This window comes from Ranitomeya imitator, chromosome 4 (genome assembly GCF_032444005.1).
Source record: "Ranitomeya imitator isolate aRanImi1 chromosome 4, aRanImi1.pri, whole genome shotgun sequence".
In the NCBI taxonomy this organism is placed as follows: Eukaryota; Metazoa; Chordata; class Amphibia; order Anura; family Dendrobatidae; genus Ranitomeya; species Ranitomeya imitator.
Genome location: NC_091285.1, coordinates 671,256,338 through 671,317,285, shown reverse-complemented (window position 1 = coordinate 671,317,285; position 60,948 = coordinate 671,256,338). Strand labels below are relative to the sequence as shown.

The following is a 60,948-nucleotide window of genomic DNA, read 5'->3' as shown; positions in this document are numbered from 1 at the left end:
GGAGCAGAGGCGGGTGAAGATGAGGTCTAGTGTATGTTCGTCTGTGTGGGTGGCTGTGGAGGACCACTGAATAAGTCCAAAGGATGAGGTAAGGGCCAGGAGCTTGGAGGCTGCTGGTTGGCGGGTGTCAGTAGGGATATTAAAGTCACCCATAATGATGGTGGGGACGTCAGCAGAGAGAAGAGAGAAAGTGAAGACGCCAGGTGGAGAATTGGTCAATGAAGGAAGTGGCCGAGCCTGATGGTCGGTACATGACAGCCATTTGGAGATTAGAGGGAGTAGATACAGAGTGAACCTCGAAAGAAGGGAGGATAAGGGAGGGTGGGGGTTGGATAGGGTTGAAGGAGCAGTTTTTAGAAAGAAGGATACCCACTCCCCCGCCATGACTGTTGCCAGAGCGAGGATTGTGGGTAACTCAGTGCAGCAGGTGAGGCCGTGTCTGGGGGGTCAGCAAGGTCTCAGTGAGGGCCAGGAAGGAAAGGTTGCGGGAGGTGAAGAGATGGTGGATCACGTGGAGCTTGTGGCAGACAGAGCAGGCATTCCAGAGTGCCCCAGAGAGAGGAAGCAGGGGGGTGGGGGTCAGTGGCACAGATTTTAAGTGTGAGGGATTGTGGTAGTTTCTCTTAGTGTGAGAAGTATTGGGGTGAAGATTAGTGGGATGTATGAGGCAGGGGGGCCAGGATTGGGGGATATGTCGCCAGCAGTGAGAAGGAGCACAGAAAGGGAAAGCAGGTGGGTGACGGAGAGTGATCGGCTTATATTATATTTTAGTAGGAGAGGTATGAAGTTAAGGAGCAGGTCTGCAGATGAAGCAGCGAGGTGGGGGAGTAAGAGAGGGGGAGATAGTTATTTGGTTCGAGGGTGCAGGGGTTTGGAGATAGCGAAGGAGAGTGAGGATTAGTGGAGCAAAAACGGTGAGGCCAAATGTGAGCATCGATAAAGAGCAGGGGAAGAAAAGAAAGGAAAGTAACATTAGATGACAGGGATATTCCACATTGGATAAAACATTCCTGCTGAACGCACCATGTGAATGAGCGCCAAGTGTCTGCTGCGCGTTTACTGCAGGCTCGGGCTCCTGCCCGTCTCCTCTGCATCCAGACGTCCGAGTCTTGTTCTTCCCAGGACAATGCTGTTGTCATTGAACAGACATTGCTGATAGCACCATTGTGCCCCCCATAGACACCTGTGTATACCAGCGGCCGGCCCATAATGGCGCCTCCATGATCAGCTTCCCCTACAGGAGCGTCCGGCATCACATTCCCCTGCATCGCTGTGTGGGGCCACAGTCACATGTCGCCCCAGCCTAAGGGTGAAGTCACATGCAGCTTTTTTTCTGCAGGAATTCAGTTTGCATTAACTCAAAACCCTCCTCCGTCACATGAAGGGAACGACAGACGAATTCCTATAAATGATCAGCAGCAAGTGCCTGACATCCACCTCTGCCCTGCGACAGCGTCCAGCTGGTCACCATAGAGACCGTTCCTTCCTCGCGCACTGATTGGTCAGAACTCCCCGCAGGACGGGTCGCTAAACCAATCACGTATCGTTCACTTCATGTTCAGCTGTCTAAATGCATGCGCAGTAAATGTTGCGCCATTACGTCACCGGAAATGGAGGCGGAGTTTGTTGCCGGAAGCGAAGGCACCGGCGGGGAAATGGCGCCGAGCTCGAAATCAGACCGGAGCAGCGGAAGCCGGAAATGGGGCCCGAGAGACCATATTATCCGGCAGCTGGACCGAGTGCGGGTAAGAAGTGCCCAATGGGCAGGCGACTAAATGTAGCTGTGACCGGAGGGGAATAACGGGAGGAGGAGAGAGAACCGGAGAGGAATAATAGGAGAGAGGAGACCGTGAGGAATATCGGGGTGAGGAGGAGAGAGGAATAACAGGAGGAGAGAAATGGAGTAGGGCCTGAGGACCGGCGATGAATAACTGAAGGATAGACGGAGGACTGGACCGCAATAACGGGGGGGGGGGGGGGGGGGGGGTTGGCTGAGGAGGGAGAGGACCGGAGAGGAATAATGGATGGAGGAGAGAGAAGACTATGAGAAATAGTGGGACAAGGTGAGAGAGGATCGGAGAGGAATATTGGGAGAAGGTGAGAGAGGACTGGGAGGAATAATGGATGGAGGAGAGAGGGGATGGGAGAGGAATAATGGATGGAGGAGAGAGAGGACCGGAGAGGAATAATGGATGGAGGAGAGAGAGGACTGGAGAGGAATAATGGATGGAGGAGAGAGAAGACTATGAGAAATAGTGGGACAAGGCGAGAGAGGATCGGAGAGGAATATTGGGAGAAGGTGAGAGAGGACTGGGAGGAATAATGGATGGAGGAGGGAGAGGACCGGAGAGGAATAATGGATGGAGGAGAGAGAGGACTGGAGAGGAATAATGGATGGAGGAGGGCGAGAGGACAGGAGAGGAATAATGGATGGAGGAGAGAGAAGACTATGAGAAATAGTGGGACAAGGCGAGAGAGGATCGGAGAGGAATATTGGGAGAAGGTGAGAGAGGACTGGGAGGAATAATGGATGGAGGAGGGAGAGGACCGGAGAGGAATAATGGATGGAAGAGGGAGAGGACCGGAGAGGAATAATGGATGGAGGAGGGAGAGAACCGGAGAGGAATAATGGATGGAGGAGAGAGAGAGGACAGGAGAGGAATAATGGATGGAGGAGAGAGAAGACTATGAGAAATAGTGGGACAAGGCGAGAGAGGATCGGAGAGGAATATTGGGAGAAGGTGAGAGAGGACTGGGAGGAATAATGGATGGAGGAGGGAGAGGACCGGAGAGGAATAATGGATGGAGGAGAGAGAGGACCGGAGAGGAATAATGGATGGAGGAGGGAGAGAACCGGAGAGGAATAATGGATGGAGGAGAGAGAAGACTATGAGAAATAGTGGGACAAGGTGAGAGAGGATCGGAGAGGAATATTGGGAGAAGGTGAGAGAGGACTGGGAGGAATAATGGATGGAGGAGAGAGGGGATGGGAGAGGAATAATGGATGGAGGAGAGAGAGGACCGGAGAGGAATAATGGATGGAGGAGAGAGAGGACCGGAGAGGAATAATGGATGGAGGAGAGAGAAGACTATGAGAAATAGTGGGACAAGGCGAGAGAGGATCGGAGAGGAATATTGGGAGAAGGTGAGAGAGGACTGGGAGGAATAATGGATGGAGGAGAGAGGGGATGGGAGAGGAATAATGGATGGAGGAGAGAGAGGACCGGAGAGGAATAATGGATGGAGGAGAGAGAGGACTGGAGAGGAATAATGGATGAAGGAGGGAGAAGACTATGAGAAATAGTGGGACAAGGCGAGAGAGGATCGGAGAGGAATATTGGGAGAAGGTGAGAGAGGACTGGGAGGAATAATGGATGGAGGAGAGAGGGGATGGGAGAGGAATAATGGATGGAGGAGAGAGAGGACCGGAGAGGAATAATGGATGGAGGAGAGAGAGGACTGGAGAGGAATAATGGATGGAGGAGAGAGAAGACTATGAGAAATAGTGGGACAAGGCGAGAGAGGATCGGAGAGGAATATTGGGAGAAGGTGAGAGAGGACTGGGAGGAATAATGGATGGAGGAGGGAGAGGACCGGAGAGGAATAATGGATGGATGGAGGAGAGAGAGGACTGGAGAGGAATAATGGATGGAGGAGGGAGAGAACCGGAGAGGAATAATGGATGGAGGAGAGAGAGAGGACAGGAGAGGAATAATGGATGGAGGAGAGAGAAGACTATGAGAAATAGTGGGACAAGGCGAGAGAGGATCGGAGAGGAATATTGGGAGAAGGTGAGAGAGGACTGGGAGGAATAATGGATGGAGGAGGGAGAGGACCGGAGAGGAATAATGGATGGAAGAGGGAGAGGACCGGAGAGGAATAATGGATGGAGGAGGGAGAGGACCGGAGGGGAATAATGGATGGATGAGAGAGAAGACTATGAGAAATAGTGGGACAAGGCGAGAGGATCGGAGAGGAATATTGGGAGAAGGTGAGAGAGGACTGGGAGGAATAATGGATGGAGGAGGGAGAGGACCGGAGAGGAATAATGGATGGAGGAGAGAGAGGACCGGAGAGGAATAATGGATGGAGGAGAGAGAGGACTGGAGAGGAATAATGGATGGAGGAGAGAGAAGACTATGAGAAATAGTGGGACAAGGCGAGAGAGGATCGGAGAGGAATATTGGGAGAAGGTGAGAGAGGACTGGGAGGAATAATGGATGGAGGAGGGAGAGGACCGGAGAGGAATAATGGATGGAGGAGGGAGAGGACCAGAGAGGAATAATGGATGGAGGAGAGAGAAGACTATGAGAAATAGTGGGACAAGGCGAGAGAGGATCGGAGAGGAATATTGGGAGAAGGTGAGAGAGGACTGGGAGGAATAATGGATGGAGGAGGGAGAGGACCGGAGAGGAATAATGGATGGAGGAGAGAGAGGACCGGAGAGGAATAATGGATGGAGGAGAGAGAGGACCGGAGAGGAATAATGGATGGAGGAGAGAGAAGACTATGAGAAATAGTGGGACAAGGCGAGAGAGGATCGGAGAGGAATATTGGGAGAAGGTGAGAGAGGACTGGGAGGAATAATGGATGGAGGAGGGAGAGGACCGGAGAGGAATAATGGATGGAGGAGAGAGAAGACTATGAGAAATAGTGGGACAAGGCGAGAGAGGATCGGAGAGGAATATTGGGAGAAGGTGAGAGAGGACTGGGAGGAATAATGGATGGAGGAGAGAGGGGATGGGAGAGGAATAATGGATGGAGGAGAGAGAGGACCGGAGAGGAATAATGGATGGAGGAGAGAGAGGACCGGAGAGGAATAATGGATGGAGGAGGGAGAGGACCGGAGAGGAATAATGGATGGAGGAGGGAGAGGACCGGAGAGGAATAATGGATGGAGGAGGGAGAGGACCGGAGAGGAATAATGGATGGAGGAGGGAGAGGACCGGAGAGGAATAATGGATGGAGGAGGGAGAGGACCGGAGAGGAATAATGGATGGAGGAGGGAGAGGACCGGAGAGGAATAATGGATGGAGGAGGGAGAGGACCGGAGAGGAATAATGGATGGAGGAGGGAGAGGACCGGAGAGGAATAATGGATGGAGGAGGGAGAGGACCGGAGAGGAATAATGGATGGAGGAGAGAGAGGACCGGAGAGGAATAATGGATGGAGGAGGGAGAGGACCGGAGGGGAATAAAAGGAGGAGAGAGAAGACTATGAGAACTAGTGGGAGAAGGCGAGAGAGGATCGGAGAGGAATATTGGGAGAAGGTGAGAGAGGACTGGGAGGAATAATGGATGGAGGAGGGAGAGGACCGGAGAGGAATAATGGATGGAGGAGGGAGAGGACCGGAGAGGAATAATGGATGGAGGAGGGAGAGGACCGGAGGGGAATAATGGATGGATTAGAGAGAAGACTATGAGAAATAGTGGGACAAGGCGAGAGAGGATCGGAGAGGAATATTGGGAGAAGGTGAGAGAGGACTGGGAGGAATAATGGATGGAGGAGGGAGAGGACCGGAGAGGAATAATGGATGGAGGAGAGAGAGGACCGGAGAGGAATAATGGATGGAGGAGAGAGAGGACTGGAGAGGAATAATGGATGGAGGAGGGAGAGGACCGGAGGGGAATAAAAGGAGGAGAGAGAAGACTATGAGAACTAGTGGGAGAAGGCGAGAGAGGATCGGAGAGGAATATTGGGAGAAGGTGAGAGAGGACTGGGAGGAATAATGGATGGAGGAGGGAGAGGACCGGAGAGGAATAATGGATGGAGGAGGGAGAGGACCGGAGAGGAATAATGGATGGAGGAGGGAGAGGACCGGAGGGGAATAATGGATGGATTAGAGAGAAGACTATGAGAAATAGTGGGACAAGGCGAGAGAGGATCGGAGAGGAATATTGGGAGAAGGTGAGAGAGGACTGGGAGGAATAATGGATGGAGGAGGGAGAGGACCGGAGAGGAATAATGGATGGAGGAGAGAGAGGACCGGAGAGGAATAATGGATGGAGGAGAGAGAGGACTGGAGAGGAATAATGGATGGAGGAGAGAGAAGACTATGAGAAATAGTGGGACAAGGCGAGAGAGGATCGGAGAGGAATATTGGGAGAAGGTGAGAGAGGACTGGGAGGAATAATGGATGGAGGAGGGAGAGGACCGGAGAGGAATAATGGATGGAGGAGGGAGAGGACCAGAGAGGAATAATGGATGGAGGAGGGAGAGGACCGGAGAGGAATAATGGATGGAGGAGAGAGAAGACTATGAGAAATAGTGGGACATGGCGAGAGAGGATCGGAGAGGAATATTGGGAGAAGGTGAGAGAGGACTGGGAGGAATAATGGATGGAGGAGGGAGAGGACCGGAGAGGAATAATGGATGGAGGAGAGAGAGGACCGGAGAGGAATAATGGATGGAGGAGAGAGAGGACCGGAGAGGAATAATGGATGGAGGAGAGAGAAGACTATGAGAAATAGTGGGACAAGGCGAGAGAGGATCGGAGAGGAATATTGGGAGAAGGTGAGAGAGGACTGGGAGGAATAATGGATGGAGGAGAGAGGGGATGGGAGAGGAATAATGGATGGAGGAGAGAGAGGACCGGAGAGGAATAATGGATGGAGGAGAGAGAGGACCGGAGAGGAATAATGGATGGAGGAGGGAGAGGACCGGAGAGGAATAATGGATGGAGGAGGGAGAGGACCGGAGAGGAATAATGGATGGAGGAGGGAGAGGACCGGAGAGGAATAATGGATGGAGGAGGGAGAGGACCGGAGAGGAATAATGGATGGAGGAGGGAGAGGACCGGAGAGGAATAATGGATGGAGGAGGGAGAGGACCGGAGAGGAATAATGGATGGAGGAGGGAGAGGACCGGAGAGGAATAATGGATGGAGGAGAGAGAGGACCGGAGAGGAATAATGGATGGAGGAGAGAGAGGATGGGAGAGGAATAATGGATGGAGGAGAGAGAGGATCGGAGAGGAATAATGGATGGAGGACAGAGAGGACCGGAGAGGAATAATGGATGGAGGATGGGAGAGGACCGGAGAGGAATAATGGATGGAGGAGAGAGAGGACCGGAGAGGAATAATGGATGGAGGAGGGAGAGGAATAATGGATGGAGGAGGGAGAGGACCGGAGAGGAATAATGGATGGAGGAGAGAGAGGACAGGAGAGGAATAATGGATGGAGGAGAGAGAGAGGACAGGAGAGGAATAATGGATGGAGGAGAGAGAGGACAGGAGAGGAATAATGGATGGAGGAGAGAGAGGACCGGAGAGGAATAATGGATGGAGGAGAGAGAGGACAGGAGAGGAATAATGGATGGAGGAGAGAGAGGACCGGAGAGGAATAATGGATGGAGGAGAGAGAGGACCGGAGAGGAATAATGGATGGAGGAGAGAGAAGACTATGAGAAATAGTGGGACAAGGCGAGAGAGGATCGGAGAGGAATATTGGGAGAAGGTGAGAGAGGACTGGGAGGAATAATGGATGGAGGAGAGAGGGGATGGGAGAGGAATAATGGATGGAGGAGAGAGAGGACCGGAGAGGAATAATGGATGGAGGAGAGAGAGGACTGGAGAGGAATAATGGATGGAGGAGAGAGAAGACTATGAGAAATAGTGGGACAAGGCGAGAGAGGATCGGAGAGGAATATTAGGAGAAGGTGAGAGAGGACTGGGAGGAATAATGGATGGAGGAGGGAGAGGACCGGAGAGGAATAATGGATGGAGGAGAGAGAGGACTGGAGAGGAATAATGGATGGAGGAGGGAGAGAACCGGAGAGGAATAATGGATGGAGGAGAGAGAGAGGACAGGAGAGGAATAATGGATGGAGGAGAGAGAAGACTATGAGAAATAGTGGGACAAGGCGAGAGAGGATCGGAGAGGAATATTGGGAGAAGGTGAGAGAGGACTGGGAGGAATAATGGATGGAGGAGGGAGAGGACCGGAGAGGAATAATGGATGGAGGAGAGAGAGGACTGGAGAGGAATAATGGATGGAGGAGGTAGAGAACCGGAGAGGAATAATGGATGGAGGAGAGAGAGAGGACAGGAGAGGAATAATGGATGGAGGAGAGAGAAGACTATGAGAAATAGTGGGACAGGGCGAGAGAGGATCGGAGAGGAATATTGGGAGAAGGTGAGAGAGGACTGGGAGGAATAATGGATGGAGGAGGGAGAGGACCGGAGAGGAATAATGGATGGAGGAGAGAGAAGACTATGAGAAATAGTGGGACAAGGCGAGAGAGGATCGGAGAGGAATATTGGGAGAAGGTGAGAGAGGACTGGGAGGAATAATGGATGGAGGACCGGAGAGGAATAATGGATGGAGGAGAGAGAGGACCGGAGAGGAATAATGGATGGAGGAGAGAGAGGACCGGAGAGGAATAATGGATGGAGGAGAGAGAAGACTATGAGAAATAGTGGGACAAGGCGAGAGAGGATCGGAGAGGAATATTGGGAGAAGGTGAGAGAGGACTGGGAGGAATAATGGATGGAGGAGGGAGAGGACCGGAGAGGAATAATGGATGGAGGAGAGAGAGGACAGGAGAGGAATAATGGATGGAGGAGAGAGAAGACTATGAGAAATAGTGGGACAAGGCGAGAGAGGATCGGAGAGGAATATTGGGAGAAGGTGAGAGAGGACTGGGAGGAATAATGGATGGAGGAGAGAGGGGATGGGAGAGGAATAATGGATGGAGGAGAGAGAGGACCGGAGAGGAATAATGGATGGAGGAGAGAGAGGACCGGAGAGGAATAATGGATGGAGGAGGGAGAGGACCGGAGAGGAATAATGGATGGAGGAGGGAGAGGACCGGAGAGGAATAATGGATGGAGGAGGGAGAGGACCGGAGAGGAATAATGGATGGAGGAGAGAGAAGACTATGAGAAATAGTGGGACAAGGCGAGAGAGGATCGGAGAGGAATATTGGGAGAAGGTGAGAGAGGACTGGGAGGAATAATGGATGGAGGAGGGAGAGGACCGGAGAGGAATAATGGATGGAGGAGAGAGAGGACCGGAGAGGAATAATGGATGGAGGAGAGAGAGGACCGGAGAGGAATAATGGATGGAGGAGAGAGAAGACTATGAGAAATAGTGGGACAAGGCGAGAGAGGATCGGAGAGGAATATTGGGAGAAGGTGAGAGAGGACTGGGAGGAATAATGGATGGAGGAGGGAGAGGACCGGAGAGGAATAATGGATGGAGGAGAGAGAGGACAGGAGAGGAATAATGGATGGAGGAGAGAGAAGACTATGAGAAATAGTGGGACAAGGCGAGAGAGGATCGGAGAGGAATATTGGGAGAAGGTGAGAGAGGACTGGGAGGAATAATGGATGGAGGAGAGAGGGGATGGGAGAGGAATAATGGATGGAGGAGAGAGAGGACCGGAGAGGAATAATGGATGGAGGAGAGAGAGGACCGGAGAGGAATAATGGATGGAGGAGGGAGAGGACCGGAGAGGAATAATGGATGGAGGAGGGAGAGGACCGGAGAGGAATAATGGATGGAGGAGGGAGAGGACCGGAGAGGAATAATGGATGGAGGAGGGAGAGGACCGAAGAGGAATAATGGATGGAGGAGGGAGAGGACCGGAGAGGAATAATGGATGGAGGAGGGAGAGGACCGGAGAGGAATAATGGATGGAGGAGGGAGAGGACCGGAGAGGAATAATGGATGGAGGAGGGAGAGGACCGGAGAGGAATAATGGATGGAGGAGAGAGAGGACCGGAGAGGAATAATGGATGGAGGAGGGAGAGGACCGGAGGGGAATAAAAGGAGGAGAGAGAAGACTATGAGAAATAGTGGGAGAAGGCGAGAGAGGATCGGAGAGGAATATTGGGAGAAGGTGAGAGAGGACTGGGAGGAATAATGGATGGAGGAGGGAGAGGACCGGAGAGGAATAATGGATGGAGGAGGGAGAGGACCGGAGAGGAATAATGGATGGAGGAGGGAGAGGACCGGAGGGGAATAATGGATGGATTAGAGAGAAGACTATGAGAAATAGTGGGACAAGGCGAGAGAGGATCGGAGAGGAATATTGGGAGAAGGTGAGAGAGGACTGGGAGGAATAATGGATGGAGGAGGGAGAGGACCGGAGAGGAATAATGGATGGAGGAGAGAGAGGACCGGAGAGGAATAATGGATGGAGGAGAGAGAGGACTGGAGAGGAATAATGGATGGAGGAGAGAGAAGACTATGAGAAATAGTGGGACAAGGCGAGAGAGGATCGGAGAGGAATATTGGGAGAAGGTGAGAGAGGACTGGGAGGAATAATGGATGGAGGAGGGAGAGGACCGGAGAGGAATAATGGATGGAGGAGGGAGAGGACCAGAGAGGAATAATGGATGGAGGAGGGAGAGGACCGGAGAGGAATAATGGATGGAGGAGAGAGAAGACTATGAGAAATAGTGGGACAAGGCGAGAGAGGATCGGAGAGGAATATTGGGAGAAGGTGAGAGAGGACTGGGAGGAATAATGGATGGAGGAGGGAGAGGACCGGAGAGGAATAATGGATGGAGGAGAGAGAGGACCGGAGAGGAATAATGGATGGAGGAGAGAGAGGACCGGAGAGGAATAATGGATGGAGGAGAGAGAAGACTATGAGAAATAGTGGGACAAGGCGAGAGAGGATCGGAGAGGAATATTGGGAGAAGGTGAGAGAGGACTGGGAGGAATAATGGATGGAGGAGAGAGGGGATGGGAGAGGAATAATGGATGGAGGAGAGAGAGGACCGGAGAGGAATAATGGATGGAGGAGAGAGAGGACCGGAGAGGAATAATGGATGGAGGAGGGAGAGGACCGGAGAGGAATAATGGATGGAGGAGGGAGAGGACCGGAGAGGAATAATGGATGGAGGAGGGAGAGGACCGGAGAGGAATAATGGATGGAGGAGGGAGAGGACCGGAGAGGAATAATGGATGGAGGAGGGAGAGGACCGGAGAGGAATAATGGATGGAGGAGGGAGAGGACCGGAGAGGAATAATGGATGGAGGAGGGAGAGGACCGGAGAGGAATAATGGATGGAGGAGAGAGAGGACCGGAGAGGAATAATGGATGGAGGAGAGAGAGGATGGGAGAGGAATAATGGATGGAGGAGAGAGAGGATCGGAGAGGAATAATGGATGGAGGACAGAGAGGACCGGAGAGGAATAATGGATGGAGGATGGGAGAGGACCGGAGAGGAATAATGGATGGAGGAGAGAGAGGACCGGAGAGGAATAATGGATGGAGGAGGGAGAGGAATAATGGATGGAGGAGGGAGAGGACCGGAGAGGAATAATGGATGGAGGAGAGAGAGGACAGGAGAGGAATAATGGATGGAGGAGAGAGAGAGGACAGGAGAGGAATAATGGATGGAGGAGAGAGAGGACAGGAGAGGAATAATGGATGGAGGAGAGAGAGGACCGGAGAGGACTAATGGATGGAGGAGAGAGAGGACAGGAGAGGAATAATGGATGGAGGAGAGAGAGGATGGGAGAGGAATAATGGATGGAGGAGGGAGAGGACCGGAGAGGAATAATGGATGGAGGAGAGAGAGGACAGGAGAGGAATAATGGATGGAGGAGAGAGAGGACCGGAGAGGAATAATGGATGGAGGAGAGAGAGGACCGGAGAGGAATAATGGATGGAGGAGAGAGAGGACCGGAGAGGAATAATGGATGGAGGAGAGAGAGGACCGGAGAGGAATAATGGATGGAGGAGGGAGAGGACCGGAGAGGAATAATGGATGGAAGAGAGAGAGGACCGGAGAGGAATAATGGATGGAGGAGAGAGAGGACCGGAGAGGAATAATGGATGGAGGAGAGAGAGGACCGGAGAGGAATAATGGATGGAGGAGAGAGAGGACCGGAGAGGAATAATGGATGGAGGAGAGAGAGGACGGGAGAGGAATAATGGATGGAGGAGAGAGAGGACCGGAGAGGAATAATGGATGGAGGAGAGAGAGGACCGGAGGAGGATAATGGATGGAGGAGAGAGAGGACCGGAGAGGAATAATGGATGGAGGAGAGAGGACGGGAGAGGAAGAATAATGGATGGAGGAGGGAGAGGAAGAATGATGGATGGAGGAGAGAGAGGACCGGAGGGGAATAATGGATGGAGGAGAGAGAGGACCAGAGGGGAATAATGGATGGAGGAGAGAGAGGACCGGAGGGGGATAATGGATGGAGGAGAGAGAGGACCGGAGAGGAATAATGGATGGAGGAGAGAGAGGACCGGAGGGGAATAATGGATGGAGGAGAGAGAGGACCGGAGAGGAATAATGGATGGAGGAGAGAGAGGACTGGAGAGGAATAATGGATGGAGGAGAGAGAGGACCGGAGGGGGATAATGGATGGAGGAGAGAGAGGACCGGAGAGGAATAATGGATGGAGGAGAGAGAGGACCGGAGGGGAATAATGGATGGAGGAGAGAGAGGACCGGAGGGGAATAATGGATGGAGGAGAGAGAGGACCGGAGAGGAATAATGGATGGAGGAGAGAGAGGACCGGAGGGGGATAATGGATGGAGGAGAGAGAGGACCGGAGAGGAATAATGGATGGAGGAGAGAGAGGACCGGAGGGGAATAATGGATGGAGGAGAGAGAGGACCGGAGGGGAATAATGGATGGAGGAGAGAGAGGACTGGAGGGGAATAATGGATGGAGGAGAGAGAGGACCGGAGGGGAATAATGGATGGAGGAGAGAGAGGACCGGAGAGGAATAATGGATGGAGGAGAGAGAGGACTGGAGAGGAATAATGAATGGAGGAGAGAGAGGACGGGAGAGGAAGAATAATGGATGGAGGAGAGAGAGGACCGGAGGGGAATAATGGATGGAGGAGAGAGAGGACCGGAGAGGAATAATGGATGGAGGAGAGAGAGGACGGGAGAGGAAGAATAATGGATGGAGGAGAGAGAGGACCGGAGGGGAATAATGGATGGAGGAGAGAGAGGACCGGAGAGGAGTAACAGTGGAAGGATAGAGAAGGCTATGAGGAATAACGTGAGGAGGAGAGAGGGAGGACTGGAGAGGAATAACTGGAGGAGAAAGGGGTCCAGGGAGGAGAGAGGAGACTATGAGGAATAACGGGAGGAGGAGACAGAGGAGGAAAAACTGGAGCAGAGAGGGGACCAGAGAATAATATTGAGAGAGAGAGAACCGGAGAAGAATTACATGAGGAGGAGAGAGAGGACTGGAGAGAAATAACAGCAGGAGAGAGGGATCTGGAGAAGAATAACAGGAGGAGAGAGAAGACTGTGAGGAGGACAGAGAGGAATATCGGGAGCAGGAGGAGAGGACCGGAGAGAAATAACTGAAGGAGGAGAGAGAGGACAAGAAAGTAATAGCAGGAGAAGCATGTGAGGAATAATGGAAGCAGGATAGCGACCTAAGAGGAATAACGGGAGGAGGAGAGAGAAGACTGAGGAATATCGGGAGGAGGAGAGAGGATCGGAATGAAATAGCTGGAGGAGGAAGAGAGAGGACCGGAAAAGAATAACGAGGAGGAGAGAAAGGACCGGAAAAGAATAACGGGACGAGGAGAGAAGACTGTGAGGAATAACGAGAGGAATAACAGGAGGAGAGAAATGGAATAGAGGGAGAGAGGACCGGCGATGAATAACTGAAGGATAGACAGAAGACTGGACCGCAACAATGGGGGAGGAGGAGAAAGAGAGGACCTGAGGGGAATAACGGGGGGAGGAGAGGGAGGAACGGATAGAAATATTGGGTGGAAGAGAGAGAGAATCAGAGAAAATTATTCAGGAGGAAGAGAGAGGACCGGAGATAAGTAATGGGAGGAGGAGACAGAAGCCTGGAGAGGAATAACCGGGAGAGAGAGGGGACCAGAGAAGAATATTGAGGAGAGAGCGGACCAGAGAAGAATTACAGGAGGAGAGAGAACCGGAGAAGAATAATGGGAGGAGAGGACCAGAGAGAAATATTGAGAAGGAAGAGGGAGGACTGGAGAAGAATAATGAGAGGAGGAGAGAGAAGACTGTGAGGAATAATGGAAGGAGGAGAGAGAAGACTGAGGAATAATGGAAGGAGGAGAGAGAAGACTGTGAGGAATAATGGAAGGAGGAAAGAGAAGATTGAGGAATAATGAGAGGAGGAGAGAGAAGACTGTGAGGAATAATGGAAGGAGGAGAGAGAAGACTGAGGAATAATGAGAGGAGGAGAGAGAAGACTGTGAGGAATAATGGAAGGAGGAGAGAGAAGACTGAGGAATAATGAGAGGAGGAGCGAGAAGACTGTGAGGAATAATGGAAGGAGGAGAGAGAAGACTGAGAAAAAATGGAAGGAGGAGAGACTGTGAGGAATAAGGGAAGGAGGAGGGAGAGGAGCGGAGACAAATAACATGAGGAGAGCGAAAACTGGAGAGGAATAAAGGAAGGAGAAGAGAGCGGACCGGGGAGGAATTACATGAGGAGGAGAGAGAGGACCGGAGAGGAATAAAAGGAGGAGGAGAGAGATGACCGGAGACAAATAACATGAGGAGAGAGAAAACTGGAGAGGAATAAAGAAGAGGAGGAGAGAGAGGACCTGAGAAGAATAATGGGAGGAGGAGAGTGGGGACCGGAGAAGAATATTGAGGCAGAAGAGAGAGGACCAGAGAAGAATAACAAGAGTAGGTGGAGACAAGACTGTGAGGAATAACAGGAGGAGAGAAATCACAGGAAATGGAGTAGAGAGAAAGGACCGCAGATGAATTATGGAAGGACTAGACAGAGGACCGGAGGGGAATAGTGGGGGGGAGGAGGAGAGAGCGGACCGGAGGGAAATAATGAGAGGAGGAGAATATTGAGGAGGAGATAGAGGAACTGAGAAGAATAACGGCAGGAGGAGACAGAAGACTAAGGAATAACAGGAGGGGAGACAGAGAGGACCAGAGAGAAATAGGTGGAGGAGGAAGAGAGAGGACCAGAGAGGAATAACGAGGAGGAGAAGAGAAGACTGTGAGAAATAACAGGAAGAGAGAAATCATGAAAAATGTAGGGGAGAGAGAGAGGACCAGAGATGAATAACGGAAGGAGTAGATAGAGGACCGGACAGGAATTACCGGGAGAGGAGGACAGAGAGGAACGGAGGGGAATAACAAGGGAAAAAGAAAGAGAACCGGAGAGGAATAACTGGAGAGGGAGAAGAATATCAGTTGGAGAAAGAAGACTGGAGAGGAATAAGGTGAGGAGGAGGACCGGAGAGGAATAACGTGAGGGAGAGGACCGACCTGAGAGAAATAATGGGAGGAGGAGAGTGAGGACCGGAGAGGAATTGTGGGAGAAGATCTAGTGATGAGCGAGTGTACTCGTTGCTCGGGTGGTCTCTGAGTATTTTAGTGTTCGGAGATTTAGTTTTCATCACCGCAGCTGAATGATTTTACAGCTACTAGCCAGCCTGAGTACATGTGGGGGTTGCTAGGGAATCCTCACATGTACTCAGCCTGGCTAGTAGCTGTAAATCATTCAGCTTCTGTGATGAAAAATAAATCTCCGAGCACTAACAAATACTCGGAGACCACCCGAGCGTGCTCAGGAAAACCCGAGCAACGGGTATACTCGCTCATCACTACTAGTGATGCAGATTAATACCTGGGGTGTACTCTTATCACGGTGTCAGGCTTGGTCTATGTTATAAGCATTGCTTCATCTTCCTCCGCACTCGCATTCTGAGCCGTCTCGGAGCAGTATAGGTCCTCTGATGACGATCAGTGCGGAGTCTCACATCCACTCTCCATCTCTCACGTGTCTCACATGAACACATGATTGTCTGCAGAGCTTCTCGGGTGTAATCTTGCAGTTTATGGCTGGCTGAGAACATGCGAGAGAAGTATTCTGCTACAGATGGATCTGGATAAGTTGGAAACTTGGGCTGAAACGTGGCAGATGAGGTTTAACAATGATAAATGTAAGGTTATACTCATGGGAAGAAGGAATCAATATCACCATTACACACTGAACGGGAAACCACTGGGTAAATCTGACAGGGAGAAGGACTTGGGGATCCTAGTTAATGATAAACTTATCAAAACCACTTTCCCATAAACACGGTATATTAGGAATAAAGAGGCTATGGCTTGAATCATAAATTAAAATAATATTTATTGATAAAGAAAGATAAAACAGCAGAAAAAATTCTTCCCTAAAAATTTGTACACTGGGAACAACACTCAACTAAGTCACTATAGTCCAAATGACATAATGTAAACTAGTACAGCCATATAAATATTAAGGAGCAAGAGCATAATGGAGAAACCGCAAGGATATACCAATGCATTACTAGCAGACCAGAGAACATACAGGGAAAAATCTGAGATTAAAAATAACCAAACTCTAAGTGAGGATAAAGCAAAAAAATGCTAAAAAATATATCCCCACAGAGAATCCTAATTAATCCCAGGGATTAATTTGGATTCTCTGTGGGGATATATTTTTTAGCATTTTTTTTTTTTTAAAGCATTTTTTTTGCTTTATCTTATTTAGAGTTTGGTTATTTTTAATCTCAGATTTTTCCCTGTATGTTCTCTGGTCTGCTAGTAATGCATTGGTATATCCTTGCGGTTTCTCAATTATGCTCTTGCTCCTTAATATTTATATGGCTGTACTAGTTTACATTATGTCATTTGGACTATAGTGACTTAGTTGAGTGTTGTTCCCAGTGTACAAATTTTTAGGGAAGAATTTTTTCTGCTGTTTTATCTTTCTTTATCAATAAATATTTTAATTTATGATTCAAGCCATAGCCTCTTTATTCCTAATATACCGTGTTTATGGGAAAGTGGTTTTGATATGAATTGTTTGAGGTGTGCTCTATATTGTTTATGGACATATGATATTATTAATGATAAACTTACCTGGAGCAGCCAGTGCCAGGCAGTAGCTGCCAAGGCAAACGGGATCATGGGGTGCATTAAAAGAGGTCTGGATACACATGATGAGAGCATTATACTGCCTCTGTACAAATCCCTAGTTAGACCGCACATGGAGTACTGTGTCCAGTTTTGGGCACCGGTGCTCAGGAAGGATATAATGGAACTAGAGAGAGTACAAAGGAGGGCAACAAAATTAATAAAGGGGATGGGAGAACTACAATACCCAGATAGATTAGCGAAATTAGGATTATTTAGTCTAGAAAAAAGACGACTGAGGGGCGATCTAATAACCATGTATAAGTATATAACGGGACAATACAGATATCTCGCTGAGGATCTGTTTATACCAAGGAAGGTGACGGGCACAAGGGGGCATTCTTTGCGTCTGGAGGAGAGAAGGTTTTTCCACCAACATAGAAGAGGATTCTTTACTGTTAGGGCAGTGAGAATCTGGAATTGCTTGCCTGAGGAGGTGGTGATGGCGAACTCAGTCGAGTACAATTATTAGGTTCTGTAGAAGGATGTAGATCTGGGGATTTATTATGATGGAATATAGGCTGAACTGGATGGACAAATGTCTTTTTTCGGCCTTACCAAGTATGTTACTATGATTTCCTGACAATATTTAGGTGGATAAAGGGGTCTTGTTATGTGGTCTGAGGATGTCCGCGCTGGATGAACCTTCTGAGTTTTCTCTACAATGTACCCCCAAAAATATTATCCTTCAGAGCCCTTCTGTCCAGTATAGAAAAGGCTGACACATGTATTGGACCGAAAATTACATTTTATGTCAAATGTATTTATAATAAACTCAGGCTTTTCATCGCTGCAGGGATCCAGTTTAGCTGCCGCTCCTTTATTTTATTGTATTTTTTTACCTTTTTGTTTACGTTTTTTCTACAGTGACAATAAATAACTTATCTGTTTTGTATTATTTTCCAGATTACAGGACAACTTTCCCCTCGGTTGTTCCGGAAGCTGCCCCCTCGTCTCTGCGTGTCTCTGCGCAACATCGTGGACGAGGAGTTCCTACGAAAGGGGTAATTATTTTACACTTGGACCATTGTTGCCTGTCATAGACCAAGTGTCGTTTGTTTGTTTTTTTGCCTCCATGGGGCGGCACATGGCTAACCATTTTGCTGTTCTCTGAATCCCTGTGTCATGCTCTGTCCCCCTAGAGTCCTCCAGTAGGCATCATACTATATCAGTTTTGTATGACGTCTGCTCTAGTCGCATTGACTTTGATAATTATATGTTTACATGAGAAGAAAGCAAAGCTGCAGTAAAAAGTATGGCAGATAAACCAGCAACAGCCTTGGATTGAGATGGGTCAGGATGTGGATTTCAGACTACCTCAGACTCCTATAGACCATGCAGCTTGGGTCGGAGCCATTAATTATAGCTAAGAGTAGCAAAGCTGCGGACAATAGAAAGTAATGAATGCTTTATTTTACTGTGTGTGTATAAGTTTTTCAGTCTTCATATGTGTTTTTCCCTCCAGTCACGTCTTCCTGGGGTTCTCTAAATGCGGTCGCTTTGTATTATCCTACACCAGCGACGTGTTGGATGATGACTTCGCCTTTTACTCCTATCACCTCTATTGGTGGCAATTCCAAGTACACAGCAAGCTGCGCCTGGTGAGTCCTCAGTGCACATCTGCGTGCTGACCTATATGCAGAGCATCAGTCCACAGCCTGTTATCTCCACTCCTAGGTGCGACAAGTCCGGCTCTTCCAGGATGAGGAGATTTACAGTGACTTGTATCTGACGGTATGCGAGTGGCCGAGTGACAACTCCAAAGTCATCGTGTTTGGCTTCAAGTAAGTTGTAAATGAAGCAGCCAGCTGCTCAGATCAAAAGGAACTCCTTTTCTAAATTGCCTAGGTTACGGGCCACCTCTGCAGTATTTCAGCGTTGGCCTGTCTCTCAGGCAGTGAGCTCCACGCATATGGGTGTATGGATCTACAGTCCTCCAATGCAGCAGAGGCAAAGCTTTGTTACATCACAGAACTGGAGAGTTCATTGCTATCGGCGCCACTTCGCCGCTGGTCCGAACTGTCAATCAATCAGGAGTGGAAGCTGGGAGGCAGGGGAAAGTTTTCTATTGGAGGTCCGAAGGTCACCATATATTCTGCACTCTTTCCCAGCACATCTGGTAACGGTATGTTAATGAACATGATGAGCGACGAGAACCATAGAGACATTTATATCAGCACGGTGTCTGCGCCCCCAACGTCCCCCTGCACCGACTGCAGAGAGTCCCCGAAAGGTAGGGCCAGATATGAAGGAGCAGAGCTGTAGCTGGTGACGACAATGACATTGCAGTATATAACGCAGCGTTTATTTCCAGGCCCGTGTCTCCTGCACAGCTTCATGCTCCACACAAAGTACCAGGTGGTTTACCCTTTCCCTACGTTTCAGCCGGCATTTCAGCTGAAGAAGGACCACGTGGTTCTGCTGAACACCAGCTTCTCCCTGGTGGCCTGTGCAATATCCGTGCACCCTGCAGGTAACTCGTGTGACTCCTTTCTGGCTGCCGTAACGCACTTATTTCAGGGCCCAGTTCATGCCTGTTTTTTATTGTTTAAGGAGATAAAGAATCCAATCAAATTTTGTACAGCAAACAAAGCCAACACAATGCCCGTGCCAGCTGCGCCTTGTCTTTCAGCCCTAGTGTCGCTTCCTCCGGGGGGCACTCTCCTCTTCCCTCTGAACCCTGCTCCCCCACCCCTCCGGGAACTCCACCAGCCGTCACCCGGGCCCGGGAATTCGTGGCTGGTATATTCCGTAGAGCCCGGGAGGCATCTGGACTGGAGGCCGAAGACAAAGGAGAACGGCCCGGACCAAGCAAGCAAAGTCCTTCACAGCCGTCTGACCCAGATTCTCCTACATGGCACCGTACTATTAACGAAGGACACCACAGGTCCAGCGGTCACACGGAAGAGCCCAACTACGTGAACTACACACAGTTACGCTACGTCCTGGGGGAGGTGACCGAGACGGATCAAGAGAGCGGTGAGAGCGTTGTAGAGGGGAGCGAGACATGCTGAAGCTCGGTGGAGGAGCACATTATAACCATTTCATTCTTTGTAGAATATGAAGACGACAAGATCTCGCTCCCGTTCCTGGTCACTGATCTCAAGGGGCAGCACCTAAAACCGCTGAATGACAAGGCTTCTTTCAAGGTACAGACGGTCTCCCCAGTTCCATTTATACCTTTTCTGCCGTTTCTGACCCTCTCACCCCGGTCTCTTGTCACTCAGGGCCAACATCTCATTGTGGAGCAACTCACCCTGGACTTCGAATACGTCATAAATGAAGTGATCCGCCATGATGCCTCGTGGTATCGGCAGTTCTGCTCCTTCAGTGATTATGATATAGTTATCCTAGAGGTAAAGTGGTTTAATGTGTGTTTAACGAGTGATAGATCCTTCACAGACAAGTATAGCTTAGTGCTCTGGTGGATATATCCACTGGTGGGCGTTAGCCACCATTATAGTCTCGGAGCACGGCTGCCTGTGACCGATGGGTTCCTGCTGTAAGGAGGGGGCTGCTGACTATGGAGTCTCCACTGCAGTTTATTTCTTTCCCTGCAGATGTGTCCCGAGACAAACCAGGTGATAATGAACATCGGCCTCCTGCTCCTTGCCTTCCCTGCTCCACAAGAGGAGGCTCAGCTCAGGTGGGTGACCTTAGGAGCCAGGGCTGTGCCACTTTGTACCTTCAGAGCCTCGCTCACACCTGTCTGCTTCATCCTATAGGCCTAAGACTTATCACACAAGCCTAAAAGTAGCCTGGGACCTGCACACGGGTGTGTTCAGCACCCTGAGCGTGGGGGAGCTCACTGAGGTGAAGGGACAGACCAGGTAAACAACCACCTCATTGCACCCGGTTTTGTTTCCTTTGCTGGGTTTTTGGGGGTTTGTTCTTAACCTTTCTGTGTTTCTTCAGTGGCAGTGTATGGAGCTCGTACCGGAAGAGCTGTGTAGACACGGTCATGAAGTGGTTAGTCCCCGAAAACAACGCCCGATATGTGAACCGTATGACAAACGAGGCGCTACATAAAGGTACAGCAACCCCCCCTCCCATCCCATTATTAGAGACCATTGGGGCCTCGGTGCTTTTAGAAGCCCACTCATGTAATCCCCTCTCCCCACAGGCTGCTCGCTCAAGGTGTTGGCGGACAGCGTGCGATACACGTGGATTGTGCTGTGACCCGGCCCATCCGGAGACAGGAACTCTACCTCAGCACAAGCGTCTTCGTGCATCGGGAACAAGAGGCGCTGCAGTGGGACCTTCGTATTAGTCCTCCTTGTATGCTGCCACCTACTGACCGCTCCTGGAAGACCCCAGCAATGCGTCAGGATCTGAGCTGCTTTTTAAGTTTAGTGTGAAGAAAGCCCCATTCTGGATAAGATAGGTGGGCCGGTGTTATAGAGGCCGGTGACATCCCTGCTCTTCCCACAGAGGACATTGGTTGTTCCCCTCCCTACATTGTCTGTCCAGAAATGAGCAGAGGTATTTTTTTTAATGGAATGTGTATGTATATATCACGTATCCCTTTACGTTACGGTGGTCTCCTTTTGTGAAATAAATCTCTTTTTTTTCTGTTCACACTTCACAAGTGTCAAATTTGCAGACGAGACTCCTCCCCCCACATTCTTTATTATCTGGGTCCATTCTGTAATAATTGTGATCCCTGGTTAAAAAGTGAAGTGAAAGTATGGGGGATTAACAGAGCAGAGCTTGTATGAGAGACCCGCTGCCCACTTCCCCTACAAAGCACCGTCCTGAGACTCCTACAGTCTCCAGATGGATAAGTCATGGCCCCTCTCCTGCAGTCAGTGATGTTACAGGTGCTGGCACCAACCCTGTAAGGAGTCATAATGATTAATTATAATGGATTTTAGCACTGGTACACACAGCATCGTCTCCCCTGTTCATGTCACCAGTTCATAAGGTGACTTGCTCTTAATGGCGCCTGCACTCATTCAGCAGCTGGCTGAGCCCCGCCTCCTACAATGTGGGCTGTACTGGCCACACCCCCAGGACGTCATTCACTATGCTGGGAGCTGCTGGCTGAGCCCCGCCTCCTGCATTGGGGGTTGTACTGGCCACACCCCCAGGACATCATTCATTATGCTGAGAACTGCTGGCTGAACCCCGCTTCCTGCACTGTGGGCTGTACTGGCCACACCCCCAGGACATCATTCACTGGGCAGAGAGCTGCTGGTAGAGCCCCGCCTCCTGCATTGTGGGCTGTACTGGCCACACCCCCTAGGACATCATTCACTAGGCAGAGAGCTGCTGGCTGAGCTCCGCCTCCTGCACTGTGGGCTGTACTGGCCACACCCCCAGGGCATCATTCACTGGGCAGAGCAGCTGGCTGAGCCCCGCTTCCTGCATTGTGGGCTATACTGGCCACACCCCCAGGGCATCATTCACTGGGCAGAGCAGCTGGCTGAGCCCCGCTTCCTGCATTGTGGGTTGTACTGGCCACACCCCCAGGACTTCATTCATTATGCAGAGAGCTGCTGGCTGAGCCCCGCCTCCTGGATTGTGGGTTGTACTGGCCACACCCCCTAGGACATCATTCACTGGGCAGAGCAGCTGGCTGAGCCCCGCCTCCTGCATTGTGGGCTATACTGGCCACACCCCCAGGACATCATTCACTGGGCAGAGAGCTGCTGGCTGAGCCCCGCCTCCTGCATTGTGGGCTGTACTGGCCACACCCCCAGGACATCATTCACTAGGCAGGAAGCTGCTGGCTGAGCCCCGCCTCCTGCATTGTGGGCTGTACTGGCCACACCCACTAGAACATCATTCACTGGGCAGAGCAGCTGGCTGAGCCCCGCCTCCTGCATTGTGGGTTGTACTGGCCACACCCCCAGGGCATCATTATGCAGAGAGCAGCTGGCTGAGCCCCACCTCCTGCATTGTCGGCTGTACTGGCCACACCCCCTAGGACATCATTCACTGGGCAGAGCAGCTGGCTGAGCCCCACCTCCTGCATTGTTGGCTGTACTGCCCACAACCCCAGGACATCATTCATTATGCAGAGAGCTGCTGGCTGAGCCCCGCCTCCTGCATTGTGGGCTGTACTGGTCACACCCCCTAGGAACATCATTCACTGGGCAGAGCAGCTGGCTGAGCCCCGCCTCCTGCATTATGGGCTGTACTGGTCACACCTCCTAGGACATCATTCACTGGGAAGAGAGCTGCTGGATGAGCCCCGCCTCCTGCACTGTGGGCTGTACTGGCCACACCCCCATGACATCATTCTCTGGGCAGAGCAGCTGGCTGAACCCCGCCTCCTGCATTGTGGGCTGTACTGGCCACACCTCCTAGGACATCATTTACTGGGCAGAGCAGCTGGCTGAGCCCCGCCTCCTGCATTGTCGGCTGTACTGGCCACACCTCCTAGGACATCATTCACTGGGCAGAGAGCAGCTGGCTGAGCCCTGCCTCCTGCATTGTGGGCTGTACTGGCCACACCTCCTAGGACATCATTCACTGGGCAGAGAGCAGCTGGCTGAGCCCTGCCTCCTGCATTGTGGGCTGTACTGTCCACATCCCCAGGACATCATTCTCTGGGCAGAGCAGCTGGCTGAACCCCGCCTCCTGCATTGTGGGCTGTACTGGCCACACCCCCTAGGACATCATTCACTGGGCAGAGCAGCTGGCTGAGCCCCGCCTCCTGCATTGTGGGCTGTACTGGCCACACCCCCAGGACATCATTCATTATGCTAACTTCTGGCTGAGCCCCGCCTCCTGCACTGTGGGCTGTACTGGCCACACCTCCTAGGACATCATTCACTGGGTAGAGAGCAGCTGGCTGAGCCCCGCCTCCTGCATTGTGGGCTGTACTGGCCACACCCCCTAGGACATCATTCACTAGGCAGAGAGCTGCTGGCTGAGCTCCGCCTCCTGCACTGTGGGCTGTACTGGCCACACCCCCAGGGCATCATTCACTGGGCAGAGCAGCTGGCTGAGCCCCGCTTCCTGCATTGTGGGCTATACTGGCCACACCCCCAGGGCATCATTCACTGGGCAGAGCAGCTGGCTGAGCCCCGCTTCCTGCATTGTGGGTTGTACTGGCCACACCCCCAGGACTTCATTCATTATGCAGAGAGCTGCTGGCTGAGCCCCGCCTCCTGGATTGTGGGTTGTACTGGCCACACCCCCTAGGACATCATTCACTGGGCAGAGCAGCTGGCTGAGCCCCGCCTCCTGCATTGTGGGCTATACTGGCCACACCCCCAGGACATCATTCACTGGGCAGAGAGCTGCTGGCTGAGCCCCGCCTCCTGCATTGTGGGCTGTACTGGCCACACCCCCAGGACATCATTATGCAGAGAGCAGCTGGCTGAGCCCCACCTCCTGCATTGTCGGCTGTACTGCCCACAACCCCAGGACATCATTCATTATGCAGAGAGCTGCTGGCTGAGCCCCGCCTCCTGCATTGTGGGCTGTACTGGTCACACCCCCTAGGAACATCATTCACTGGGCAGAGCAGCTGGCTGAGCCCCGCCTCCTGCATTATGGGCTGCACTGGTCACACCTCCTAGGACATCATTCACTGGGAAGAGAGCTGCTGGATGAGCCCCGCCTCCTGCACTGTGGGCTGTACTGGCCACACCCCCATGACATCATTCTCTGGGCAGAGCAGCTGGCTGAACCCCGCCTCCTGCATTGTGGGCTGTACTGGCCACACCTCCTAGGACATCATTTACTGGGCAGAGCAGCTGGCTGAGCCCCGCCTCCTGCATTGTCGGCTGTACTGGCCACACCTCCTAGGACATCATTCACTGGGCAGAGAGCAGCTGGCTGAGCCCTGCCTCCTGCATTGTGGGCTGTACTGTCCACATCCCCAGGACATCATTCTCTGGGCAGAGCAGCTGGCTGAACCCCGCCTCCTGCATTGTGGGCTGTACTGGCCACACCCCCAGGACATCATTCATTATGCTAACTTCTGGCTGAGCCCCGCCTCCTGCACTGTGGGCTGTACTGGCCACACCTCCTAGGACATCATTCACTGGGTAGAGAGCAGCTGACTGAGCCCCGCTTCCTGCATTGTGGGCTGTACTGGTCACACCTCCTAGGACATCATTCACTGGGAAGAGAGCTGCTGGATGAGCTCCGCCTCCTGCACTGTGGGCTGTACTGGCCACACCCCCAGGACATCATTCTCTGGGCAGAGCAGCTGGCTGAGCCCCGCCTCCTGCATTGTGGGCTGTACTGGCCACACCCCCAGGACATCATTCATTATGCTAACTTCTGGCTGAGCCCCGCCTCCTGCACTGTGGGCTGTACTGGCCACACCTCCTAGGACATCATTCACTGGGCAGAGAGCAGCTGGCTGAGCCCCGCCTCCTGCATTGTGGGCTGAACTGGCACACCCCCTTGGATGTCATTCACTGGGCAGAGAGCTGCTGGCTGAACCCCGCTTCCTGCATTGTGGGCTGAACTGGCACACCCCCTTGGATGTCATTCACTGGGCAGAGAGCAGCTGGCTGAGCCCCGCTTCCTGCATTGTGGGTTGTACTGGCCACACCCCCAGGACTTCATTCATTATGCAGAGAGCTGCTGGCTGAGCCCCGCCTCCTGGATTGTGGGTTGTACTGGCCACACCCCCTAGGACATCATTCACTGGGCAGAGCAGCTGGCTGAGCCCCGCCTCCTGCATTGTGGGCTATACTGGCCACACCCCCAGGACATCATTCACTGGGCAGAGAGCTGCTGGCTGAGCCCCGCCTCCTGCATTGTGGGCTGTACTGGCCACACCCCCAGGACATCATTATGCAGAGAGCAGCTGGCTGAGCCCCACCTCCTGCATTGTCGGCTGTACTGGCCACACCCCCTAGGACATCATTCACTGGGCAGAGCAGCTGGCTGAGCCCCACCTCCTGCATTGTTGGCTGTACTGCCCACAACCCCAGGACATCATTCATTATGCAGAGAGCTGCTGGCTGAGCCCCGCCTCCTGCATTGTGGGCTGTACTGGTCACACCCCCTAGGAACATCATTCACTGGGCAGAGCAGCTGGCTGAGCCCCGCCTCCTGCATTATGGGCTGTACTGGTCACACCTCCTAGGACATCATTCACTGGGAAGAGAGCTGCTGGATGAGCCCCGCCTCCTGCACTGTGGGCTGTACTGGCCACACCCCCATGACATCATTCTGTGGGCAGAGCAGCTGGCTGAACCCCGCCTCCTGCATTGTGGGCTGTACTGGCCACACCTCCTAGGACATCATTTACTGGGCAGAGCAGCTGGCTGAGCCCCGCCTCCTGCATTGTCGGCTGTACTGGCCACACCTCCTAGGACATCATTCACTGGGCAGAGAGCAGCTGGCTGAGCCCTGCCTCCTGCATTGTGGGCTGTACTGGCCACACCTCCTAGGACATCATTCACTGGGCAGAGAGCAGCTGGCTGAGCCCTGCCTCCTGCATTGTGGGCTGTACTGTCCACATCCCCAGGACATCATTCTCTGGGCAGAGCAGCTGGCTGAACCCCGCCTCCTGCATTGTGGGCTGTACTGGCCACACCCCCTAGGACATCATTCACTGGGCAGAGCAGCTGGCTGAGCCCCGCCTCCTGCATTGTGGGCTGTACTGGCCACACCCCCAGGACATCATTCATTATGCTAACTTCTGGCTGAGCCCCGCCTCCTGCACTGTGGGCTGTACTGGCCACACCTCCTAGGACATCATTCACTGGGTAGAGAGCAGCTGGCTGAGCCCCGCCTCCTGCATTGTGGGCTGTACTGGCCACACCCCCTAGGACATCATTCACTAGGCAGAGAGCTGCTGGCTGAGCTCCGCCTCCTGCACTGTGGGCTGTACTGGCCACACCCCCAGGGCATCATTCACTGGGCAGAGCAGCTGGCTGAGCCCCGCTTCCTGCATTGTGGGCTATACTGGCCACACCCCCAGGGCATCATTCACTGGGCAGAGCAGCTGGCTGAGCCCCGCTTCCTGCATTGTGGGTTGTACTGGCCACACCCCCAGGACTTCATTCATTATGCAGAGAGCTGCTGGCTGAGCCCCGCCTCCTGGATTGTGGGTTGTACTGGCCACACCCCCTAGGACATCATTCACTGGGCAGAGCAGCTGGCTGAGCCCCGCCTCCTGCATTGTGGGCTATACTGGCCACACCCCCAGGACATCATTCACTGGGCAGAGAGCTGCTGGCTGAGCCCCGCCTCCTGCATTGTGGGCTGTACTGGCCACACCCCCAGGACATCATTATGCAGAGAGCAGCTGGCTGAGCCCCACCTCCTGCATTGTCGGCTGTACTGGCCACACCCCCTAGGACATCATTCACTGGGCAGAGCAGCTGGCTGAGCCCCACCTCCTGCATTGTTGGCTGTACTGCCCACAACCCCAGGACATCATTCATTATGCAGAGAGCTGCTGGCTGAGCCCCGCCTCCTGCATTGTGGGCTGTACTGGCCACACCCCCATGACATCATTCTCTGGGCAGAGCAGCTGGCTGAACCCCGCCTCCTGCATTGTGGGCTGTACTGGCCACACCTCCTAGGACATCATTTACTGGGCAGAGCAGCTGGCTGAGCCCCGCCTCCTGCATTGTCGGCTGTACTGGCCACACCTCCTAGGACATCATTCACTGGGCAGAGAGCAGCTGGCTGAGCCCTGCCTCCTGCATTGTGGGCTGTACTGGCCACACCTCCTAGGACATCATTCACTGGGCAGAGAGCAGCTGGCTGAGCCCTGCCTCCTGCATTGTGGGCTGTACTGTCCACATCCCCAGGACATCATTCTCTGGGCAGAGCAGCTGGCTGAACCCCGCCTCCTGCATTGTGGGCTGTACTGGCCACACCCCCAGGACATCATTCATTATGCTAACTTCTGGCTGAGCCCCGCCTCCTGCACTGTGGGCTGTACTGGCCACACCTCCTAGGACATCATTCACTGGGTAGAGAGCAGCTGACTGAGCCCCGCTTCCTGCATTGTGGGCTGTACTGGTCACACCTCCTAGGACATCATTCACTGGGAAGAGAGCTGCTGGATGAGCTCCGCCTCCTGCACTGTGGGCTGTACTGGCCACACCCCCAGGACATCATTCTCTGGGCAGAGCAGCTGGCTGAGCCCCGCCTCCTGCATTGTGGGCTGTACTGGCCACACCCCCAGGACATCATTCATTATGCTAACTTCTGGCTGAGCCCCGCCTCCTGCACTGTGGGCTGTACTGGCCACACCTCCTAGGACATCATTCACTGGGTAGAGAGCAGCTGACTGAGCCCCGCCTCCTGCATTGTGGGCTGAACTGGCACACCCCCTTGGATGTCATTCACTGGGCAGAGAGCTGCTGGCTGAACCCCGCCTCCTGCATTGTGGGCTGTACTGGCCACACCTCCTAGGACATCATTCACTGGGTAGAGAGCAGCTGACTGAGCCCCGCCTCCTGCATTGTGGGCTGAACTGGCCACACCCCCTTGGATGTCATTCACTGGGCAGAGAGCTGCTGGCTGAACCCCGCCTCCTGCATTGTGGGCTGTACTGGCCACACCCCCTAGGACATCATTCACTGGGCAGAGCAGCTGGCTGAGCCCCGCCTCCTGCATTATGGGCTGTACTGGCCACACCCCCTAGGACATCATTCACTGGGCAGAGCAGCTGGCTGAGCCCCGCCTCCTGCATTGTGGGCTGTACTGGCCACACCCCCAGGACATCATTCATTATGCTAACTTCTGGCTGAGCCCCGCCTCCTGCATTGTGGGCTGAACTGGCCACACCCCCTTGGATGTCATTCACTGGGCAGAGAGCTGCTGGCTGAACCCCGCCTCCTGCATTGTGGGCTGTACTGGCCACACCCCCTAGGACATCATTCACTGGGCAGAGCAGCTGGCTGAGCCCCGCCTCCTGCATTGTGGGCTGTACTGGCCACACCCCCAGGACATCATTCATTATGCTTACTTCTGGCTGAGCCCCGCCTCTTGCACTGTGGGCTGTACTGGCCACACCTCCTAGGACATCATTCACCCGGCAGAGAGCAGCTGGCTGAGCACCGCCTCCTGCATTGTGGGCTGTACTGGCCACACCCCTAGGATGTCATTCACTGGGCAGAGAGCTGCTGGCTGAACCCCGCCTCCTGCATTGTGGGCTGTACTGGCCACACCTCCTAGGACATCATTCACTGGGCAGAGAGCAGCTGACTGAGCACCGCCTCCTGCATTGTGGGCTGAACTGGCCACACCCCTAGGATGTCATTCACTGGGCAGAGAGCTGCTGGCTGAACCCCGCCTCCTGCATTGTGGGCTGTACTGGCCACACCTCCTAGGACATCATTCACTGGGCAGAGAGCAGCTGACTGAGCACCGCCTCCTGCATTGTGGGCTGAACTGGCCACACCCCTAGGATGTCATTCACTGGGCAGAGAGCTGCTGGCTGAACCCCGCCTCCTGCATTGTGGGCTGTACTGGCCACACCCCCTAGGACATCATTCACTTGGCAGAGCAGCTGGCTGAGCCCCGCCTCCTGCATTGTGGGCTGTACTGGCCACACCCCCAGGACATCATTCATTATGCTAACTTCTGGCTGAGCCCCGCCTCTTGCACTGTGGGCTGTACTGGCCACACCTCCTAGGACATCATTCACTGGGCAGAGAGCAGCTGGCTGAGCCCCGCCTCCTGCATTGTGGGCTGTACTGGCAACACCTCCTAGGACATCATTCACTGGGCAGAGAGCAGCTGACTGAGCCCCGCCTCCTGCATTGTGGGCTGTACTGGCCACACCCCCTAGGATGTCATTCACTGGGCAGAGCAGCTGGCTGAGCCCCGCCTCCTGCATTGTGGGCTGAACTGGCCACACCCCCTAGGATGTCATTCACTGGGCAGAGAGCTGCTGGCTGAACCCCGCCTCCTGCATTGTGGGCTGAACTGGCCACACCCCCTAGGATGTCATTCACTGGGCAGAGAGCTGCTGGCTGAACCCCGCCTCCTGCATTGTGGGCTGAACTGGCCACACCTCCTAGGACATCATTCACTGGGCAGAGAGCAGCTGATTGAGGCCCGCCTCCTGCATTGTGGGCTGTACTGGCCACACCCCCTAGGATGTCATTCACTGGGCAGAGCAGCTGGCTGAGCCCCGCCTCCTGCATTGTGGGCTGAACTGGCCACACCCCCTAGGATGTCATTCACTGGGCAGAGCTGCTGGCTGAACCCCGCCTCCTGCATTGTGGGCTGTACTTCCAGTTTATGTTCCATTCAAAGCACAGACCGGAAATGTCTTTGCTATGAAGGGACCTTAGCAGAAATTAAGGAGCTGGAGGATACATCACCGAATGTCACAGATGAGGAACAGAGAGGACCTTTCATCAAATGTTTCATGTTAAACTGGACACTAGTGATGAAAGCAAGTGCTCGTTCCCTGGTTTGCTGCGGGTGCTCGGATATGTCTGTGCTTGTCAGGCAATCCCTGCATGTTTTGTGGTTGTCTTAACAGCCACCGGGATGCAAACATCTCCCTTTAAAGAGTTAAAAATACATTAAGTGCAAGTGGGCATTGCCAGAGAGATTTCACAGGGGGGAAGGGGCGTGTACTTCCTCTTTCTGACACTGACCAATCATAAACAGGCAGCAACTCACTGGGGGAAAAAAATACACACCCTCAGTGAAATCTCTCTGATAATGCCCATATGGACTTAAGGAGTTTAAAAAAAAATAGGTGCCAAATCAATAACTAACATTTCTGCAATGGAGAGGCAAAACTGATTTTTCAGACACTTCATTGGGGGAAGCAAGAACCATGGCTGCTGCCAGAATGGCAAATAACTGATTTTTACCAAAACTGCAGGAAATTGACAAATCGCTGGAATCAGCATCTCTGCCCCTACATTATGCCGTTCTCAGATGGGGCTGAAAAACCTGGAGACAGATTCCCTTTAAGGGCCATCCTAAATATCCTATTAATATTCGATCACTGGGCACCCTTCTCCCAGCCCGTTTAAAGAATTCTTCATTGTTGTACACTGGTTTTGCATCCATCATACCTTCTGTAGCGCCGGTGTCACAGGTATGAATGAATAGGACAAGTTGTGGCGTGGCATCGCCTCAGGGTGGCTAATCTAAAGAGCCGCGGACGCCGCCAGGTAGATGTTTCTCCCGCTCCTCTGTGCGAATGGATAACTCTGCTTATAACCCCTTCAATAACGGCTCTCATGTAACTTACAGAACACAGCAAAAAAAAAATTTAATTGTGTATTTTAGAAATAATACAAAAAGTTAGAAAATGTTTTTTTCTCGCGGTTCCCCCTCCTCCCATCGCCCATCTTCCCCTTTCCGCGTTATCAACATAAAACTAATATAGATATATATATATATCGCTTATACAAAATACAATGCCTCCTCTCCCTCATACAGACGGGCGGATCACGAAGGGAATGACGGACAAGAGACGTGTAAGGCCATGGTGTGGGGTGGAGCACGCGGGCGTCCCACTGCGACAAGAGCACAATATTCAGCATCGATAACAGTATGGAGTACAAGCCTGGGAGGAGGGAGCGGGGAAAGATTAAGGCAGTAGAATCAGATCACGGTAGAGGTTTACACCAGAGGTAGGCACCCTGCAGCTGTTGTGGAACTACAACGCCCAGTGGGCAGGGATTCTGGGCTTTGTAGTTCCCCAACACCTGAAAAGCTCCAAGCCTGATTTATAGATTACCATTGAATTTGGCCAGCAACATGCCTACATTTTGGCAGCACACGGGATAAGACTGCTGCATGTATAGCTGCTATATATACGGTCTTGGCACTGAGAATTGACCGTCTGGCACTGTGGGGTCTCATATAGATGGACTATGTATATACATATATAGACACGCACGCGGTACAATAGCCTCTGCGAGTGCTATTCACAATGGTGGCCGTGTACACGAGCAGCTCTCACTGCGTCTATATACACAGATGGGGTAACAAGCTCACAAGAGCCCTTCTCCTTGTTGGTAGTGATCACATACTTAGTGCATTGTTGGAGCGATTGCAGAAGTGACTGCCCAGCTCTGTCACATCCATGCTGCCATGCGTGAGTTATGGAGCATCTTTGGCCAGCCTGCGACTAGTTAATTAGGTGTTGGGAGCGACTTGGGTAAAAATTCCCTGATCGTCGGTTCTGGCCAACTTGCTGGGTGGCTCGAGAGAATTGGATCCAAGGGCATTGGAAGAGTCATTGGAGTGGAGGGGCAGCTCGTGAGTGATGTCCTCGTCACTCTCATCATCCTCCTCCTCTTCTTCATCTAAGGGGTTGTAATGTGACAATGTCAGTATTGTCTGAGACTATGGAAAAAGTGTGGATGACAAATTCCTATTCACTGAAAATGGGTCTGACATGGACAGATGAGAGGCGCTATTTCTGGCACAACACCTACCCTTGTCTTGATCCATAGGGTGCGAAGAGCTCCCGGCATTGGCAAACTGGAAAATAAGAGATTATAATAAGACGGGGTGAAATTTCAGTGCTATGGAGGAAAGCATATAATAACCCCTTAGTGCAAATGCATGCACCAGTACATCCGTGAAGGGGTCCGCATTGGTGGAGGGGGCTCATGAGCGGAGTCTGCTTCGCCCACAGCAATTGCTGGTTGTTACATGGCTGGCATGTGGCTGGAGCTTGCTCGGATCGCTGCTGTTTAACCATTAAGTTGGACTGCCTGCTCACAATGCTATCGCATTATAAAGGTAAAAAAAATGGCGTCATATAAAAGTACAATGCCTCCCGCAAAATAAAAACAAGCCCCCTTGTGTCAATGTAGATGGACAAATAGAAAACTTATGGCTTTTACTCATAACTCACCTCCCCCATGACTGCAATGGGGGTCTCTCCTCGGGCCTGAGCCACTCGATGCTCTATCAGGTAGTACATGTATTCGTCATATAGGAGTCGAATCAGATGAAAGGAGCCAAAACTGGCCGCACTGCGCAGAGTGAGGTCCCGAATCACCATAGAGCTGGAGGAGGAGGACAGAAAAGCATGTGTGGTAATCAGCGCCGCACCCTTACTCCTGTACCGTCCCAAGGATGTGTGTCCCACCTGTAGAAGGACCACTTGAGCAGAAACAGTTTTGCAGCTTTGGAAAATCCAGGGTTGCCCTGATAAGGCTTCAGCACCTGGGAGACGACTCCATCCAGCCACACCGCCCACTGCTCCAAGGAGCTCTGCTGCTGCAGCGTCAGCTTAAAGTCCTGCTCCAGGCGCTGGACCACCCGGTCGGCACAGCGGCACACCCACGAGGCCTGCTCCTGCGGGGAGGAGACCGACAGCAGCCAATCACATTTCACTTCTCACATTTTGTTTGGTTGGTTCCCCGTACTTTGGCATTGGGAGGCGAGTGATGGCAATGACGTTACGTCTGACGACTCCGTATTGGTGCCGATGTTAAAGAGAGCGGTGTGGGACAATCCCTTTCAAAACATCCAGTTGTAAAAAGAGAACAAAAGTGACAGCGAATGGCACGATACTTACCTGCACATTGGTGAAATCTACCCGATTGAGGTCACTGAGCATCTGGTTGATCTGGGCTGTATTCTGCAGCACTGCCCGGGCCGCCTGTGCCAGGTGATTTAATGATGTATAGCGGCGCAGAGTCTGGGCAAAGGCACTTGCCGCGCCAACCTAACATGTCAGAAGAGAGAAGACGACCCCGAGAGTCTATGAAACCATAAGGGACTTCAATCAAGATTGACCTTTCATTGTGTCCAATGTTTTATTCTCACCTTAACTCTCACCATCTCCTCAGGGATATTCATCATTGCGCTGGTCAGCCAACTCTCCAGACTCTTGGCAAAGTTACGAATGGCTTGTGTTAAAGCACCTGGATTAAAGGAATACATGAGTATATGAAACCAATCTCTTCTCACCTGTACTCCCCCTTTCCCTAGTGTGATGTAGTAAGTATCGTGACTAGGAGGAGGGGGATGCAGCTGCAGGAGCAACATTCAAGTGCCTCCACGATTCTACTTCCTAGATAAGTTGTGCCGCTGTGTGTGGCAGCTGCTTGTCTTTCCCGACTTTCAAGACTGGGAATAATGACATTCAACTCTAAACATAAGTATGTGATTATTCTGGGAGTCCTGCAGAAGGATGAAGTCATAGGTTATGGATGTCTGCCACCTTCACCTAAACAATGGTATCTCTTACTAGACATCAGCAGGGTATGGGGAAAGTGCACGGATGTGCACACAGCAAGAGCCGCTGCAGACAATCATCAGGCTTTTCACCACTCACTGGGGATAGGGCGCAGGACATCCGGAATGAGTGTCTCCACGAGCCCCTGGTACAGCTGGTGATCACAATCTCGGCACCATTTCAGCAGGGGATCATACTTGGACAAGAGAACCAAGCTGTCCTTGGGCAAACGTTTCTCAGCTTCATCATCTCTGAGAGAGGAGGCAGAGGTGAGAATAAGAGATGAGAAAGGAGATAATGGTGGAAGTATGAGTGACAGGAGGACACAGAGACGGGAGGTCAGAAGAGTAGATGATGTGATGAAGTAACCGAGTGATGTAGGCGGCAATGGAGGTAAAGGACTGAGGACGGAGTGCAAGGAACGGCAACCAGACAGCCATGAGACATGACAGAGAGGTGTAAGGAGACTGGGAAGAAATTTCTTTTAAGTGCAAGAAAGGGAGGCAGAAAGGCATACAGACCCCGGAGAAGAGATGACAGAGGCTGTGACTGAGCATAGAGAAGGTCTGAGGGCCGCCTCCGCTACTCACATGCTGTTATCACTGTGCTGCGCCTGGTTGAACCTCCAGAAAGTTTTCCAGAGCGTCTCTACCAACGTAAACTGGAGATTCACCACCACATCCACAATAGCCTGCAATACAGAATAGTGGTCACGTGTCGGTGAAGGGCAGAGATGTCCGATGATGTAGTATCACGATCAGTGGTGGGTACCTCACAATGCTCACGGTACAGCAGCTGAAAGGCCTTAATAATGGCCAAGGTGATGCCATCTGGAAGCGGTTTTCCCTGCAGGTCTATGTCACCGAACTCTGGAAGTGTCCGAGAGGCATCTGTGAGGAGAAGCAAGAGTAATCGGTGAGTGCTGACACCGATAGTGGACCGCACAAGGACACAATGCCCCTCAGTCACATCATTTACAGGATAGTTGCAAAGTTACTTTATTATTTTAAGAACAATGAAAATGTTGCAGAAGTATTCATATCCTTGGTAGATTTTGCTCATGAATAGGTGGCAATGGTAAAGGGACCTACCCAGGAACTGCTGGTATTGCTGGACCTGGGAGCTGATATCAGAAAGGCCAGAAGCCGCCTGCTGGACTCCAACTCCATTACTCATTCCCTCCATCTTCTGGATCGGTTTCATTCTGGAAGAGACAGAAAACGGTGAGGGTGGAGACATAATATCGAACATGCCAGTCCACAGTGGCCGGAAGATGGGGGTGGTCCGACCTGCACATGATTTGGCCATTGATGTATGACAGGCAAAGATGATCAGGTGAGTAATAACTGCTCAGGGAACATTACTGCTGCACACACATCAACGAGGCCTCCAAAGAGTTGCACCTCAAAGAAGGCCTCAGTGAGGAGATAGGGTCTGTGTTTTTGTCTTCAATTTATAGCTCAGTGGGTCGCATGACAGATGGGGTTAGGGGGTCATAGTAGGAGACTACGGGTACCTCTGCTTCTGAGAGAAGGGCTGCTGTCGCATGGCAAGGTGCTGCTGGTCCTCCATTAGGCGCAGGAGGGGGGAGCTGGCTTTAATTCGGAGACCATAATAATGATACTTGGAGTTTCCTCTGCAAAAAAAGAAAAATGAACAGAGGTTACTGTGGTATAAGATTACAGCGTGAGATTCGGATGGACCTCAGTGTACCCCTCATGGTATCTATACATGATGCAAGGTGCAGACTCCATGGATCAGATCTGGGGGGATTAAGAAACAAGTTGTCTCCTTGGTCTAGCTCTAGCTCGTAATGTTCCTCCCACCAGTTCTGACAATGTCAACAGCGCAATGGGGGCATTATCTTGCTGGAAGAGGGCACTGCCAGCAGGTAATACACCTGCCATAAAGGAGGCACTGTTGTTCCACTCTTGTCCGTTTTCTTTCACTTCTGTGATATTGCAATATCTCAATAATATAGACGGAATAATCTCTACCTGGTCCCCAACCTCCGGGTGCGGAGCCCCATGAAGACAGAGCGAATGAGTTTCCCAAATGAGGCGGCGTTCACGGGCTCCAGTTTCTGCTCCTGGCAGTGCAGCAGGTAGTGGCAGTACAGGGTGCTCCGGGGAAGGCTCACCCCTTCTGCTGTCTCGTAGTTATCCAGGAGCCATTGCACCTGCTCGTAAAGGGAGAACAGTTATATGAGGTGGACGGTGAGAAGATACAGGGACCCCGAGTGCAGAGAGGGCGCGGACAAGTCTCTTACCGTGGCAGGGGAGGCACGTGTGGTGTGCGAGTAAGACTGCGTGGCGTTACCCATGATAAATCCACCCTGTATAACATAGGTCCCAGATCCTGACCCTCCACTGGCTCCGTTTCCTCCAGAAGCTCCTGGCGGTGTGGTGTTGGCAAGGATCTGTCCGCCGGATACATACATGGGGACGGAGGGACTGTTGGCCACAGCAGGGGATGATGTAGGGGAGCTGACCTGGCCAGTGGCACTCTGAGATTCATAGTAAGTGGATCCTGTGGCTTGGCTGTAGAGAGGCGTCTCTGTATAAGGGAAGGATCCCGAGCGACTACAAGAAATATGGAGCCGAGTAAGACATGGAGATTTCCAACATCTCCCAGGTAATGGAAGGCATAGGACTTACATAGTGCTGGTTGTATAGGTGGCGTCTCCTCCCTCCACATACTGGACCTGCCCGGGATACACGTGCTGTACAGGGACCTGCGGTAACTGCTGGACCTGAGATTGGGGACAATATATCAGACTCACAGAATATACAGATATATATACCGCCTCCTGCTATGCCACTTTCTCCTCGGACCCTCACATCGTGGCCTTATCACCCTAGGAACCTACTTTCAGAGCGGTGGGGGCTGTACCAAACAGCAAAACTTGTGGCACTCTCTGAACTTTGACTCTCTGCTTTGGGTGGTCTGCAAGAGGGGTGGAGAAACGTAGGTGATGAGGTATAAAATGGAACAGATCCACCCAATCGGAGCTGGGCCCTGGCAAAGGAGGCATGCAGTGGCAGGTTTGTGTCGGGCTGATCGTGCACTGGATGGGTGCGATCTCTAACTCCTCCTGATCTGTCTGAATCCTGGCTGAACTACACAGATACTGTCTGACTGAGCTCTGAGGAATAAAGAGAGCGTTACAGAGACACCGCCGGCCGGAGCCATCATTGTACACAGCAACAGCATTCATATAGGCAGTACTATCAGCGGAGATACCCACTACACGATGTGGCCACCCCCAGACAGTACATGTGTCATATCGGGTCATAGAGAGACCCCCAGCCAGTACATGTGTCATCTCAGGTCACAGGGGAGATCCCCAGCCAGTACATGTGTCATCTCAGGTCACAGAGGAGACCCCCAACCAGTACATGTGTCATATCGGGTCATAGAGAGACCCCCAGCCAGTACATGTGTCATCTCAGGTCACAGGGGAGATCGCCAGCCTGTACATGTGTCATATCGGGTCATAGAGAGACCCCAAGCCAGTATATCTGTCATATTGGGTCATAGAGGAGACCCTCAGCCAGTACATGTGTCATCTTAGGTCACAGGGGAGATCCCCAGCCAGTACATGTGTCATCTCAGGTCACAGGGGAGACCCCCAGCCAGTACATGTGTCATCTCAGGTCACAGGGGAGACCCCCAGCCAGTACATGTATCATATTGGGTCATAGAGAGATGCCCAGCCAGTATATCTGTCATAGTGGGTCATAGAAAAGACTCACCCAGCCAGCACATGTGTAATCTCAGGTCATACAGAAGACCCCCAGCCAGTACATGTGTCATCTCAGGTCATAGAGGAGACCCCCAGCCAGTACATGTATCATCTCAGGTCACAGGGGAGACCCCCAGCCAGTACATGTGTAATCTCAGATCATACAGAAGACCCCCAGCCAGTACATGTGTCATCTCAGGTCATAGAGGAGACCCCCAGCCAGTACATGTATCATCTCAGGTCACAGGGGAGACCCCCAGCCAGTACATGTGTAATCTCAGATCATACAGAAGACCCCCAGCCAGTACATGTGTCATCTCAGGTCATAGAGGAGACCCCCAGCCAGTACATGTGTCATCTCAGGTCATAGAGGAGACCCCCAGCCAGTACATGTGTCATCTCAGGTCACAGGGGAGACCCCCAGCCAGTACATGTATCATATTGGGTCATAGAGAGATGCCCAGCCAGTATATCTGTCATAGTGGGTCATAGAAGAGACTCACCCAGCCAGCACATGTGTAATCTCAGATCATACAGAAGACCCCCAGCCAGCACATGTGTAATCTCAGATCATACAGAAGACCCCCAGCCAGTACATGTGTCATCTCAGGTCATAGAGGAGACCCCCAGCCAGTACATGTGTCATCTCAGGTCATAGAAGAGACCCCCAGCCAGTACATGTGTTATATCGGATCATAGAGACCCCCAGCCAGCATGTGTCAAATTGGGTCATAGAGGAGACCCCCAGCCAATAAATGTGTCATATCGGGTCATAGACCCCCAGCCAGTACATCTGTCATCTCAGGTCATACAGGAGTCCCCAGCCAGTACATGTGTTATCTCAGGTCATACAAGAGTCCCCAGCCAGTACATGTGTCATCTCAGGTCATACAAGAGTCCCCAGCCAGTACATGTGTCATCTCAGGTCATACAGGAGTCCCCAGCCAGTACATGTGTCATCCCAAATCATAGAGGAGACCCCCAGTCAGTACATGTCTGATTTCAGGTCATAGAGGAGAACCCCAACCAGTATATGTGTCATATCGGGTCTTAGAGGAGACCCCTTAGCCAGTAGATGTGTTATTTTCGAGTCATAGAGGAGACCCCGGCCAGTAAATGTGTCATCTCAAATCATAGAGGAGACCCCTCCAGCCAGTACATGTGTCACTTCAAGTCATAGAGGAGACCCCCAGCCAGTACAAGTCTGATCTCAAGTCAGAGGAGACCCCCCATCCAGTAAATGTATTATCTCAAATCACAGAGGAGACCCCCCAGCCAGTACATGTGTCATTTTGAGTCATAGAGAGACCCCAACCAGTACAAGTGTCATCATAGGTCATAGAGGAGACCACCAGTCTGTACATGTGTCATCTCAGGTTATAGAGGAGACCCCCAGCCAGTACATGTGTCATCTCAGGTTATAGAGGAGACCCCCAGCCAGTACATGTGTCATCTCAGGTCACAGTGGAGACCCTCGGCCAATACATCTGTCATCTCAGGTTATAGAGAAGACCCCCAGCCAGTACATGTGTCATTTCAGGTCATAGAGGAGACCCCCAGCCAGTACATGTGTCATCTCAGGTCATAGAGGAGATCCCCAGTCTGTACATGTGTCATCTCAGGTCATAGAGGAGACCCCCAGCCAGTACATGTGTCATCTCAGGTCATAGAGGAGACCCCCAGCCAGTACATGTGTCATCTCAGGTTATAGAGGAGACCCCCGGCCAGTACATGTGTCATCTCAGGTCATAGAGGAGACCCCCAGTCTGAACATGTGTCATCTCAGGTCATAGAGGAGACCCCCAGCCAGTACATGTGTCATCTCAGGTTATAGATGAGAGCCCCAGCCAGTACATGTGTCATCTCAGGTCACAGGGGAGACCCCAAGCCTATACATATGTCATCTTAGGTCATAGAGGAGACCCCCAGCCAGTACATGTGTCATCTCAGGTCATAGAGGAGACCCCCAGCCAGTACATGTGTCATCTCAGGTTATAGAGGAGAGCCCCAGCCAGTACATGTGTCATCTCAGGTTATAGAGGAGACCCCCAGCCAGTACATGTACATGATATCAGTTTGCCCTCAGTTTGTGCAAGGATTGGTCTTGAAATCCCACATCTTGCTCCTATCATTCTCCCCAGGACACAAGCCCCCACATCCGTACCTCTGAAGTCCCCTGGACGTGCTGCAAACTCTGGACATTCAGCTGATGGACAGGAGAAGACTTCTGGGGTTGAGGAGTCGCCTGCACAACGGAGCACTAGAGGACGAGGAGAGTTACCATCAGGGGACCTTGTACCAGAAGATAATAGGACGAGGCGCCCCCATACAGCAATGCAGATGAATGCCTAGTGAAATAATACTGTGTGCCCACCTCTTGGGGGGCGACGTGCACCTGCAAGGGCTGGTTCTGTGCCGTCTTCAGGACTACGCTCTCACTCTGTAATAGAAAGCAGGACTCATCCTCAGTCGCTTGCCAAGCTCCATACTATGGGGGACGGCATAAGGGACTGGTCATGCACTTACCACTTAAGGGACCACTTACCTCCGGGGGAGAGAGTGCCGGCTGCTGCAATGTGTGCACCGCCAGGGAGACCTGAGCCGCCTTTGGGGCACTCTGCAACACTAGGCGCTATAAACGAGGGAAGAGAGAAGGCTAAAAGGTCCGACAGTCAAATTACTCTGCTGCAAAGGCCGGTGCGACGGACAGAACAGCACTATGCCATGGATGGATGTCAGGGAATACATGGAGCGTACGTATATACAGGCTCTAGGACATATGTATATACACAGGACAATGTATAATCTATCAATGATGATGATGATGATGATATGATGGACGGCGTCACGGGTGGCAGGTGGAGGCACAGTGACATACTTGCTGGGGTACAGATGCTCCAGCCAGCTGCAGTGGGGACACTGCAGTCACTTTGGGCTGGACCCAGGCTTGTACCAGCAGCCTCTGTGATTGGAGATGAAAGGATAATGTTAGCTATATGAGTGGGGGTGGAAGAAAGCGCAGAATAGGAGGAGAAAATACCAGGGAGGAAGGGCCTAGAGTGTGGCAGGAGGAGGGGCCTACGGGGCAGAGGAGGGACCTACAGGGCAGAGGAGGGGCCTACGGGGCAGAGGTGGAGCTTATAGTGGAGGAGGAAGGGCCTACAGCACAGAGCAATAGCCTGCAGCACAGAGCGAGAGCCTGCAGCACAGAGCGAGGGCCTGCAGCACAGAGCGAGGGCCTGCAGCACAGAGCGAGGGCCTGCAGCACAGAGCGAGGGCCTGCAGCACACAGCAAGGGCCTGTAGCACAGAACAAGGGCCTGCAGCACAGAACAAGGGCCTGCAGCACAGAACAAGGGCCTGCAGCACAGGGTCTATATGGCAGAGGAGGAGCCTACAGCACAGAGGAAGAGCCTATAGCACAGCGGAAGGGCCTACAGCACAGAGCAAGGGCCTACAGCACAGAGCAAGGGCCTGCAGCACAGAACAAGGACCTACAGCACACAGCTAGGGGCCTATATGGCAGTGGAGGTACCTACAGCACAGATGAAGGGCCTATAGCACAGCGGAAGGGCCTACAGCTCAGGAAAGGCCATAGGGCAGGAGAGAGGATGAAAGCAGGCGGAGTCTATACAGCAGAGCAAGGACCTACAGCGCACAGCAAGGGCCTACAGCACACATCAAGGGCCTACAGCACACAGCAAGGGCCTACAGCACAGAACAAGGGCCTACAGCACACAGCAAGGGGCCTATACGGCAGAGGAGGAGCCTACAGCACAGAGCAAGGGCCTACAGCTCAGGAAAGGCCATAGGGCAGGAGGGCAGATGAAAGCATGTTCAAGGATATGTTGAAGACTATGAGAAGCATCAGAAAACAGTTCTACGACCCAGAAGCTGTGTATGCAGGCTGTGTCTGATTTCTACTGCTTCCTAATACACTTTGCCTTCCACTTCTCCACCATTATGGAGATCTCTCTTTGCTGTCACCTCTTCTGTATTTTAGGAGGCTATGCACCTGGCCTGACCTTGTCCCGATCATACAAGTATGGGACGGCCACACAGCAGCACAAAGCTGTACCCTGATGAGGTCTGACAGCTCTGACCTGCTCCGTACCAACCTGCCGCTGTGTGAGCAGGACTAGGTCAGAATGTAAACAAGTGCTGGTAGAAAATAGAGGTATTGAAGAGGAATCAAAACCAGGTGCGAAGTAACCTTGTATACATCAAACCTCCAGGTGACATGTGTCTGACACCCCGGGCCGGTACCTGCTGTGCTGCCTGTACTTGCTGCACCACCTGTGTGGGCACGGCTGTCTGTGTGGTGGAGGACCCTCCGGGGCTCATCTCCCCGTCACTGGCTCTCATGCCGCTGTCTGTAGGACAGAAGAGACAACGTACATCGTTCATTAACTGATCCGGGCAACATAACCACCAGGTTTGTATGTGATAGTTTGGAGACGCCTTGTTCACACCCGTACTCACCAGAGACAGTGACCACTATGTACTGCTGCGGTGCAGGGGTCTGCGGGCCAGCTGACTGCCCACTGGGGGCTGCTGGAGTCACCTGTAGCTCTGCTACATACTGCTGGGAGGCACTCTGAGCAGAGGAAGGTGGCGTCGCCTGGAGATCAGTCACATAGGCTTGGGTAGCCATGATGGCCGGCAAGCAAGTCACGCTCTCTGTGGAGATACGACAAAACATCACAATGAGATCCATTTACTTCAGTGTGAAAGATGGCTGTGCTGCTGAACTAAGATGCTCCTCCATGCTTTACACTGCAGCACTACCCCTCCTCATTGACTGCTCTGTATAGCCAGAAGGTAGCTGCTGAGGTGACGATGCTGTATGTGATGATGGCGGGGGATGTCACGTTGCTCTATGTGATGGCGGCTGTGGTGACGGTGCTGTATGTAACAATGGCGGCTGACGTAACGATGCTGTATGTGATGATGGCAGCTGAGGTGACAGAGCTGTATGTGATGGCAACTGAGGTGACGCTGCTGTATCTGATGGCGGCTGAGGTGACGGTGCTGTATGTGATGGCAACTGAGGTGACGCTGCTGTATCTGATGGCGGCTGAGGTGACGGTGCTGTATGTGATGGTAGCTGAGTTGACGGTGCTGTATGTGACGATGGCGGCTGAGGTGACGGTGCTGTATGTGACGATGGCGGCTGCGGTGACGGTGCTGTATGTGATGGCGGCTGAGGTGACGGTGCTGTATGTGATGGCGGCTGAGGTGACGGTGCTGTATGTGATGGCGGCTGAGGTGACGCTGCTGTTTGTGACGATGGTGGCTGAGGTGACGCTGCTGTATGTGACGATGACGGCTGAGGTGACGCTGCTGTATGTGATGGTGGCTGAGGTGACAGTGCTGTATGTGACGATGGCGGCTGAGGTGACAGTGCTATATGTGACGATGGCGGCTGAGGTGACGCTGCTGTATGTGATGGTGGCTGAGGTGACGGTGCTGTATGTGATGGCAGCTGAGGTGACGCTGCTGTATGTGATGGCGGCTGAGGTGACGGTGCTGTATGTGATGGCGGCTGAGGTGACGGTGCTGTATGTGATGGCAACTGAGGTGACGCTGCTGTATATGATGGCGGCTGAGGTGACGCTGCTGTATGTGATGGCGGCTGAGGTGACGCTGCTGTATGTGATGGTGGCTGAGGTGACGGTGCTGTATGTGACGATGGCGGCTGAGGTGACGGTGCTGTATGTGACGATGGCGGCTGCGGTGACGGTGCTGTATGTGATGGCGGCTGAGGTGACGGTGCTGTATGTGATGGCGGCTGAGGTGACGGTGCTGTATGTGATGGCGGCTGAGGTGACGCTGCTGTTTGTGACGATGGTGGCTGAGGTGACGCTGCTGTATGTGACGATGACGGCTGAGGTGACGCTGCTGTATGTGATGGTGGCTGAGGTGACAGTGCTGTATGTGACGATGGCGGCTGAGGTGACAGTGCTATATGTGACGATGGCGGCTGAGGTGACGCTGCTGTATGTGATGGTGGCTGAGGTGACGGTGCTGTATGTGATGGCAGCTGAGGTGACGCTGCTGTATGTGATGGCGGCTGAGGTGACGGTGCTGTATGTGATGGCGGCTGAGGTGACGGTGCTGTATGTGATGGCAACTGAGGTGACGCTGCTGTATGTGATGGCGGCTGAGGTGACGCTGCTGTATGTGATGGCGGCTGAGGTGACGCTGCTGTATGTGATGGTGGCTGAGGTGACGCTGCTGTATGTGATGGCGGCTGAGGTGACGATGCTGTATGTGATGGTGTCTCCACAGCTTTTCTACATGTATTTGCATATTTCCCATAAGGGAGGGGGCAGTGTTCTGGATCACTGCGTTGATAAACACATGATGGTGTCTCCGTGGTGTTGGATGTTTTGATCTCCCAGAGGTCATTCATCCTTATCTTTACAGTGCTGTATGTGATGGCGGCTGAGGTGACGGTGCTGTATGTGACGATGGCGGCTGAGGTGACAGTGTTGTATGTGATGGCGGCTGAGGTGACGCTGCTGTATGTGACGATGGCGGCTGAGGTGACAGTGCTGTATGTGACGATGGCGGCTGAGGTGACGGTGCTGTATGTGATGGCGGCTGAGGTGACGGTGCTGTATGTGACGATGGCGGCTGAGGTGACAGTGCTGTATGTGACGATGGCGGCTGAGGTGACGGTGCTGTATGTGATGGCGGCTGAGGTGACAGTGCTGTATGTGATGGCGGCTGAGGTGACAGTGCTGTATGTGACAATGGCGGCTGAGGTGACGGTGCTGTATGTGATAGCGGCTGAGGTGACGGTGCTGTATGTGATGGCGGCTGAGGTGACGGTGCTGTATGTGATGGCGGCTGAGGTGACGGTGCTGTATGTGATGGCGGCTGAGGTGACGGTGCTGAGGTGACGCTGCTGTATGTGATGGCGGCTGAGGTGACGCTGCTGTATGTGATGGCGGCTGAGGTGACGCTGCTGTATGTGATGGCGGCTGAGGTGAGGCTGCTGTATGTGATGGCGGCTGAGGTGACGCTGCTGTATGTGACGATGGCGGCTGAGGTGACGCTGCTGTATGTGACGATGGCGGCTGAGGTGACAGTGTTGTATGTGATGGTGGCTGAGGTGACGCTGCTGTATGTGATGGTGGCTGAGGTGACGGTGCTGTATGTGACGATGGCGGCTGAGGTGACAGTGCTGTATGTGACGATGGTGGCTGAGGTGACGGTGCTGTATGTGATGGCGGCTGAGGTGACGGTGCTGTATGTGATGGCGGCTGAGGTGACGCTGCTGTATGTGATGGCGGCTGAGGTGACGCTGCTGTATGTGATGGCGGCTGAGGTGACGGTGCTGTATGTGATGGCGGCTGAGGTGACGCTGCTGTATGTGATGGCGGCTGAGGTGACGCTGCTGTATGTGATGGCGGCTGAGGTGACGCTGCTGTATGTGATGGCGGCTGAGGTGACGCTGCTGTATGTGATGGCGGCTCAGGTGACGCTGCTGTATGTGATGGCGGCTGAGGTGACGCTGCTGTATGTGATGGCGGCTGAGGTGACGGTGCTGTATGTGATGGCGGCTGAGGTGACGCTGCTGTATGTGATGGCGGATGAGGTGACACTGCTGTATGTGATGCTGCTGTATGTGATGGCGGCTGAGGTGACGCTGCTGTATGTGATGGCGGCTGAGGTGACGGTGCTGTGACGATGGCGGCTGAGGTGACAGTGCTGTATGTGACGATGGCGGCTGAGGTGACGCTTCTGTATGTGATGGCGGCTGAGGTGTCGGTGCTGTATGTGACGATGGCGGCTGAGGTGACGGTGGTGTATGTGATGGTGGCGGCTGAGGTGGCGGTGCTGTATGTGATGGTGGCTGAGATGACGGTGCTGTATGTGATGGTGGCGGCTGAGGTGACGGTGCTGTATGTGATGGCGGCTGAGGAGACGCTGCTGTATGTGATGGCGGCTGAGGTGACGGTGCTGTATGTGATGGCGGCTGAGGTGACGGTGCTGTATGTGATGGAGGCTGAGGTGACGCTGCTGTATGTGACGATGGTGGCTGAGGTGACGGTGCTGTATGTGACGATGGCGGCTGAGGTGACGGTGCTGTATGTGATAGCGGCTGAGGTTACGGTGCTGTAGGTGACGCTGCTGTATGTGATGGCGACTGAGGTGACGCTGCTGTATGTGATGGCGGCTGAGGTGACGGTGCTGTATGTGATGGCGGCTGAGGTGACGGTGCTGTATGTGATGGCGGCTGAGGTGACAGTGCTGTATGTGATGGAGGCTGAGGTGACGGTGCTGTATGTGATAGCGGCTGAGGTGACATTGCTGTATGTGATGGCGGCTGAGGTGACGCTGCTGTATGTGATGGCGGCTGAGGTGACAGTGTTGTATGTGATGTCGGCTGAGGTGACGGTGCTGTGACGATGGCGGCTGAGGTGACAGTGCTGTATGTGACTATGGCGGCTGAGGTGACGCTGCTGTATGTGATGGCGGCTGAGGTGTCGGTGCTGTATGTGACGATGGCGGCTGAGGTGACAGTGCTGTATGTGACTATGGCGGCTGAGGTGACGGTGCTGTATGTAATGGCGGCTGAGGTGACGGTGCTGTATGTGATGGCGGCTGAGGTGACGGTGCTGTATGTGACGATGGCGGCTGAGGTGACGCTGCTGTATGTGACGATGGTGGCTGAGGTGACGGTGCTGTATGTGATAGCGGCTGAGGTGACGGTGCTGTATGTGACGATGGTGGCTGAGGTGACGCTGCTGTATGTGACGATGGTGGCTGTGGTGACGGTGCTGTATGTGACGATGGCGGCTGAGGTGACGGTGCTGTATGTGACGATGGTGGCTGAGGTGACGGTGCTGTGATAGCGGCTGAGGTGACGGTGCTGTATGTGATGGTGGCTGAGGTGACGGTGCTGTATGTGATGGTGGCTGAGGTGACGGTGCTGTATGTGATGGTGGCTGAGGTGACGGTGCTGTATGTGATGGTGGCTGAGGTGACGGTGCTGTATGTGATGGTGGCTGAGGTGACGCTGCTGTATGTGATGGCGGCTGAGGTGACGCTGCTGTATGTGATGGCGGCTGAGGTGACGCTGCTGTATGTGATGGCTGAGGTGACGCTGCTGTATGTGATGGCGGCTGAGGTGAGGCTGCTGTATGTGATGGCGGCTGAGGTGACGCTGCTGTATGTGATGGCGGCTGAGGTGACGCTGCTGTATGTGACGATGGCGGCTGAGGTGACAGTGTTGTATGTGATGGTGGCTGAGGTGACGCTGCTGTATGTGATGGTGGCTGAGGTGACGGTGCTGTATGTGACGATGGCGGCTGAGGTGACAGTGCTGTATGTGACGATGGTGGCTGAGGTGACGGTGCTGTATGTGATGGCGGCTGAGGTGACGCTGCTGTATGTGATGGCGGCTGAGGTGACGGTGCTGTATGTGATGGCGGCTGAGGTGACGCTGCTGTATGTGATGGCGGCTGAGGTGACGCTGCTGTATGTGATGGCGGCTGAGGTGACGCTGCTGTATGTGATGGCGGCTGAGGTGACGCTGCTGTATGTGATGGCGGCTGAGGTGACGCTGCTGTATGTGATGGCGGCTGAGGTGACGCTGCTGTATGTGATGGCGGCTGAGGTGACGGTGCTGTATGTGATGGCGGCTGAGGTGACGCTGCTGTATGTGATGGCGGATGAGGTGACACTGCTGTATGTGATGCTGCTGTATGTGATGGCGGCTGAGGTGACGCTGCTGTATGTGATGGCGGCTGAGGTGACAGTGTTGTATGTGATGGCGGCTGAGGTGACGGTGCTGTGACGATGGCGGCTGAGGTGACAGTGCTGTATGTGACGATGGCGGCTGAGGTGACGCTTCTGTATGTGATGGCGGCTGAGGTGTCGGTGCTGTATGTGACGATGGCGGCTGAGGTGACGGTGCTGTATGTGATAGCGGCTGAGGTGACGGTGCTGTAGGTGACGCTGCTGTATGTGATGGCGACTGAGGTGACGCTGCTGTATGTGATGGCGGCTGAGGTGACGGTGCTGTATGTGATGGCGGCTGAGGTGACGGTGCTGTATGTGATGGCGGCTGAGGTGACAGTGCTGTATGTGATGGAGGCTGAGGTGACGGTGCTGTATGTGATAGCGGCTGAGGTGACATTGCTGTATGTGATGGCGGCTGAGGTGACGCTGCTGTATGTGATGGCGGCTGAGGTGACAGTGTTGTATGTGATGTCGGCTGAGGTGACGGTGCTGTGACGATGGCGGCTGAGGTGACAGTGCTGTATGTGACTATGGCGGCTGAGGTGACGCTGCTGTATGTGATGGCGGCTGAGGTGTCGGTGCTGTATGTGACGATGGCGGCTGAGGTGACAGTGCTGTATGTGACTATGGCGGCTGAGGTGACGGTGCTGTATGTAATGGCGGCTGAGGTGACGGTGCTGTATGTGATGGCGGCTGAGGTGACGGTGCTGTATGTGACGATGGTGGCTGAGGTGACGCTGCTGTATGTGACGATGGTGGCTGTGGTGACGGTGCTGTATGTGACGATGGCGGCTGAGGTGACGCTGCTGTATGTGACGATGGTGGCTGAGGTGACGGTGCTGTATGTGATAGCGGCTGAGGTGACGGTGCTGTATGTGACGATGGTGGCTGAGGTGACGCTGCTGTATGTGACGATGGTGGCTGTGGTGACGGTGCTGTATGTGACGATGGCGGCTGAGGTGACGGTGCTGTATGTGACGATGGTGGCTGAGGTGACGGTGCTGTGATAGCGGCTGAGGTGACGGTGCTGTATGTGATGGTGGCTGAGGTGACGGTGCTGTATGTGATGGTGGCTGAGGTGACGGTGCTGTATGTGATGGTGGCTGAGGTGACGGTGCTGTATGTGATGGTGGCTGAGGTGACGGTGCTGTATGTGATGGTGGCTGAGGTGACGGTGCTGTATGTGACGATGGCGGCTGAGGTGACAGTGCTGTATGTGATGGTGGCTGAGGTGACGGTGCTGTATGTGATGGTGGCTGAGGTGACGGTGCTGTATGTGATGGTGGCTGAGGTGACGGTGCTGTATGTGACGATGGCGGCTGAGGTGACGGTGCTGTATGTGATAGCGGCTGAGGTGACGGTGCTGTATGTGATGGTGGCTGAGGTGACGGTGCTGTATGTGATGGTGGCTGAGGTGACGGTGCTGTATGTGATGGTGGCTGAGGTGACGGTGCTGTATGTGATGGTGGCTGAGGTGACGGTGCTGTATGTGATGGTGGCTGAGGTGACGGTGCTGTATGTGACGATGGCGGCTGAGGTGACGGTGCTGTATGCGATAGCGGCTGAGGTGACGGTGCTGTATGTGATGGTGGCTGAGGTGACGGTGCTGTATGTGACGATGGTGGCTGAGGTGACGCTGCTGTATGTGACGATGGTGGCTGAGGTGACGGTGCTGTATGTGATGGTGGCTGAGGTGACGGTGCTGTATGTGACGATGGTGGCTGAGGTGACGGTGCTGTATGTGATAGCGGCTGAGGTGACGCTGCTGTATGTGACGATGGTGGCTGAGGTGACAGTGTATGTCATGATACGTTTTAGTTTCCTCTCACTTTATTACGTCGTTGTGCAGGGTCGGCCCCACAGATTACTGTGCACCCAGTGTGGCCGGCGGCCTCCCCGTCACTAGCTTCTGTACAGTAAGTCACAGGCACCATATTCCCTCACAGACTCGGCTCCTGTGTTCCCGCCCTCACCTCCATAACTGACAGAACTCTGCCCGAGTGACAACATTACACGCAGAGACCATTTCACGTCACTGCATTGGTTTCTTCCGCCTCCCCCCCCCCCTTCATTATGCGGCTAGTTAGTACTTGCCAGGCTCCGCCCCTTTCACAGATTTAGCCAATCAACACTCGTATAGATGTCTCCATAAGTGCTCTGCCTCTTTCCTTCTCAGGTTTCCATGGTGACGCGCGGCCTGCTCATCTCTCCCGCTCGCACCAGGCGCCGCCATTTTAGAAAGGGGAGGGGTGGCCAAACCGTTTGACGTCGTCATAACGACCGAGTGTTGCTCGGTTTTCGGTGTTTACGCCACTGCCGGGGACACCTACCTAGCGGCTGTTTTGCTGTCACAGCGCTGTCTCAGATAACTTATCGCGGGTTTCCGGCTTCTCTCCACTGCTGGATCCCGGGGAGTGCCCGGTGGGAAAATACCACCAACCCCACCCTGCTGGTTACGGATACACCGAATATGTAACGAGGTTACCGAACCCTGGCTGTCGGGGCAGTTGTTGTTGTTGATTCCCGTTGCCGGGGTTCTTGTCGCCACGACTACCGTGGTTATGGCCGCTCCGTCCCTCACCCGGGCAACTGTTGCTACCGTCCCTCCCCTTCTTGTCGTCAACGATGGTGAAGCGAAGAGCGATCTGATTGGTCGAATGATATGTCAATCACAACGTGACGCGCAGCTCCGGTTAGGAAATAACAAACGACTGTCAGGAAAAGAAGGCGGTACTCGGTGGGGTATGGTGAGCGCTGATTGGTGCAGCACCTGTCCATCAGTTCAACGCTGTGATTGGGTAGAGCCTGTCACGCCTCCCGTGATTTTATGGAAACTGTTGCCTTCTTTCCTGAGTCTGATTGGACGCGTCTGGATTCCTGTCATGTTGTGACAGGCAGGGGGACAGCTGTCACTAATCTGTGCGCATGCGTGCAGAGCATTGGCTTCTGGGAATTGTAGTTTCAGTTGTCCACGTCGTCTACTACTTCGCTTTGTTGTGTAAAGTCCAATTTGTGGTGTCCTCAGTGCTGGCACTATGTTACTGGGGCCGACTGGTAGTTTCCTCTTAACTCCTTCCAGATGGGGTCAGTTTCCTTTTTTTTTCTTCTATGGTCTCTTTTTCCTCCCCTTCTTGCAAGAGACATAACTTTTTAATTTTTCCATCCACGAGGGCTCATTTATGGCTCATTCGTGTTACCGAATAGTGCGGAAAATGGGGGAAGAATGCTAAATTTGGTGAAATGTTGGGTGAAATCTGCAATTCCACCATTGTGTTTTTTAACTTTTATTTTTGTTTGTGGGGTTTTTATAATGTGATTTTTCAGGGTCGGTACCATTACAAGGATGCCAAACAAAAACAATTTTATATATATATATATATATATATATATATATATATATATATATATATATATATATATATATATATATATATATATATATATATATATATATATATAAAGAAAGGCCTCCAGGACAGCCTGAAAATCCTAGAGAAATTCAGCTCCACCTGGGCTCTACCGGTCAACCTAAAGAAAACCAACACCATGGTGTTCCAGAGGAGAAAGAGAAGATCAGACCAACACCCATCATTTATCCTCAACAACTGCGACCTCACAGGAACAGACAAATATACCTACCTGGGCCTAGAGATTCACCGGTCAGGGAGTTTCAAACAAGCCATAGAGACCCTGAAAGACAAGGCCTGCAAAACCTTCTATGCCACCCAAAGGACACTCTACCATCTGAAGCCACCAGTGAGGGTCTGGCTAAAAATCTTCGACTCAATCATCGCCCCAATCCTCCTGTATGGCAGCGAAGTCTGGGGTCCTCACACCTACCCAGACTGGTCAAAGTGGGATTCCAGTCCAACAGAAATATTCCACCTGGAATTCTGCAAGCACCTTCTCCAGGTCCATCGGAGCACCTCCAACAGTGCTTGTTGGGCCGAGCTGGGCAGATTCCCTCTACACCTAACAGTTCTAAAGAGGGCGCTGTCATTCCGGGCTCACCTGCATAGGAGCAATCGAAGCTCCCATCACCATAAAGCCCTGATACATGTAGGTGAAACAGAAAAACCAGAACCCCCGGAACAGCCCAGCCAAACCCAACCGGACCAGAACACCAATCACAACAACCTGACAAAAGCCGGAATCAGGAAGATGGCAGATGAAGGCCAGGAGAGGTATGTCAGTGACTGGAAGAATGATATCATCAGCTCACAGAAACTGACCATGTACTGGAGCCTACAGAGAGACTACAGACTGGCCCCATATCTGGAGAAACTCCCGGACCCCAGAGACCGCCAGATCCTGAGCCGATATCGACTCAGTGCCCACAGTCTGGCCATCGAATGTGGCCGACACAGGCAGAGCTACAAGCCCAGGGAGGAAAGACTGTGCCAACACTGTGACCAGGAGGCCATAGAGGACGAAACCCACTTCCTGCTACACTGCTCCAAATACTCAGCAGTGAGGGACACTCACTTCAGGAGACTCTCACATCTCTTCCCAGACTTCATCACCATGAAAGAGGAAGAGAAAACATATATCCTGCTGGGAGAAGAAGAGAGAGCAATGGAGATAGCAGCGCGGTATGTGAGCGAATGTCATAGACTGCGAGAAAGAGAAGTACGATGCCATGGACTATAGCCCCCAACCTGGACCTGCCCCATCCACCTCCCCTATGCCATGGACTATAGCCCCCAACCTGGATCTGCCCCATCCACCTCCCCTATGCCATGGACTATAGCCCCCAACCTGGATCTGCCCCATCCACCTCCCCCACAGCTCCTACCCAACATCCCCACAGTCCCTATCCCTATTGCCTCTATACACTTGCTTTGGCAAAACTGATGTGTATTTGGTCCTGCCAATAAAGCTTCTTTGAATCTTGAATCTATATATATTAGTGGTGCAGTGACCCCTGTTACAGGTAGGGGGCGCTGCATGGTCTATTCAGAATATGCACGGAGGCGTATTGAGGCCATAAGAATGCATGGTGGTTGTGGGTATAACTGTGATGAGACAAAGTCCGGCAGGATTGTAAATGGCGGGTATGTGTCGCAGAGGAAGTCTGCGCGGTAAGCCTTCAGTATTGTTGTTCTGGGACCTGTAGTCCCACAAGTATTTGTATAGTTTATAGAGCAAGGCTTACTGGCCTAGTTTAACCCCTTTACCCCCAAGGGTGGTTTGCACGTTAATGACCAGGCCAATTTTTACAATTCTGACCACTGTCCCTTTATGAGGTTATAACTCTGGAACGCTTCAACGGATCTCAGTGATTCTGACATTGTTTTCTCGTGACATATTGTACTTCATGATAGTGGTAAAAAATTCTTTGATAGTACCTGCGTTTATTTGTGAAAAAAAAACGGAAATTTGGCGAAAATTATGAAAATTTCGCAATTTTTCAACTTTGATTTTTTTTATGCAATTAAATCACAGAGATATGTCATATAAAATACTTAATAAGTAACATTTCCCACATGTCTACTTTACATCAGCACAATTTTGGAACCAAAATTTTTTTTTGTTAGGGAGTTATAAGGGTTAAAAGTTGACCAGCAATTTCTCATTTTTACAACACCATTTTTTTTTAGGGACCACATCTCATTTGAAGTCATTTTGAGGGGTTTATATGATAGAAAATACCCAAGTGTGACACCATTCTAAAAACTGCACCCCTCAAGGTGCTCAAAACCACATTCAAGAAGTTTATTAACCCTTCTGGTGCTTCACTGGAATTTTTGGAATGTTTAAATAAAAATGAACATTTAACTTTTTTTCACAAAAAAATTTACTTCAGCTCCAATTTGTTTTATTTTACCAAGGGTAACAGGAGAAAATGGACCCCAAAAGTTGTTGTACAATTTGTCCTGAGTACGCTGATACCCCATATGTGGGTTTAAACCACTCTTTGGGCGCATGACAGAGCTTGGAAGGGAAGGAGCGCCGTTTGACTTTTCAATGCAAAATTGACAGGAATTGAGATGGGACGCCATGTTGTGTTTGGAGAGCCACTGATGTGCCTAAACATTGAAACCCCCCACAAGTGACACCATTTTGGAAAGTAGACCCCCTAAGGAACTTATCTAGATGTGTGGTGAGCGCTTTGACCCACCAAGGGCTTCACAGAAGTTTATAATGCAGAGCCGTAAAAATAAAACAAACATTTTTCCCACAAAAATTATTTTTTAGCCCCCAGTTTTGTATTTTCCCAAGGGTAACAGGAGAAATTGGACCTCAAAATTTGTTGTCCAATTTGTCCTGAGTGCGCTGATACCCCATATGTGAAGGGGAACCACTGTTTGGGCGCATGGGAGGGCTCAGTAGGGAAGGAGCGCCATTTGGAATGCAGACTTAGACCGGCGTCACACTCAGCGTATAAAAATACGGTCCGTAATTTACGGCCGTAATACGCTGAAAAGTCCCCAAAATAGTGGTCCGTATCTCCTCCGTAGGCAGGGTGTGTCAGCGTATTTTGCGCATGGCATCCTCCGTATGTAATCCGTATGGCATCCGTACTGCGAGATTTTCTCGCAGGCTTGCAAAACTGACATACGGATATACAAGGAATCCATGTGCTCAAAAAATAATAACATATATACTGTGTGTATATATATATATATATATATATATATATATATATATATATGTATATAATATAAATATATTAATATTTCATACAGCGCTAGATAGCTTAAAAGCCGCTAATTCAATTATTCTCGAGTCACGGTAGCGGTGGGGTCGGCGGGAGAGGGCACTGAGGTATACTTACCTAGTCCCAGCGATCCTCGCGCTGTCCCTGCCGTCCCACGGTCTTCTGTGCTGCAGCTTCTTCCCCTCTTTAGCGGTCACGTGGGACCGCTCATTAGAAAAATGAATAGGCGGCTCCACCTCCCATAGGGGTGGAGCCGCCTATTCATTTCTCTAATCAGCGGTGCCGGTGACCGCTGATAGAGGAAGAGGCTGCGGCACCGAAGACAGCTGTGACAGGCAGAGGGAGCGAACGCCGGGAGCAGGTAAGTATGTAATATTCACCTGTCCGCGTTGCAGCCGCCGGGCACCGCTACATCTTCCCTGCGTCGCTGCGCTCTGAATGTTCAGGTCAGAGGGCGCGATGACGCATATAGTGTGCGCGGCGCCCTCTGCCTGATCAGTCAGAGCGGAGAGACGCTGGGACCGGACGCTGGGAGCTGCAATCAGCGAGGTGAGTATGGCTTTTTTTTTTTTTTATTGCAGCAGCAGCGGCCATGGCACAGATTTATGTGGAGCATCTATGGGGAATATGAACGCTGCAGAGCACTATATGGGGCACAGCCAAGGGGAAATATGGACAGTGCAGAGCACTGTATGGGGCACAGCCAAGGGGGAATATGAACAGTGCAGAGCACTATATGGCACAGCTATGGGGGAATATGAACAGTGCAGAGCACTATATGGCACAGCTATGGGGAAATAATGGTCTATTTTTATTTTTGAAATTCACCGGTAAATGCTGCATTTCCACCCTAGGCTTATACTCGAGTCAATAGGTTTTCCCAGTTTTTTGTGGCAAAATTAGGGGGGTCGGCTTATACTCGGGTCGGCTTATACTCGAGTATATACGGTATATATATACATACAGTGGTGTTCAAAAGTCCTGCATAGGATAAATTGATTGATTTTTCAAGTTTTAAACGTTTTCTGTCGAATATTTTCGATGCTAATATGACATATTATATATCGTTTTGTTCAGAATACAATTTTGCATTCTTTCCCTGTAATATTTTTAGCTTTTGAAGCAGTTTTGCCTGAAATTATTGCAACAATATGGGAATTGAAAGCAAAACTAAACATTGTACAGCTTCAGATCCAAAATTAGCCAATCACAGATGAGGTTCTTGTGACCATCATAACCGGGATATGGCAGCCAATCACATTGCATTACATCTGCTGCTTTGTTTGTTTTATCTGTTGGTCTATCTAGTGAATCATACTGTAGAGTTTTATGATGGGAGCCTTCAGATTTTTGCCAGCGGAGGATCGTGTGCGAGTTGTGGTGCTACATGAAGAGGGTTATACTGGCCCCCAGATCGCAAGGAAGGTCGGCTGTAATCAGAGTACAGTCGTAAGAATTTTGCAGAAACATAAGCAGCTTGGAATCACCCAGGACAGGCCCAGATCTGGTCGGCCCAGAAAGTCAACTAAAAGGGAGGATAGAGTACTGATAAGAACATCCCTTGCCAATGGAAAGCTCAGCTCTCCTCAGCTTCTGCGAGAATGGCAAGAAAAGTGCAATATTGAGGTAGCAACATCAACTGTTAGGAATAGATGTTTGGAAGCAGGATTGAGAGGGTGCAAGGCCCGAAAGAAGCCATTGATGACAGCCATACAAAGACAAAGGCGAAAACTGTGGGCATTGAAATAGTTAAAATGGAGGAAGGAGGAGTGGGAAAAAGTGCTATTTAGTGATGAAAGCACTTTTTGCATTTTAGGAAATGATGGCAAGTCTTATGTGAGAAGGTTCCCACATGAAGAGTACAAGCCAGAGTGTTTGAGCTCCTCTGTGAAACATCCGATGAAAGTAATGGTCTGGGGCTGTATGGCAGCCAATGGTGTTGGAAGGCTTCATATTGTGGAGGGTATGGTTAATGCAAAAAAATACATAGACATCCTTAATAAGAAAATGCCTTCTGCTCAACACTCTGAATTAAATAAAAAATAATAAATCTTAAAAAGTAAAATTTAAGTCTGTGTGAACTTGCATTGGAAGTTAGTGAACTTAGAAACCTGTTCACCATTCTACACACTGTACTAGTGTAGGTATGGTTATGCTGTAAAAAAAATGATCAAAAATGCACATACCATAACAATTTATACACTTGGGACATTCAAAAATGAGTATGGCATACAATGAGGGATTACAAAAACATATCTGTTCCACCAGTTTCACTGTAGAGATGCAGAAGTATGAAACATATAGTTTTCTTCACGCCTATGCAGGACTTTTGAACACCACTGTATATATACCTATTCTATGTGTACAGATTTATTCCACCTATTCTATTGTAAGCTGTCAGTGTGATTTTACTGTACACCGCACTGAATTGCCGGTAAAATTGATGAAGCAGTTTTATTCTTCGGGTCAGTACGATTACAGCGACACCTCATTTATATAATTTTTTTATGTTTTGGCGCTTTTATACGATAAAAACTATTTTATAGAAAAAATAATTATTTTTACATCGCTTTATTCTGAGGACTATAACTTTTTTATTTTTTTGCTGATGATTCTGTATGGCGGCTCGTTTTTTGCGGGACAAGATGACGTTTTCAGCGGTACCATGGTTATTTATATCTGTCTTTTGATCGCGTTATTCCACTTTTTGTTCGGCGGTATGATAATAAAGCGTTGTTTTTTTCGTTTTTGTTTTTTTTTTCTTACGGTGTTTACTGAAGGGGTTAACTAGTGGGCCAGTTTTTTTTTTTTTTTTATTTAGATAAAGAAATGTATTTACGGGAATAATATTTTTTTTTTTTCATTATTTAGGAATATTTTTATTTTTTTTTACACATTTGGAAAAAAATTTTTTTACTTTTTTACTTTGTCCCAGGTGGGACATCACAGATCGGTGACCTGACAGTTTGCACAGCACTCTGTCAGATCACCGATCTGTCTCAGAGCACTGCAGGCTTCACAATGCCTGCTCTGAGCAGGCTCTGTGAAGCCACCTCCCTCCCTGCAGGACCCGGATGCCGCGGCCATCTTGGATCCGGGCCTGCTACAGGGAGGGAGATAGGGAGACCCTCGCAGCAACGCGATCACATCGCGTTGCTGCGCGGGGCTCAGGGAAGCCCGCAGGGAGCCCCCTTCCTGCGCGATGCTTCCCTGCACCGCCGGCACATCGCGATCATGTTTGATCGCGGTGTGCCGGGGGTTAATGTGCCGGGAGCAGTCCGTGACCGCTCCTGGCACATATTGCCGGATGTCAGCTTTAATAGGCAGCTGACACCCGGCCGCGATCGGCCACGCTCCCCCCGTGTGCGCGGCCGATCGCGTATGACATACTATCCCATCGGTGGTCATAGGGGCCCACCCCACCTCGACGGGATAGTACGTCTAATGTCAGAAAGGGGTTAAAGAGCTGGGCGGGTCGAACTAGCCACACACACCTCCCACCTGTGGGAGTGGTTGCAGCTTCATAATGTGACCAGGGTGTGGGTCACATGGTTGAGAGTTTTTGGATCTGAATGGTCTGTACTGTAGGTCCTGGAAGAGGTCAGGTCTGTGTTGGAAGCTCCTGTGAGTGGAGCCTTCCTGGATGCACCTGGAGAGACCATGGACCTGGACGGTCTTTGTTGGAAGCTCCTGTGAGTGGAGACTTCCTGGAAGCACCTGGAGAGACCGTGGACCTGAACGGTCTGTGTTGGAGGCTCCTGTGAGTGGAGACTTCCTGGAAGCACCTGGAGAGACTGTGAACCTGAACGGTCTGTGTTGGAGGCTCCTGTGAGTGGAGATTTCCTGGAAGCACCTGGAGAGACCGTGGACCTGGACGGTCTGTGTTGGAAGCCCCTGTGAGTGGAGACTTCCTGGAGAGACCGTGGACCTATAGAGCATGGGGTGGCATCTGTGTTGGCGAAGCCAGGACTGACAAGGAGTCAGCATGAGGAGCGGAGCTCCTAGAAGGTAACCCCCGGACAAGGGGGATTGTAATATGCGGCAGAGAAGTTTATCTGCTGCATGAACAGACTGGTGGTCGTGATATGTTCTTATGTGATGAAGTAATGGACTATGTGTAAGCCAGTGATGTGCAACCTGGCTTACGATGCGGTTTATGCTGTATACAATAAACTGTATGGACTGACTTATGTGTGAAAAATCGTGCCTGACCACGTTAATCCCGTGCCAAGCGAGTGTCCACAAACAGTAAGCGCAACGCCACAATATATTAGTGTAAAAAGCAGAAATTTGAAAATAGTTTTTTTTCTGAGCTCCATCCCTTTTATTATGCTCATGTGTGTGGATGGAGGGGTTTATTTTTTACGTATTGAGGTTTTTGGGTCCATACGACATTTTGATGATGTTTAGTTGCCTTTTCGAGGGATATACAGCACTTTGATTATTTTTCAGACATGGACAGATGCAGGTGGCAGTCGTGTAACACAGCTGGCAGCTGCCATGTCTGGTGCAGGCTCAGCTCCTGAGTCCGCTCCATAGTCTAGCACAGCCGCTATTGCGTAGTTAATAGACCGTAACACTGAAAGATACAACATAATATACCGCAATACATAGATTATTGACAAAGACAAACTGAGACTAAAAAAATAACTTTTATTGCAATTTTTTTTTATTAAGGCCTATAATTGGCTGCATTCTTCAGACCAGTGGGGACAACCTGCGTGATAGGGGGGATCTGACAGGTGAGTATTAGTCATTTTATTATGTGATCACAAGTCTTTTTAAAATCCTATACACCCCTATAGGGCAAAAAAGTCAAGTAAAGGTCTAGAAAAGCTTGTGAAGGAAAGGTGATCAGGTTTCCGAAGGAAGGAAATCGGTCACAGTTAAAGGTGTTTTGTATTTCAGAGAATGTGATCTATAATGTTATTATTTGGGGGGGTTGATATTTTTTACAACATTACAGCTCGTGTGAACCCTGCGATCTTTGTTTCTTCTGCTCTGCAGCCTCTTTCCGGTCGCTCACATCCTCTCACGACTCTCCGCCGCTGGTTGTTGTCACATTTTCCTTCTCATAAGTGTCGGGGGCGACGTGTAACCTGTGGGTTCTGAGCAAATGTAGATTACTTCTGTCACATCTGAGTAGATGCCACCCGGATAGGGGAGGGAGGCTGTGGTTATCTGTACAATGAGTACCTGCAGTTCCTCAATAGCTATAGAGACACAGTACTTAATGGGAAGCAGCACGTGCAACTATGTGTTATGTTTTTATTTTAATTTTTTTGCTGATAAATGAGGCTTCTATGTTATTAATGAGGAATGGTGAGCCATCGATCTAGAGAATCGGAGTCATAGTGATGTATCGTGCCCTTCAGCACAGAACTATTTATATGGTTTAGGGAATATCTAATTACAACAACCCTTACCTTATACACAGGCACAACAAGAATATGGTGATTGCCATAAGTCTAGCTTCTAAACTCCTTGTTGACCAGCAGTAATGGCCCTAGAGGTATAATCCAGCCCTACATTTTCCCCTAAAAATAAATGGTTTGAATTAAAGGCGTATCCCCATCATAGAGGGGTTACAGCATGAGATTGGTCTATATGGCTTCTCTTTCGCACGGTGAAGCTATTTTTTTCCTTTGCTGTGCTTGAAGGGAGTCTATCAGCACAGAATGACTGCTCAAACCAAGTACAGGCGCTTGGTGTACCCTTAGTGTGGCCAACATTTAAGTGCGCCTTCCCACCTTCTTGTTTTCTCTCTATCTGCGCCTTCCCTCTCCTTTGATTGACAGCTCAGGCTTAATAGAGCTAGAGAAGGGAGGAGATAGAAACAAGTTGGTGCACTTAAATGTTTGGGTGCAAAGAAAAATGGCCTCCAGTTTACATAATTCCCTATGTAAAAATAAAAAGTTAAAAAGAAAAGGGCTCAATACTGACCCTTCATGGTATCCCACTGTTTAGTGACCCAATGAGTGTGTGTTGTGTTAATAATCACCCTCTGTTTCCTATCACTGAGACAGTTTTTTACCCAGATTAAATTAATTCCAGCAGATTAAATTCATTCCAGTTATTATAAATTTTCTGACATCCAGACAGTTGCAAAACAATAATAAAGTTATAGCTGTCGAAATATGGTAAAAATGGGTTGTCACCCAGCAGTTCCCTTTCAGTGTTTCAGCAGTCACTGAATATTACACAACAGCTTAAAGGAGGGGTGCTGCTCGAAAATTCTTCCTGATCATTGCGTCACTATTATCGTAGAGTTCCCATGTAGCGTTTCTGATGCTTGTTTTAAATAAGGGGGTTTTCCAACTTCTTAACTCCTTCCCACAAATGGTTTTGCTAATTACATCCTGGGAAGGAGTCATCTTGTGTGGAGGGGGCTCAGGAGCTGAACTCCCTCCACAACAGATATTGGCTAAATTAAATAGCCGACATTTATCGAGTTCTAGGCGCTGCTGTTGACCATTTATATGCTGCTCACAATCTCTGACAGAGGCATTTAAATGCAATATGGCTGGATGCCCGCGCATATCGGCCCCCTACGACACGATTACATTACATGGGGCACATTAGCATTTCAGAAGAAGAGCTTGACAACTTCTAGATAATCTTTTTTTGCTCTCTACGTTTTATAGTATTATACCCTGTCCACCTCGGGCCCGTGGTTTGTATCAGTGACGGCGTGCTCTCGTCTTTTTTTTAATCATAAAGGCCACAATTGCTTTCTATGCTGGAATAGACATGTCACAGCTCTCTACGGTAAAGGCGTGTCTTGCTTCATTGCAGTC

General features: G+C 51.5%; 2 protein-coding genes across 3 annotated transcripts; one reads left to right on the top strand and one right to left on the bottom strand.

Annotated features, from left to right (window-relative positions):
• Positions 1-1,592: 1,592 nt before the first annotated feature.
• Positions 1,593-21,459, top strand: DCAF15 (DDB1 and CUL4 associated factor 15). Its single transcript, XM_069767284.1, has 13 exons — positions 1,593-1,745; positions 17,790-17,887; positions 18,349-18,484; positions 18,561-18,667; positions 18,995-19,116; positions 19,198-19,356; positions 19,437-19,862; positions 19,941-20,032; positions 20,111-20,239; positions 20,444-20,529; positions 20,609-20,713; positions 20,799-20,914; positions 21,007-21,459. Exons 1-13 carry the CDS (start codon positions 1,611-1,613, stop codon positions 21,060-21,062), a joined length of 1,767 nt encoding a protein of 588 aa, XP_069623385.1. The 5' UTR covers positions 1,593-1,610; the 3' UTR covers positions 21,063-21,459.
• A 9,583-nt stretch (positions 21,460-31,042) lies between these two features.
• On the bottom strand, positions 31,043-50,119 carry RFX1 (regulatory factor X1). 2 transcript variants are annotated; one of them, XM_069767283.1, is made up of 20 exons: positions 49,981-50,119; positions 42,217-42,414; positions 42,001-42,107; positions 40,281-40,367; positions 40,110-40,175; positions 39,900-39,995; positions 36,648-36,742; positions 36,260-36,572; positions 35,988-36,169; positions 35,507-35,626; positions 35,082-35,194; positions 34,762-34,880; positions 34,581-34,681; positions 34,090-34,241; positions 33,579-33,676; positions 33,328-33,477; positions 32,896-33,104; positions 32,659-32,812; positions 32,234-32,279; positions 31,043-32,101 (listed from the first exon to the last, which is right to left on the bottom strand). In XM_069767283.1, exons 2-20 carry the CDS (start codon positions 42,386-42,388, stop codon positions 31,932-31,934), a joined length of 2,550 nt encoding a protein of 849 aa, XP_069623384.1. In that variant the 5' UTR covers positions 42,389-42,414; positions 49,981-50,119; the 3' UTR covers positions 31,043-31,931. The 2 variants fall into 2 exon arrangements, with proteins under 2 accessions (XP_069623384.1, XP_069623383.1); XM_069767282.1 differs by having other exon boundaries at positions 49,821-50,108.
• Between the last annotated feature and the right edge of the window lie 10,829 nt (positions 50,120-60,948).

Coding starts and splice junctions, on each gene's coding strand:
- DCAF15 (XM_069767284.1), top strand. CDS start 1,611: ATGGAGGCGGAGTTTGTTGCCGGAAGCGAAGGCACCGGCGGGGAAATG. Junction 18,668..18,994: donor GTCATCGTGTTTGGCTTCAA/GTAAGTTGTAAA, acceptor ACTCTTTCCCAG/CACATCTGGTAACGGTATGT. Junction 20,033..20,110: donor ATGACAAGGCTTCTTTCAAG/GTACAGACGGTC, acceptor CTTGTCACTCAG/GGCCAACATCTCATTGTGGA.
- RFX1 (XM_069767283.1), bottom strand. CDS start 42,388: ATGGCTACCCAAGCCTATGTGACTGATCTCCAGGCGACGCCACCTTCC. Junction 42,108..42,216: donor CATAGTGGTCACTGTCTCTG/GTGAGTACGGGT, acceptor TCTGTCCTACAG/ACAGCGGCATGAGAGCCAGT. Junction 36,743..39,899: donor ACGTCCAGGGGACTTCAGAG/GTACGGATGTGG, acceptor CCCCAATCTCAG/GTCCAGCAGTTACCGCAGGT.